The sequence below is a fragment of the Bicyclus anynana genome, chromosome 26 (assembly GCF_947172395.1).
Source record: "Bicyclus anynana chromosome 26, ilBicAnyn1.1, whole genome shotgun sequence".
NCBI classification, from domain to species: domain Eukaryota; kingdom Metazoa; phylum Arthropoda; class Insecta; order Lepidoptera; family Nymphalidae; genus Bicyclus; species Bicyclus anynana.
Window position 1 is genome coordinate 9,153,242 of NC_069108.1, and position 72,089 is coordinate 9,225,330.

Below are 72,089 nucleotides of genomic sequence, written 5' to 3' on the forward strand. Positions count from 1 at the left end.
ATCCCTAATTTTACTACGATTTATATGCATGTGTTGAATTAGAAAGAGATAGGACTTTCCCCCCACATTTAATTTTTTCCCAAGTGTAAAAGAGAGGTCCGAGAAATTTATGAATGACATTTTTATACACACATACAAAATTTCTAACCAGCACAAAGCTTTGTTCTGAGTCAGAGGTCTGCTTCATTTGTGGTCTGTGGTAATAAGAGATTGAAATCGGCATTTTGCAATTGAGCTACTGATCTTATTTCGTGTTCCCTCTAAGAGGTGGTGCAGACTACAGTGAGCCCAAAGACTTAAAGACTTACAGTATCAGTTGAGGACTATTGTATTCGTGACGAAAAACTACACACTAATAATGCGGTGCTGCGCGCCTTTCTGCGAAAATACTTCAGACAAAGTGTCGACATACGAGAGAACAGGAATTACCTTTCATGCGTGAGTAGAATTATTTATCTCGTGAATTTCGGCCACAGCCGTCAACCTCACAGACAACTCTTTGTTAACCAGTTTTATTATGTTTATTAAGATCTGCAAGCTATCGTAAAGATTACCTAGTAGAAGTTTTGCTACAACTATGATCTACTCACAATATAAACCAAGTGTGGAAAAGGCCTAGGAAAGAAGAAGAACTATGACCTTGTCTCACGCTCTGTGTACTGATTGACTGTTTTATTGCTTTCTTTTCTTGGCTCCAGTTAATATAATTACATTTTGTAAGCCATGTGCATTAAATTTTTTATCAATTTGTTGATTAAACCTAAATCTTAGTAGAATAGAGATAAATCACAATTGATTAATTACAAGTATAAGCTTACAAGGAATTCATCAATTGCGTGCTAAGTTTTTAGCATATTACATGAACTATACATAAATATATTATAGTTGTGTATATGTGTGTAGGTATACTTTTGTATACCATGAATGTTGTTTTATAGAGTACCCAGTGAAGACAATCTCCGTACTGCTTGGCTCAGAGCCCTCGGCACACAAGACCATCACCTGCCCGACCCTGCTGTGGTCTGCTCCCAGCACTTTCTGGATGACGACTTTTGTACAACAGAGAGTTGTGTGAGGCAGATTCACTCTCATGCTATTCCTTCAACAGTGCAGGTCAGTTTGTTGTGTTTTTATTTGTGAATTTAGAAGAAGAAGAAGAAGAAGAAATACTTTATTGCACACAAAAATACAATTATAAATTGAAACATTAAAAACATAAATTAAACTTAGCATGCAAAGGCGGCCATATTACTATAAGTAATCTCTACCAGGCAACCCCTGACGAGAGAACTTGCGAAGAAAGAGCGGGAAGGTGCAATAAATTATATGTAATTATATATATATAAATAATTAAAAAAAAATAATTAAAGAAAAATGAAATTTTAATTCAACAACAAATAATGTTGTTTCAAACGAAACTTAAAAATGGCAAGTGAATTACTGGCACAGACAAAAGACGGCAAATTATTCCACATTTTGACAGCCTCACAAGTAAAAGACTTGCTAAAAACTTTGTCTTAGAACAAGGTAGGACCAAACGGTTATCACTTCGAGAACGTAGATTGAGAAGATCAATTTCCGATGTAAAGCGGAAACGATCTTTCAAGTAGGAAGGTAACAGAGGGTTATAAAGGATAGAAAACAAGAGGCAAAGAAGATGGAACTGACGGCGAAATCGTATTGGTAACCATTTAAGACGAGCACGATACTCGGAAATGTGATCAAATTTACGCAAACCATATATATAGCGAATGCATAAATTTTGAAGGCGTTCGAGTTTGTCGAACTGTGCATCAGTTAGGTCTGGGTAACAAGAATCAGCATAATCCAATAACGGAAGAAGAAGAGACTGAGCTAAGGATATTTTGGTTTTAATTGGAAGGAAATTTTTAAATCTATTTAAAGACCTAACCGAAGCAAAAATTTTACGACTTACCTCTCCCACTTGAGATGACCAAGACAGTGTTTCATCAATAAATAGACCAAGGTTTTTGACACAAGTGCTAAATTGTAAATCTGTATTATTAAAACGAACAGGTGGCAAGGAGTTTATGCTTACTTTAGCCAACTGTATACGGCTGCCAATCACTATCACTTTTGACTTAAGTGGATTTATGAACGCCCCGTTCATAAATTACGTGAGATTTTTTAGGGGGGGAGGGGGTCGAGTCAAATCTCATCTAATCTTACGTTGGAGGGAGGGGGGGTCTCGGCAAATATCACGTAATTTTTTTTCTGAATGAAACAAAAAAAATATATACTATTTTGGTCAATTTAATCGCACCAGCTAAGCAAGCACGTATGTTCCGCAAAGTGCGGCCCTCACGGATTGTCACGAGACGAGCTAATGAGTTACTGTGCGCAAGTGCCAACGGCTTAGAGTGGGTAGATCAGAACGAAGTTGAAGGAGCAGATGATTTTACTGAAACTTCAGAAATTTCGAAAAAACACCTCACGTAATTTATGAACATGAACAACACCTAATCCATAAGAATGACTCCATGTATAAATCCGTTGTAACATATAGTTGTAGGTCATCTGCATAGAGATGAAAGGAAGAGGAAAGGTACGAAGTGACTGTATTAATAAAAATAGCAAAAAGAAGAGGAGAGAGAATACCACCTTGAGGAACCCCAGCTATAAGCGATGAATATGAGGAGATTTTATTGTTATTAAGCACACACTGCTGGCGTTCATTCAAGTAACCGTGGAACCAATTTAATGGAACTTGAGACATATTGAGGGATTTTAATATAGCAAGAAGGATGTCCAAGTCAACCGTATTAAAGGCATTACTAAAATCTAAAAGAACAAGAACAGACAGAAGTTGATTATCCATATTAGCCCGTAAATTGTCACAAACCTCAACAAGAGCGGTAACAGTGCTATGTCCACGTCTGAAACCCGATTGCAATGGATGAAGAATATGGTTATTGTTTAGAAAAGGGTTAAGCTGATGATGCACAATATGTTCCAGGGCTTTGGACAAGAATGGAAGGATGGATATTGGCCGATACTGAGATAAGGCAGTGGGATTTTTGACTTTAGGTATAGGTATAATGTGAGCTTTACGCCAGAATGCTGGAAATTGTCCAGAAGATAAGGAGAAATTAAAAATATGAGTAAGAACTGGCAACACAGAATCTAGAACTAATAAAATCATTTCCGGTTGATACCATCAAGACCAGTCGCATCTGACTTAATTGCCTGAATATGCTTTTTAACATCAATCATAGAAGGTAAAGAGCTAAGGTGAGATAATGTACAGGATTTTGCCTGAGGATCTATAAGCGACATAGTAGAAAAATGAATGTTGAGGGCATCAATATCAAGATTGCAAGAAACATCTGGACGTTGTCGGCCAATACCCAAAGCTCCCAAAAATTTCCAGACATCTGAACAGCTTTTGTTTTCGACGGAGGAGTGAATGTAACGACGCTGTGCATCCCTGCAAATTTTACTGCAGTGATTGCGAAGATGCTTATATTTAGCAAGATTACTATCGGAAAGAACATGTTTATACTTTGATTTAGCTGCATTGCGCTTCGCCATTAAGGCTCTAATATTCTCCGTCAACCAAGGAGCAGGAAGGTGTTTTAGCTTAATAGGACGAAGGGGAGCATGCTTGTCAAAAAGAACAGTTAAATTGGAATTGAAAATGGAAACTTTTTCATCAACGGAATCAGCACTAAGGATATAAATGAGTCGCATAAATCTATGTAATTAAGAGAAATTTAAATTAAGGAAGTGCCAAGATATACTTATAGCAGCATTACTCATATGCAAGCAGTAATGTAGAAGTAACTGTTGGTATATTTACAGATGTGCATGATATGCCTGGACACTGGCAGCAAGCTGTCTCTAATGAGTAAACACAAGTTGGAGGAGGCATATGAACAGCTAACTGGACTGTCTGTGAGTTGATAATCAAATTGTACTAATTGAAACTGTAAAGGGATATAAAACATAGGTCAACATTTGTCTCAGTTTTTCTTTTTATCACTCATAATTGTGTGCAGTTGTTTCAGTTGTGTCGTCGAGGAAACCTGAAGCAAACACTCTGTGTGCTGTGTGCTCAGAGATTGATTAACTTCAGTAGATTTAGAGACTTGAGCTTGAGAGCCCATTCACTGATGACAGACTTAGTTGAACAACATGAATTAGTGAGTACTCAGTATTAACTATTTCATTTATATTTAAACCTGAAATACATAATTATGTCTTGTTACCTTACTTGAGGAGTTGATTGTTTGGTGTTAACATTGACCTTGTTTCAGAATACTATACAACACAAAGAATTGATGAACTGCACAACTGCACATGTGAAGTGTAATTTGACACAAACAACATTAGGAGCTAACCATTGTGACTTGTACATAGATCACACTGATGAAGAGGAGCAGACAGCAGCAGAGGAATCTGTAGTGGGAGATGTTGCAACAGTTGTGGTGAAGAATGAAGGCAGTTCTGACTCCATGTCGAGTGATGATAACTTAGAATGGGCACAAGAAGATTATTGTGTATCCAAAGAGGAATACAACACAAGCATTAAGTTAGAAGAGGATCCACTAATGTTCCACAGGACAGGGAGTCAGAGGCTGCATTGTTCATCCTCTGACTCCCTGTCTCCTCCCCCGGCTGCAGGCTGCGCTCCGGCTGTAGGTGAGTGACAAGTGACATGCACTGAAACTGTTATCAATGCTAAAACTAGGGAGCCGGTCAAGATTCATTCGTTTGTTGTATAAAATTACAACAAAAAGTGGCATTGATTTGTATTTATATAGATTACTAGCGGACGCCCGCGACTTCGTCCGCGTAAATTTCGATGTCAACTTTACTACTACCCCTACTCTACCCTACCCCTACCCTACCCTACTCTATAACTTCTCTATCTTACTCCTACCCTTAGCAAAATCGGTCCAGCCCTTCGAGAGTGGTGCGATGGCCAAGGAAAATAGATACTTCTATGCTAATAATGTAAAGCGGTAAAGTTTGTGTGGTTGTAGGAGGTAATCTGTGGATCTACTGGACCGATTTGGAAAATTGTTTTACCAATAGAAAGCTACGTTATTTGCGAGTGTCATAGGCTATGTTTGATCCCCATATTCACACGGGAACGGGAACTATGTAAATGAAAGCGAAGGGCGTCATATAGCGGAATTTCTGCGTCTTTTAGAAATTTTGTAATATCTCCGAAACTATACTATGCACAAAAATTAAGGGAGCAGAAAAAAAATCCAAATTTTTGGGGGATTTTCAACAGGCTGTAACTTATTTACGCTTTACGCTTTTGTGCTTGCGCACGTGTATGTGTGTGGTTTTATCAGAGATTGAGACCCTGTGGTTCGTCACTTCCACACACACACACACACACACACACACATACATCTTCGGAGAGTGAGTTTGGAGTCACAAAATACTGTGGAACACACACATACACGTGCGTGAAAAAAAATCCAAATTTTTGGGGGATTTTCAACAGGCTGTAACTTATACAAAAATGGTCGTACAGCAAAAAAATAAAAAGCAAATTGTAGCTCTAAGTTTTTAGTTTTTGGATCTGAGTTTGAAATTTTTTTTTGAAAACATTTTTCGAGTAATCATAAGAAAACCACCGAAAAAAAAATTTTCGAAATTTTTTTGGTTTTTTTTTTAATCTACGGACGTGGAAAAAATTTTTTCGACTCAACCTCCATATGGACCGGATAGCTTGTTTATTCAGATTTAATTTCGTTTTTTTTAAATCTCGATACGAGCATTTCTCGCTGAGATATCGATGTTTGAATGGAAAAAGATCATTTTGTCTTTGATTACCAATATCTCAGCAACCAATGATCGCACAGAAATTTTGAGGTTGGTTTCAAAAACTTGAATAAACTCTCTACAAGGATTGGCAATTGAATTTTGAAAAAAAATTTTTTTTCAATCATTACATGAATTTGAAAAAGCATCCAAAAAAGGGCTTTTTGTCGTTTTTTGGAAAATCAAGCGCCCAATCAAAAATATTGCGGAAACCACTGACGTTAAGTGTGCCTTTTACTGTTCAATATACCCACAAAAACCCTACAAAGTTTCAATTCAATCCAGCCAACCGTTTTTTTTCCCACTTGATCGAATTTTTGAAAAAATTAAAGGAGCAAGAATTTCGCTCTGAAAATGTCATAATTTACGCTTTTGTGCTTGCGCACGTGTATGTGTGTGGTTTTATCAGAGATTGAGACCCTGTGGTTCGTCACTTCCACACACACACACACACACACACACACACATACATCTTCGGAGAGTGAGTTTGGAGTCACAAAATACTGTGGAACACACACATACACGTGCGCAAGCACAAAAGCGTAAATTATGACATTTTCAGAGCGAAAATCTTGCTCCTTTAATTTTTTCAAAAATTCGATCAAGTGAGAAAAAAAAAACGGTTGCCTGGATTGAATTGAAACTTTGTAGGGTTTTTGTGGGTATATTGAACAGTAAAAGGCACACTTAACGTCAGTGGTTTCCGCAATATTTTTGATTGGGCGCTTGATTTTCCAAAAAACGACAAAAAGCCCTTTTTTGGATGCTTTTTCAAATTCATGTAATGATTGAAAAAAAATTTTTTTTCAAAATTCAATTGCCAATCCTTGTAGAGAGTTTATTCAAGTTTTTGAAACTAACCTCAAAATTTCTGTGCGATCATTGGTTGCTGAGATATTGGTAATCAAAGACAAAATGATCTTTTTCCATTCAAACATCGATATCTCAGCGAGAAATGCTCGTATCGAGATTTAAAAAAAAACGAAATTAAATCTGAATAAACAAGCTATCCGGTCCATATGGAGGTTGAGTCGAAAAAATTTTTTCCACGTCCGTAGATTAAAAAAAAAAACCAAAAAAATTTCGAAAATTTTTTTTTCGGTGGTTTTCTTATGATTACTCGAAAAATATTTTCAAAAAAAAATTTTCAAACTCAGATCCAAAAACTAAACACTTAGAGCTACAATTTGCTTTTTATTTTTTTGCTGTACGACCATTTTTGTATAAGTTACAGCCTGTTGAAAATCCCCCAAAAATTTGGATTTTTTTTCTGCTCCCTTAATTTTTGTGCATAGTATATTTAACTAATTAACATACTGTAAAGGGCAAATCTTATCTCCATAATATCCTTGTGATTATTAAATAATTTATTTTAATAAGGATTAAAGTTTAGTTGTATAAATAATGACGTAAACCTAAGTATATAAAATTAATAATTTTTATACTATATCTGCTAATATATAGAAGATAGATATATGGTGTCGCGGACTTTTTTGTAGAACTTTTAACGATACATAAAGCCTCCATACATTAATTTAAATTTTACGCAATAGTTAAGGCAGCGCATGCGAATAAGTCTGTTTAAGAGGATTTTCGGTCCGACCTGTATGACAAAAACTGTGATAAATCGGCTAATATATATGATACCTATATAAAATAAAATAAAATTTTTGAAATCGGACCAGTAGTTCCGAAGATTACCCCATTTAAAGAATGTTACAAACTTACAAACTTTACCTCTTTATAATATTAGTATAGATAAAGAGGTAATGTTTGTAAGTTTGTTACAATAAGCTAGTTGACACGTTCTACTAGATTGAAAAAAATTGTTTGTCGGACTCAATTGTAAGAAGAATGTATTGTTTCAGTCGCTCCACTGTCCGCGAGACTTGCGGCAAACGACGAGAGCAAAGTGCAGGCAACTGAAGAAGCAGGTGCGATCCTGACAAGCCAACAAATCCTTGAAACTGACATTGACGAACTGGACAACCGATCGTCTCATAGCGGCACCAAACTGTACACAGATATATATAGATTGACAAACTGTGTAGTACAGTTATATGATATTTTCAAGAAACCCAAGTTAACTGTACAAGATAAGAATCCAAGCGTGAGAACCCACACTGGTGCAAAGCCTTACTCTTATGAGATGTGCAATTATAAGACTGCCCGCTCAGGCAATTTTATTAGTCACATGAGAATACACACTGGTGAAAAGCCTTACTCTTGTGAGATGTGCAATTATAAGACTGCCCACTCAGGCAATTTTGTTAGTCACATGAGAACACACACTGGTGAAAAGCCATTTTCCTGTGAGATATGCAGTTTTAAATGTGCACGAAAAAATAATTTAACAAGACACAACATGACCCACACTGGTGAAAAGCCATTTGCCTGTAAGATATGTAGTTATAAATTTGCACAAAAAAATCATTTATTACAGCATATGAAAATCCACACTGGTGAAAAGCCATTTTGCTGTGACATATGCAACTATAAATTTTCACAAAAACATAATTTAGTGAAACATATGAGAACCCACAAGAGTAGCTGTGTGAAATAATAGAGCCATGTATATTCATGTGTGCGTGAGATGTGCATGTAGGCGTGCTCGTCAAAGGACAATGCTCAGCGCCACACGCCTGCAGTTCAATGTCCTCATGTTTTCCAGAGCCTAAGGTTGCATGGTAGTAGCGCTTCTAAGTTATTCTGTTTTAGGGTTCATTTACACGAGCGACACCTCTACCAACGACCGCAGTCGGCGACGGCTCGGCGGCAGCCAACGGTACTCGAGTGCAGTCGGCGACGTCTCGGCGGCAGCCAACACTTGTGTTAGATTTTTAATTATTTAATAATTATAAATACATAAGGCAACATATAAAAACTCCTTCCAGATAAATATTTTAATCTGTACTGTTTATTAATGATTATGGTTTTATTCTGAGGTTTGGTTGGGTATGGTTGTCTATGTAAAGATGATGACATGTTAAGTTAAATTTAATTAATGTATTAACCATCTACTAAAGTAACGTTTTGTTTAAGAATGTGTAATAAGTTATTTGGAATACAGTTTAATCATTCCAGCTTGTTATTTTATTCCTATTTTATCACTTGTATTTTAAATTTTGTGATCTGCAAATAAACTGTTAATTTGTATGTATAATATCGTCATCAACCCATATTCGGCTCACTGCTGAGCTCGAGTCTCCTCTCAGAATGAGAGGGGTTAGGCCAATAGTCTACCACGCTGGCCCAAGCGGATTGGCAGACTTCACACACGCAGAGAATTAAGATAATTCTCTGGTATGCAGGTTTCCTCACGATGTTTTCCTTCACCGATTGAGACACATGATATTCAATTTCTTAAAATGCACACAACTTAAAAGTTGGAGGTGCATGCCCCGGACCGGATTCGAACCCACACCCTCCGGAATCGGAGGCAGAGGTCATATCCACTGGGCTATCACGGCTCTATGTGTATAATATACATACAAATAAATGATTTGTAATTTTGCATGTAACGAATAAATGAAAAACTATTGAGGTTATTTTAAAAAAAAATCTTTCACTTACATCCCTGATAAGGGAGTAATGTATTTTATACCTGTGGCGTGCTCTGGGTTTTAGATTAAGGTAGGCATTTTACGTACAATATGTACTTAAAATGCCTACCTTACAACCTTACCTTACCTACAAACTAGAAAATTCCATTTCCTGTACAGGTTCGCAATGAATTCTCAGGGTAGGCAACACAGGTAATTGACGGTGTCGTAGCCGCTACAAATACAAAATTCCAAAAACGAATACATTCTCGAGTCAGTACGGCACAGACCGTCGGATCAAAAAAAAAATCGCAGTCGGAAAAATGGCATACTCTAAAAAATGTTTACAAAAATAAACAAATAAGATTGAGTATTTTTTTATTGATTATTATATTAATTTATGTGATTGTTGTTAGTGGTAAATTTTGAAATAGAAATTATAAAAAAAGTTTGTATATGCAGATGTCAAGGAGACGCGTGACATTTACGGGTTTCAGCGGCTTCACCACGCGGCTTGTAAAAAAATATTTCACGTACAGAATTGACCGACTACAGATTTATAGATATACTACAGTATAGATTGGTACAAGTACATGGGAATGATATATGGAATCTACTACGACGCGAACTAAAAAAGTAGTCTAGGAGCAACCGCATCTATTATAATCATCTATTATAATGCATCTTTCATATTTAAAAAAAAATCTCGTTTTATAGATTTTTTTATTTCCTCTAAATCGGTTCAGTAGTTAAGCCGCGAAAAGGTAATAGACAAACAGATATACTTATAAAATAACTGTGATAGCCCAGTGGATATGACCTTTGCCTCCGATTCCGGAGGGTGTGGGTTCGAATCCGGTCCGGGGCATGCACCTCCAACTTTTCAGTTGTGTGCATTTTAAGAAATTAAATATCACGTGTCTCAAACGGTGAAGGAAAACATCGTGAGGAAACCTGCATACCAGAGAATTATTTAATTCTCTGCGTGTGTGAAGTCTGTCAATCCGCATTGGGCCAGCGTGGTGGACTATTGGCCTAACCCCTATCATTATGAGAGGAGACTCGAGCTCAGCAGTGAGCCGAATATGGGTTAATAACAACGATATGCTTACTGTTGCGTTTCGAATATTACTGTGGATGGAAACTTTGTATTTCATTTAATCCTACTAATATTATAAACGCGAAAGTTTGTATGGATGTTTGTTACTCTTTAACGCCGCTACTACTGAAGCTGAAACTTTTAATGGAAATAGATTTTACTCTTGATTAACACATAGGCTACTTTAAATCCCGGAAAATCCATGCTTCCCAAAGGAATTCGTGAAAAACATTCAAGTTTCACGCGGACGAAGTCGCGGGCGTCCGCTAGTCATACATACGAATTATTTAGTAAATTCAAATTAAAAAAATTATGTCGAGTAGGCTTAGTTTACTTACGACGTTTCAAAACGTGAAATCTATCTGTTTGTAATAACCAACAAACAAATTAAAAATGAGGGTATAAATCACTAGTCATTTCACACCTAATAATAATTATAATTAACTTGTTCTTATAGTAATGAAAATAAATTTAATTAATAAGCTTAGAACAATTAGATATGGTTAAAATATTTTATGTAACGTTTTATAAGCAAACCATAAGTAATAAAATAAATAAGTTATGAAATGACATGCGTTTTCTAGCTTAATTTCTAATTTCTTTGTTGGTAAACAGTATTCATCAATAAAGGCTGGAGTATAATAATGCAATTTACTAAATAAAAGACAGTTAATTTAAATGAAATTTATTTCGTTATCAACCCATATACGGCTCACTGCTGAGCTCGAGTCTCCTCTCAGAATGAGAGGGGTTAGGCCAATAGTCAACCACGCTGGCCCAATGCGGATTGGCAGACTTCACACACGCAGAGAATTAAGAAATTCTCTGGCGTGCAGGTTTCCTCACGATGTTTTCCTTCACCGTTTGAGACACGTGATTATTTAATTTCTTAAAATGCACACAACTGAAAAGTTGGAGGTGCATGCCCCGGACGGGATTCGAACCCACACCCTCCAGAATTGGAGGGAGAGGTCATATCCACTGGGCTATCACGTATCAAAATTTTATTTACTTAAACAATATTTTCCCTCTTACATAGGTCACACGGAAAACGAATTGTCAGAAGTAGGTACTGTTTTTTTCTCGTTTATGGAAAATGATCACTTCTTTTACATAATTTGTATCCCATATGTTTTAAATATGACCTACATTCCCATCACTGTATTAGGAGTGGGTGCGACAATAGACCACCACCGCTCGGTAATGAATCCGGCTTTATTACCACTGAACTATTGTGGCTCTTTTTGTCAGTCCGTCAGTCAAGACAGAGCACAAATACAAGAAAAAATCTCAAAACTATTTATAATTAAATCTTGAAAAACAGGTGGTCTGAAATTCAAGACTGCTATGGACCTGCCATTGCAAAAGTTCAAGCAATGTGTATAAAAACATTTACTTAGTCGAGGTTACTACACCATTGATGAGTTCCTTAATGATAGATGCTTGGAGGCCATTGGATCAGCTTCCACCTTCACACAGGAAGTAAAACTAGAAATTGTAATGTTGTCATCAATTAAATTATAATATTGTATAATTTTTTTTTCAAAAGAGCAACTGTTGAGATTCTTGCCGGCTCTTCTCAGCAGAACTTGCCTTCTGAACCGGTGATAGAATCTTTACAAATAGTCAACTGACGTGTCAAAAGTGCTTGTAAACTGAGCCTACTTGAAATAAATGAAATTTGAATTTAAGCTTATTCTATCGATGTCTACGTGACATCGTTTTGGAACGCTGAATTGTTTGGCGATACGTCTTTTCCGGTAGCTAGCCATGGCCGAAGCATCCAGCCAGCCAAACCCCAGCCGATTTCGAAAATATTACTAACTCCACACCCTTACATATCGAACCCAGGACCCTTCGCCTTGGTGTGGCTTTAGCTTTGTAATTGCATATCTCACAAGATTAGACATTTTTCTTGTGATTCCTCATATGTCGTAATAAATCACAGCTTCGTGCACATTTATAACTGCATTTCTCACAAGAATATGGCTTTTCACCAGTGTGGCTCCTTTTGTGTATTAATAAGGTACTTTTTAGTGTACATTTATAAGCGCATGTATCACAAAAAAATGGCTTTTCTCCAGTGTGGGTCCTTATATGTAATGTCAAACTACTTTTTAGTGCACATCTATAATTGCATATCTCACAAGAATATGGTCTTTCTCCAGTGTGAGTTCTTTTGTGTATTAATAAGGTTCTTTTCAATGCACATTTATAATCGCATGTATCACATGAAAATGGCTTTTCTCCAGTGTGGGTTTTCATATGGCGTAATAAATTATTGTTTCGTGCACATTTATAATCGCATATGTCACAAGAGTATGGCTTTTCACCAGTGTGGGTTCTTATGTGCACTAGTAAATCACTGTTTCGTACACATTTATAATCGCATGTGTCACAAGAGTAAGGCTTCTCGACAGTGTGGGTTCTCATTTGTGGATTCTCGTCCTGCAAAACTTTCTCTGCGTTTTTGTATATGTCACACAATTGGACACAATTTGTGAAACAATATATATCTGTGTATGGTTTGGTGCCGCTCTGAGCCGATCGGTTGTCCAGTTCGTCAATGTCAGTTTCAAGGATTTGTTGGCTTGTCAGGATCGCACCTGCTTCTTCAGTTGCCTGCACTTTGCTCTCGTCGTTTGCCGCAAGTCTCGCGGACAGTGGAGCGACTGAAACAATACATTCTTCTTACAATTGAGTCCGACAAACGTTTGCGACAGCTCTACTGCTACTATCTGTCGCCTGAACGTCACTCGCGCGACATTCACAAATACTACTATAATATAAGCCTCGGTTACAGACCGAGAGGTGCAGGGTTCGATCCCCGGCCGTTGGACTATTGTCCTGTCCTACTCGTCACTCACCTGAAGCCTGAGCGCAGTCTGCAGCCAGGGGAGGAACATCATTCAGCCTCCGACTTCCTCTCCTGTGAAACATAGCAGAAGAACGTGAGTTTGCAAGTAAACTCACAGTCCAGTTGTAGATTGTCGACAGTCTACTGTTACCGAAAACCTTATCACTAGAGATATAGGGTTCACAATCGCTCGCCATTTCGAGTTGTTTACAAATTGAGTTGCTTTTAACGTTTATCTTTTGTTGTTTTTTTTTTGTCAAATGTCGTGGAATAAACAACACGCGTGTAGACGTTCTTAGAACGATCTGGAATTCGATTTGACAAGTATAAATACGCGTAGGAGTGATGCATCACATGCAGCGTCGTTGTATACTGACTTGTTCTGTAGCACGAGTGAGTCACCGCTGCGGCTCACAGCTGCACGAGGCTCGCACACTTGTGATGCATCACATGCAGCGTCGTTGTATACTGACTTGTTCTGCAGCACGAGTGAGTCAGCGCTGCGGCTCACAGCTGCACGAGGCTCGCACACTTGTGATGCATCACATGCAGCGTCGTTGTATACTGACTTGTTCTGCAGCACGAGTGAGTCACCGCTGCGGCTCACAGCTGCACGAGGCTCGCACACTTGTGATGCATCACATGCAGCGTCGTTGTATACTGACTTGTTCTGCAGCACGAGTGAGTCACCGCTGCGGCTCACAGCTGCACGAGGCTCGCACACTTGTGATGCATCACATGCAGCGTCGTTGTATACTGACTTGTTCTGCAGCACGAGTGAGTCACCGCTGCGGCTCACAGCTGCACGAGGCTCGCACACTTGTGATGCATCACATGCAGCGTCGTTGTATACTGACTTGTTCTGCAGCACGAGTGAGTCACCGCTGCGGCTCACAGCTGCACGAGGCTCGCACACTTGTGATGCATCACATGCAGCGTCGTTGTATACTGACTTGTTCTGCAGCACGAGTGAGTCACCGCTGCGGCTCACAGCTGCACGAGACTCGCACACTTGTGATGCATCACATGCAGCGTCGTTGTATACTGACTTGTTCTGCAGCACGAGTGAGTCACCGCTGCGGCTCACAGCTGCACGAGGCTCGCACACTTGTGATGCATCACATGCAGCGTCGTTGTATACTGACTTGTTCTGCAGCACGAGTGAGTCACCGCTGCGGCTCACAGCTGCACGAGGCTCGCACACTTGTGATGCATCACATGCAGCGTCGTTGTATACTGACTTGTTCTGCAGCACGAGTGAGTCACCGCTGCGGCTCACAGCTGCACGAGGCTCGCACACTTGTGATGCATCACATGCAGCGTCGTTGTATACTGACTTGTTCTGCAGCACGAGTGAGTCACCGCTGCGGCTCACAGCTGCACGAGGCTCGCACACTTGTGATGCATCACATGCAGCGTCGTTGTATACTGACTTGTTCTGCAGCACGAGTGAGTCACCGCTGCGGCTCACAGCTGCACGAGGCTCGCACACTTGTGATGCATCGCATGCACCGTCGCCGCCAGCGTCCTGCCAAATACAAAACTCATTCACACGTCTGTCCACACACGTCCACAGAGGACATTGTATGACAGATATGCAGAGGCCATATACCACCTCGGTCGAGAAGCGCACAACAGTCTCACCTGGAGATGCATGATCATATGTTCATAGTATGCATTCTCTTCCACAAATTCTTGCAAACAAATTGTACATCCGAAGGTAATACTTTCACTCTTTATGTAACTCTTTATTTCAATCTCATGTTTTGCAACTGCAGTGCAGGAAGTTGCTGCTCTTCTATGAAGAGCTTCACTCACAGCCTCAGCCAGTGGATCCTCTTCTAACTTGATGCTTATATCGTATTCCTCCTTGGATACACAATGATTGTCTTGTGCCAAGTTATCAGCACTCGACATGGAGTCAGAACTGCGTTCTTTCTTCACCACAACTGTTGCAACATCTCCCACTACAGATTCCTCTGCTGCTGTCTGCTCCTCTTCATCAGTGTGATCTATGTACAAGTCACAATGGTTAGCTCCTAATGTTGTTTGTGTCAAATTACACTTCAGATGTGCAGTTGTGCAGTTCAACAAGTCTTTGTGTTGTATAGTATTCTGAAACAAGGTCAATGTTAACACCAAACAATCAACTCCTCAAGTAAGGTAACAAGACATAATTATGTATTTCAGGTTTAAATATAAATGAAATAGTTAATACTGAGTACTCACTAATTCATGTTCAACTAAGTCTGTCATCAGTGAATGGGCTCTCAAGCTCAAGTCTCTAAATCTACTGAAGTTAATCAATCTCTGAGCACACAGCACACAGAGTGTTTGCTTCAGGTTTCCTCGACGACACAACTGAAACAACTGCACACAATTATGAGTGATAAAAAGAAAAACTGAGACAAATGTTGACCTATGTTTTATATCCCTTTACAGTTTCAATTAGTACAATTTGATTGTCAACTCACAGACAGTCCAGTTAGCTGTTCATATGCCTCCTCCAACTTGTGTTTACTCATTAGAGACAGCTTGCTGCCAGTGTCCAGGCATATCATGCACATCTGTAAATATACCAACAGTTACTTCTACATTACTACTTGCATGTGAGTAATGCTGCTATAAGTATGTCTTAGCACTTCCTTGATCTAAATTCACAAATAAAAACATAACAAACTGACCTGCACTGTTGAAGGAATAGCATGAGAGTGAATCTGCCTCACACAACTCTCTGTTGTACAAAAGTCGTCATCCAGAAAGTGCTGGGAGCAGACCACAGCAGGGTCGGGCAGGTCATGGTCTTGTGTGCCGAGGGCTCTGAGCCAAGCAGTACGGAGATAGCCTTCACTGGGTACTCTGGAGATCAACATTCATGGTATACAAAAGTATACCTACACACATATACACAAGTATAATTTATTTATGTATAGTTTAAGCAATATGCTTTAAAAAAAAAAACATTTACAAAGTGGAGGTTAGCACACAATTGATGAATTTCTTATTGACAAAGATGTTTGAAGTGAATATAAAATAAACTGCAATGATTTTAAATTGCAAAGTACTAGTTGTTGTCTTTACAAATAGTCATACTCTACAATTTAAAAGTACTTGTAAGCTAAGCCTACTTGAAATAAATCAATTTTGATTTATCTCTTTCCTACTAAGATTTAGGTTTAACCAAGAAATTGATAAAAAATTTAATGCACATGGCTTACAAAATGAAATTATACAAACTGGAGCCAAGAAAAGAAAGCAATAAAACAGTCAATCAGTACACAGAGCGTGAGACAAGGTCATAGTTCTTCTTCTTTCCTAGGCCTTTTCCACACTTGGTTTATATTGTGAGTAGATCATAGTTGTAGCAAAACTTCTACTAGGTTATCTTTACGATAGCTTGTAGATCTTAATAAACATAATAAAACTGGTTAACAAAGAGTTGTCTGTGAGGTTGACGGCTGAGGCCGAAATTCACGAGATAAATAATTCTACTCACGCATGAAAGGTAATTCCCGTTCTTTCAGATGTCGACACATTGTCTAAAGTATTTTCGCAGAAAGGCGCGCAGCACCGCATATTGGTGTGCAGTTGTTCGTCACGAATACAATAGTCCTCAACTGATACTGTTTTTTGCGCTGACTGTAGACTACTCCACCGTTAAAAAGTAACACCTTAGATCATTTAATATTGTTGTTTTTATTTAGGTATTAACCACAAAATTCATGCAACACTTCACGTTTCACGAGATAAATAACAATGTCATGGATTTACCTTTTTCTAAACTCCGAGATACTTTTCGGTTTTCTGTTTTTAGTAATTTGTTTCCTAATTTCTACGGTTTAATTATAAGTCCGTGTAGACCCTTTTTAAAAAACATTAATAGATCTTTAAAATTTTAAATTAAATTTATAAATAATTACAAACGACGAACTACAATCGAATTTCGAAATTATTTGACACTGACAGACAGATCACAGATGAGTTATTTTATAAAGCTTTACGGTTCTGAGTTCTAGTATTTTGGAGACCAAACATGCGTGTAGAGCAGTGTTATCAATGTCTATTTTCCAAATTCCCTGGAAATCAAAGCGAAATACCCTGGAGTCGGGGAGAAAAATCCTCCGCATAAATTTTAATTTCCCTGCAATAAAATAAAAAGTTAAATTCGTACAACTTTTTTAATTAAATATAAAATTAAAAAGGGTTGCCCTCCTGGAGTGCCGGCAGAAGTGATAACTTGAACATCAACGTTGTACGTTTGTGAATATTTTGGAATGGTTAGGTAATCATTTCGCATGAGTTGCTTTATTTATCAACTAGCGAACGCCCGCGACTTCGTCCGCGTGAAACTCGTTGTAAACTTTCAACTACTCCTATCTTACCTCTCCCCTACTCCAACCCTAGCCCTACGTTACCCCTACCCTACCCTACCCGTACACTACGACGATTCGAAAGTTCCACGAAACGTTTCATAAATATACCTTTCGCACCCCCGTATTGATGACGCCCACTTCGCAACGGGCCGTGCAGCAGAAATCATAATATTTTAATTTCGCCATAACTTCAAAACCGAACGTCCAATTTTAATCATTCAAAGACAAAATTTTATCTACATAAACTGTACTTAATGATGAAATAATTTTGAAATGATTAATAGTATGAGTAAAATAAATGCGTTTAAATGTAGTCCAAAAAAAATTCAAAATTTTTAAATAAACAAATGGTTGTTGTACCTCACTCGACCTGTGACCAACGATGTTTCTGTGATCCATAGGGTGAAAACCGGTAGCGATCACCGAATGGTTAGAGGCACGTTGAATATCAACATTCAGCTGGAACGGTATCGACTGGTGAAGTCTACGCTCCGACCTACTCGTGCCCATATTCAAAACCCCGAGTCCTTTCAACTAGAACTGCAGAACCGCTTTGATTGCCTAGCAAATTGCGAAACTGTGGACGATCTGAACAACAGGTTCGTGGAAACTGTCCATTCCGTTGGGTCTAAGTTCTATAAGACCCACCGTGCGAAAAGAACCAAAAAGTTCTCGGACCAAACACTTAAACTCATGGAAGAGAGGCAAGAAATGAGATTACAGTCTTCAGCAGATGCGTCAAAATACCGACAAATCAGTAGACAGATCTCTAAGTCGCAAACCAGCGACTTGCGAAATTTCAATACCGAGCGTATTAAAAATGCGATTGAAAATAATCGAGGCTCGAAAGTTTTCGCCAGAGATCTGTCTATTGGACAGAGGCAGCTGACGCGTTTGAAGACCGATCACGGTAATCTAATTTCTTCCAAGCCCGAGTTATTAAGTGAGGTCGAGAAGTTCTATGGACAGCTATACACGACTACTCAGCAGCCTGTTGCCAATTTGGCTAAAGACCCCAGAGCCAAGTTGACCCGACACTATACCGAAGATATCCCGGACGTCAGCCTATACGAGATTAGTGTGGCTCTCAAACACCTGAAGAACAATAAGGCGCCAGGTGAGGACGGAATCACAGCAGAACTCCTGAAAGCGGGTGGAAAACCGATACTTAAAGTCCTTCAGCGATTGTTCAATTCCGTCATTCACGAGGGCACGACGCCTGAGGCGTGGCATAGGAGCGTGGTGGTTCTGTTCTTCAAAAAAGGTGACAACACCTTGCTGAAGAATTACAGACCCATCTCGCTGCTAAGCCATGTTTACAAATTGTTCTCGAGAGTCATCACGAATCGTCTCGCTAATAGGTTTGACGACTTCCAGCCTCCCGAACAAGCCGGTTTCCGAAAAGGCTTTAGTACCATAGACCACATCCATACGCTGCGGCAGGTTATACAGAAGACTCACGAGTATAACCAGCCACTTTGCTTAGCGTTTGTGGACTATGAGAAAGCCTTCGATTCGGTGGAAACTTGGGCTGTGCTAAGGTCATTGCAGAGATGCCGAATTGATTACAGGTATATCCAAGCGTTGAAGTGCTTGTACGAAAACGCCACTATGTCAGTCCGTATTCAGGATCAGACTACGAGGCCAATCCAGTTGCAGCGAGGAGTGCGTCAGGGAGATGTGATCTCTCCGAAGCTATTTACCGCCGCACTGGAAGACGTCTTTAAGCTTCTGGACTGGAGCGGACTTGGCATCAACATCAATGGCGAGTACATCACTCAACTGCGGTTCGCGGATGATGTAGTCATCATGGCACAGACTCTGGATGACCTTAGTACCATGCTCAATGACCTCAGCAGCGTTTCTCAACAGGTGGGCCTGAAAATGAACATGGGCAAAACAAAAATAATGTGTAATGCTCATGTATCGCTCCACCCAGTTATAGTTGAGAACGCTGCACTCGAAATTGTAGACGAATACATATACCTAGGACATATGATCCAGTTAGGTAGGTCCAATTTCGAGAAAGAGGTGAACCGTCGAATCCAACTCGGCTGGGCTGCATTCGGGAAGCTTCGCGACATCTTTTCGTCCGAAATTCCTCAGTGCCTGAAGACAAAAGTCTTCGAACAGTGCGTGTTGCCAGTGATGACCTATGGTTCCGAGACTTGGTCGCTAACTATGGGCCTCATAAGAAGGCTTAGAGTCACACAGCGGGCGATGGAACGAGCTATGTTAGGAGTATATCTGCGTGATCGAATCAGAAATGAGGAGATCCGCAGAAGAACCAAAGTCACCGACATAGCTCAACGAGTTGCGAAGCTGAAGTGGCAATGGGCGGGGCACATAGTTCGAAGAGCCGATGGACGTTGGGGTCCCAAAGTGCTGGAATGGCGACCCCGCACTAGTAAGCGCAGTGTTGGCCGACCCCCCACCAGGTGGACTGACGACATCAAGCGAGTCGCAGGGATTCGCTGGATGCAGGCGGCTCAGTATCGTGATGTTTGGAAGTCCCTACAAAAGGCCTATGTCCTGCTGTGGACGTCCATCGGCTGATATGATGATGATGATGATGACCTCACTCGACATAGATAGGTAAAGTGTGCCAGCCAAAAAAAAAACACGAAATAATTTGGATTTTTTTACCCCATAATTTTTTCCTCTACTTTATATAATTATTTTGATCACTTCATTTTCTTCAATATAGTACCGGGAAACACCGCTCCGGGCATAAGTTCTTGGGCCTCGAAAGTTTGGATGCCCCCTAGGTTAGAAGGTCTACTTTGGTTCGGGGGCCCCCTCAGTTTAAGGCCCCTCTTGGTTTGGAGGCCCCCGTAGGTTTTTAAGCTACTTCAGTTTGGGGGCCCCCTCGATTTGGAGGCCCCCGTGGGTCCCTCTCGGTCGGGTCGTGGACCTACATAGCTTCCATGTCGTATATTCTAATCTATCTACACTCATAATAAAACTGGTCAAATTCTATACATTAATTCACATTTTGACATTTTACTTATACCATTTGTAACAACAAATGTTGCCTAAAAATATATTTTTTCGATTATTTCTCTGTCAGAAGTATGTTGGGTGTAAGACTAACGGACAGGATCACCTCAAGTGAGATAAAACATAGGACAAAGCTTACTGATGTTCTCAAAAGAATCGACCTTTTGAAATGGCGTAGTACCGGACTCATGTTACGCTGCAAGACCGACAAATGGAGCAAGCAGGTAATACTCTGGTACCCAAGAGGCAGTACCAGACAACGTGGACGTCCAACAAGAAGGTGGCAAGACGACATCCGCCTAACCCTGGGGCCACGCTGGACCAGAGTCATGGCCGACAGGGTGCCGTGGGAGCAGCTGGAGGAGGCCTATGTCAGGAGACACTACGAACAGCGGGACATAATATAATCAATTAAATCAAACACAACACTCGTGTAATCAATCGCTGTTTAAAATAAAAGGCTATTTTATTCATTTATTTAATGAAAGAAAAATAATTATTGCATACAAAACTTCTTGTACAAAACAAATAAAACAAACACACAGCTATACTTAAATTGAGTAAATCACTTCAGCTTTAGTCTCAATTTCGGTTTCGCCCGGTTTTCGCAGAAACTATTATTTCTGAAGTATCCGACCACTCTGCTGGGGGGGGGGGGGGGCGCACCTCGCTACGCCCACCGGGCGTGAGAGTTAAAACAATAACGAAAATGGGCTGGACATGTTACGGCCTCCGTGGCGCAGTGGATATACAAGACGGAGGTCCTGGGTTCGATTCCCGGCTGGGCCGATTGAGGTTTTGTTAATTGGTCCAGGTCTGGCTGGCTTCGGCCGTGGCTAGTTACCATCCTACTGACAAAGACGTACCGCCAAGCGATTTTGTTCCTCCTCCTAAGAAGTTAGCCCGCTTCCATCTTAGATTGCATCATCACTTACCATCAGGTGAGATTGTAATCAAGGGCTAACTTGTAAAACCATCATGCAAACGTCGTAAAGCAGACCCTACACGCGCTGGAAAGACGACAGCTTTTCACCAGTGTGGGTTTTAATATGCTGTAATAAAAGACTTTTTCGTGTACATTTATAACAGCATATCTCACAGGAAAATGGCTTTTCCCCAGTGTGGGTTTTAATATGCTGTAATAAATTACTTTTTAGTGCACATTTATAATTACATATTTCACAGGAAAATGGCTTTTCACCAGTGTGGGTTTTATTATGCTGTAATAAAAGACTTTTTCGTGTACATTTATAACAGCATATCTCACAGGAAAATGGCTTTTCACCAGTGTGGGTTTTAATATGCTGTAATAAATTACTTTTTAGTGCACATTTATAACTACATATCTCACAGGAAAATGGCTTTTCACCAGTGTGGGTTTTAATATGGTGTAATAAACTACTTTTTAGTGCACATTTATAACTACATATCTCACAGGAAAATGGTTTGTCACCAGTGTGGGTTTTAATATGCCGTAATAAACTATTTTTTAGTGCACATTTATAACTACATATCTCACAGGAAAAAGGTTTCTCACCAGTGTGGGTTTTAATATGCTGTAATAAATTACTTTTTCGAGCACATTTATAACTGCATATCTCACAGGAAAATGGCTTTTCACCAGTGTGGGTTTTAATATGCTGTAATAAATGACTTTTTAGTGCACATTTATAACTGCATATCTCACAGGAAAATGGTTTTTCACCAGTGTGAGTTTTAATATGCTCTAATAAACTACTTTTTCGTGCACATTTATAACTACATATCTCACAGGAAAATGGCTTTTCACCAGTGTGGGTTATTGTGTGTCTTAACAAGCTACCTTTATGTACAGTTTTATAATTGCATAAGTCACAAGAGTAAGGCTTTGTGGCAGTGTGAGCTCTCACGTGTGGATTCTCATCTAGTACAGCTTTCTTGGGTTTCTTGAATATATCGTATAACTGGACTACGCAATTTGTCAATCTATATATATCTGTGCATGGTTTGGTGCTGCTATGAGACGATCGGTTGTCCAGTTCGTCAATGTCAGTTTCAAGGATTTGTTGGCTTGTCAGGATCGCACCTGCTCCTTCAGTTGCCTGCACTTTGCTCTCGTCGTTTGCCGCAAGTCTCGCGGACAGTGGAGCGACTGAAACAATACATTCTTCTTACAATTGAGTCCGACAAACGTTTACGACAGCTCTACTTATTTATTTATTTATTTACGTACACTTACAATATACATATAAAGACATACACAAATAATATATAACTAGCTCACATTGACTTATACGTACATCTATGACAAGTGCACACAACATTCACTAAAAACTAAAAAACATGTAAACAGTCAAATACCACACAAGGAACAAAATAACAGATATAACTTAACTTAATTATTATGGGGAAGAACTCACCGACAGATGATCGGTGAGTTTTTTTTTAAAGACATTATAAGAATTGGAAAATATGTCGATGCCAGGTATAGAACGTGATAGTTCATTATATTTTGCGCAAATACGAGCAACGGGGCTTGGTTTCCGAGATGTGTTCTAGCGAAAGGGATATGAAATGTTTTACGCTTCTTGCAATGACGGGGATATCTAATCGGAACCGAAAGACAGGCCCGGTCAAGTAGGTTGCTGCACTTCACCTCATAATGTACTATGTTATGTAAAAAACATTGGTCGCGTATTTCTCGCCTACTGCGAAGAGACATCATTTTAAACTTGGCAAGTCGTTGGTTGTATGGTTGCCTGTGTGAAATACCACTAGCATGGAACGCAAGGTGTCGAATGAAGGCACGCTGAATGCATTCAATGCGTTGAGAGTGGACACTATATGATGGATTCCAGATGACGCTGGCAAACTCAACACAAATTCTCACAAACGCATTGTAAAGCACAATTTTAGTTTTCTGGAAGAACCCTTTAGTGTTGCGCCTGATAAACCCTAGTACTTTCGCGGCTTTTTTAACAATGTTGTTTACGTGTGACACAAAAGTTAACTTGCTGTCAATAGTAACTCCCAGGTCTCTAATTTCCTGTAACTCTTTTAGTACCACATTACCGATCATGTAACTAGAGACAAGTGGTTTTTTCTTCCTGGAGTATTTTACGTGGTAACATTTATCAGCGTTGAGAGTCATTTTATTGACGTTGCACCAAGTTGTTACTCTATCAAGATCATCCTGTATTAGCCTAATATCAACATCCGAGTTTATTGTTTTATAAATTTTTAGGTCATCAGCAAACAAGGAGTATTTGCAATGTTTTATCTCCATCGTGACGTCATTTAAAAATCCCAAGAATAACAGGGGCCCTAAGTGAGAACCCTGTGGTACCCCGGATCTAGCGTTGTATGTTTCCGATTCATAACCATTGACCACAACAGTCTGAGGCCTCTGATCCAGATATGATTTAAACCACATTATCAAAGGATTCCCGAATCCATACTGTGAAAGCTTTTGTATGAGTATTTGGTGGTCCACCTTATCAAATGCGCTACTAAAATCAGTATAAATAACATCGATCTGCTGCCCCTTATCCACTTCAGTTATGAGATCCGAGGTAAAATTTGATAGGTTGGATTCCACAGATAAACCATGTTGACTGTTTGTTAAGAAAATGTTTAAATGTTTAACTATCATTGGGTGCACAAGACTTTCAAATAATTTTGAGAAACATGACAGAATTGATATAGGGCGGTAATTTTTTACATTAGATCGATCCCCTTTCTTGTAAACTGGTACAATTCGTGCTTTTTTCCATTCATCAGGAAAGGTACCTTCATCAATGGAACGATTGAATATTAATGATAGCGGGAAAGCAATTACTGGACCACAGCGCTTAACAAAAAGAGGAGGTAAACCATCGGGACCGGCTCCTTTTTGGATATCTAATGCTTTTATTTTCTTTAAGACGTCAACTTCGGAAAATTTAAACTTGTTTAGATGTAAGAGGTTGTGATTTAGATGTAAACTAGTATTAAGATTATGACTGTCTGTATGGGTGTAAATTGAAGAGAAATGGTTAGCAAAAAGATTTGCTATGTCTTTACCAGCATCAGCAACTTTCCCCTCTAGTGACAATGATGTGGGCAAAGATGATTCTCCTTTCTTTTTGCTACTAAAATATTTCCAGAAACAGTTTGGATTTTTTTGGATATTCGATTCGGTACAAAGTTTATAATTATTTAGACATTTATCGTAGAGTTTGTGACAGCGACCTCTAATAATTTGAAAATCTAATTTATCTCGCGGGTTATTATATTTACGGACTTTCCTGTGAAGCCTATCTTTTTCTGCCAATAGCCTTGTTAGATTATTATTGAACCAGGCAGGTTGTTTTGCAGATTTCAGTTTACGTTTAGGGACATGTATTTTAATGATTTTATTGAGACATTTGTAGAATTCGTAAACCATGGCATTGATATCATTGCAGTAATAAAATATTTCCATCCAATCAATATTCTTAATATTATATATAATATTATCATAGTCTGCTTTAAAGTAATTGTAATCGATACGACTTTTAGAATGTAGGTAGGGTGTATGAATGTACTCGATTCTTATGAGCAAGTTGGGATGGTATGTATCTCATTTACTGAGCAGATCAGGAGGATTTACTACTGTAACATTCGTCAGATTACTTAACTAGATCCAAATGCCTATCGTCACAATTACTTATACAATTAAATTGGTGTAGATTGTTTACAGCCATAAAATCAATCAAAGAATATCCAAGAGAATTATTATAATTACAGGCAGACATATAAAATACATTTTCATTAGCACACCATTTGAGGGAACTTATATTAAAATCTCCTAACAGTACAAGTTCATGTACATGATTTGTTACATTATCCACGCTTTCGAGAAATTTTTCAAGGTATTCAGGTTTAACTGGCAGAGGCATATAGACCACACATATAGCTATCCGTTTTTTTATTTGTTTCTCGGTAGTTTCTATCAATATCCATATATTCTCTTCATCTGTCTCCCAGCTAATAACCCGAGTGGATTGTATTTCACGAGCGACGGCGATAAGAACGCCCCCTCCATCATGTTTGGACTGGTTAGAACACGCGCGATCTTTGCGGTATACTATATAACGAGAATCAAAAAGTTCATTATCAGAGATGCTTGAATTCAACCAAGTTTCAGTGAATGCAATAATTTTATACTTTGTAGTCGAAATATTCCTAAACACATCATTTGTCTTGGTTCTCAGTCCACGGACGTTTTGGTAATATATTTCTATCATGGTACCAATTTAAACGCCATAGCATTTATATCATTATAATAAACTAGCGGACGCCCGCGACTTCGTCCGCGTTAATTTCGATGTCAACTTTACTACTACCCCTACCCTACCCTACCCCTACCCTACCCTACCCCAACCCTACCCAACACCTGCATCTACTCTACCCTTACCCTACCCTACCCTACCCCTACCCCCACCCTACCCCTACCCTACCCCAAACCTACCCCTACCTTACCTACACCCTACCCCCATCCTACCCCTACCCTCCCCGTACCTTATCCCTTTCCTACCCCTATCCCACCCGTACCAATATCTCACGCCTATCACCTACCACTTCCCTATCCTACCCGTACCTCTACCCTACCACTACCCTACCTCTACCCCTACCCTACCACTACCCTAAACCCGGCCCTAAACCTACCCTACCCCTACACTACCCCTACGCTTCCCTACCCGTACCCTACCCTACCCTGTAAGTTCTCTATCTTACTCCTACCCTTAGCAAAATCGGTCCAGTCCTTCGAGAGAGGTGATGACCAAGAGAAATAGAGACTTCTATGCTAATAATATAAAGAGGTAAAGTTCGTGTGGTTGTAGGAGGTAATCTCTGGATCTACTGGACCTATTTGGAAAATTGTTTTACCAATAGAAAGCTACGTTATTTGCGAGTGTCATAGGCTATGTTTGATCCCCATATTCACACGGGAACGGGAACTACGTAAATGAAAGCGCGGGGCGTCATATAGTGGAATTTCTGCGTCTTTTACAAATTTTGTATTATCTCCGAAACTATTTAAGTTATTAACATACTGTAAAGGGCAAATCTTATCTCCATAATATCCTTGTGATTATTAAATAATTTATTTTAATAAGGATTAAAGTTTAGTTGTATAAATAATGAAGTAAACCTAAGTATATAAAATTAATAATTTTTAAAACACAAAAGGTACTATATCTGCTAATATATAGAAGATAGATATATGGTGTCGCGGTGACTTTTTTGTAGAACTTTTAAAGATACATAAAGTCTCCATATATTAATTTCAATTTTACACAATAGTTAAGGCAGCGCATGCGAATAAGTCTGTTTAAGAGGATTTTCAGTCCGACCCTTATGACAAAAACTGTGATAACTCGGCTAATATATATGATACCAATATAAAATATATCTACCCACGTAGGTACCTAACTATTTTATAAATAGTTTGACATTTTATAATATCAGTTAAGTAAAAAAAAAATTGTATTAATGAAAAATTTAATACAAACATTTCATCCTTAGATTACAGTTATTGAAGTACTTTCTTTTATTTTAATTTATATTTGTTTGTGATACTGTTTTATACTGAGATGAGAGGCAGTGAAAACATATCAAAATTCATCAATTCAGAAATAAAGGTTAATAATATCTCTCCCTTGCCCTTACCATCTTATAAAGTTACGCGAGTTCGTAGCCGACAGACAGCAGCAATAGACGTCGTGTCACCACAACACTTTTATGGTTTCTATGTATTTCTATAAAATGTCACGTTATCTTCAAAGTAAGAGTGACTAGAAAGTATTTCATAAAGGAGACCGACCATCATACATTCCTGGGTCCAGATTTGATTAATGAATCGTTACTATGTCAAAACTAGTCATTTATTAAATCATTTTTTTCTGTAACATATTGGGTCCAAAATGGTCGGTCGCCTTTAGGAAGGAGGGCTAAACCCTATGTAGTGGGCCATTAATATAGGCTGACTATAATAATACAATTTTCAAAACATACTTGTTAGCTCAGGGAACATATCGGCCAAAAAACACGATGCCTCCATTTTAAACTTCACTTTTAAACGATCACAGCTCAAATAAATTTAATAAACTCAATCGATGCCTTATAAATGCAACCATATGTATGGTAACACACGTAATGCCGCACACGGCCGATACGTAAATGCGTCTAATTGGAATATTATGCATTATAAACTATTGTTTAGGGCGGTTATACACTAGCGAATTTTTAAAATCGGACCAGTAGTTCCGAAGATTACCCCATTTAAAAAATGTGACAAACTTACAAACTTACAAACTTTACCTCTTTATAATATTAGTATAGATTAGTATAGATTTAAATAATTTGCTTAAGACTATCTTCGTTTTTAATTACTATGGCCTGGCTGAACTCATCTTTACGCACAAAGATTTTACCATTTCTGACACATGTAAAGCGATATTTCTTTTCTTTGGCTTTTATACGTGTCGCAGCGTGCAGAGACTTACTCCCTGGAGTCAGATGTTCCGAAACGTATATCGGTGCGTGTGGGCCTCCAAGTCCTAGGTGATGGGAGCTCAATTTACTTTGGGGGTTTTTCTTATTGAATTGCGTCACAGCCGCTAGGAGAGCATCACGATACTTAGTAGTACGGAGTTTAGGGATGACGGCTCGTGGCTTGTCAGTGTTTTTATTTAATTTAGCTACGCGAGTAACGTGTTGGATGTCATCCATCGACAGGGGGTTCTTAACGATTTGACCTAGTTGTACCATAGTGTTGACCAAATTTTCAGTTCTATGTTCAGGAATACCATTAATTTCAACATTACACTCTCTTAGGTGTAACTCGACTATATTTAGCCTAGTTGTTAGATCTTTAACTGACGCGTTCAATTTATCATTGTCCTTTTGTAGGTAGTTAATAAAATAAATAAAATAAAAATAAAAATAAAATAAAAAATAAAAATAAATAAAAAATAAAAATAAAATAAAATAAAATAAAAAAATAAAAAATAAAAAAATAAAAATAAAAAAATAAAAAATGAAATAAAAATAAAAATAAAAATAAAAAAGCCTTTATTGCTGAGTTTTGTTTACAGTGTACATTTTAAAAAAGTACTTACTATTTGCCAAATTACTTATTAATATACAAATATTTAAATAAAATAACATTTTTTTTTTTTAGTAAATAATAATAACAATTACTATCGGCAAACGGTCGTTAGTCTGCAGCTTGTCTTCCGACAAAGGCCTCCTCTAAAGTTTTCCATTGTATTCTATTTCTTGCTATACGAGACCATATTGGCCCCGCTATGCTCCTGATATCATCTTCCCACCTTTTAGTCTGTCTGCCTCTGTTTCTCTTGCTGTCTCTCGGGTACCATTCCGTTATTGTCCTGGTCCATTTATCTTTCTTTTCCCTTGTCATATGCCCTTTCCATCTCCACTTTAGTTGTTGTGTATGCGTTTTTGAATTTAGTTTTGCTTTTTATGTCTTTTAATTTTACTCGGTCTTTTATTTTGACTCCTATAGTGCTTCTCTCTATTCCGTTCTGGCAAATTTTTATTTTATTTTCCAGTTGTTCTGTCAATGCCCAAGTTTGACACCCGTATAACAAACATGGTAAAATACACATGTTGAAAATTTTTCTTTTTTCTTTCATAGGCATGTCTTTATTTATCATGACTTCACTGAATGACCAATATCGTTTCCAAGTATTAGCCGTTCTTCTTTCTATTTGCATACATTCTTTGGTTGATATTAGCTGTCCTAAGTATATGTATTCATTTACGTATTCTATTTCCTCATTAATTATTTTTATTATTTTCGTTTGTGTAGAATTTGACATAACTTTTGTTTTTGTTAGATTCATTTTTAAACCTGCCTTATCACTTTCGTTCGCTAGCTGTTGCAACATTATTTCTAGGCTTTCCGAATTGTCTGAAAACAAAACTAAATCGTCTGCGAAACGTAGGTGACTCAGGTGTTCGCCGTTTATATTTATTCCTTTGTCGGCCCATTCCAGGTGCCTGAATATAACTTCAAGGACGGATGTAAATAATTTTGGCGAGATAGGATCTTTTAAATATTGGATAGAAGCAGGCGTTACTTTGCGGAAGTTCATCATGATTATATAATGATTTATTTATTTTGCTATCATCCGCATAGATAGGATCTCCTTGACGTACACCTCGTTTAATAAAAAATTCGTCGCCTGTAGATTCTAGCTTTACTTGCGCTGTAGCCTCTGCGTACACGTTTTTTAGAATACGTATGTATTTTGGTGCTACGCCTTGCATTTCTAGGGCATTCCAAATAAATGCGTGCTCTAGCGTATCGAAGGCTTTATTAAAATCCACAAACCCTAGGTAGTAAGTTTTATTGTATTCTTTAAATTTTTGTATGATTTGTCTGACAGCATGAATGTGATCTATAGTTGAGAAATTTCTTCGGAATCCAGCTTGTTCTTTAGGCTGATTTTCTTCAAGGATATTGCTAATTCTCGATAATATTATTTTTGAAAATACTTTGTAAACATTGGACATTAAGCTTATAGGTCTGTAATTTGTTATATCTTCCTTGTCACCTTTTTTATGTAACAGAATGATAGTCGATTTAGTCCAGTCCTCTGGAATCTCTTCTGTACTTATAATTTCACTAGCGGACGCCCGCGACTTCGTCCGCGTAAATTTCGATGTCAACTTTACTACTACCCCTACCCTACCCTACCCCTACCCTACCACTACCCCAACCCTACCCAACCCCTACATCTACCCTACCCCTACCCTACCCTACCCTACCTCTACCCCCACCCTACTCCTACCCTACCCCAAACCTACTCCTACCCTACCCCTACCTAACCTACACCCTACCCCCATCCTACCCCTACATAGAAAGCTACGTTATTTGCGAGTGTCATAGGCTATGTTTGATCCCCATATTCACACGGGAACGGGAACTACCTAAATGAAAGCTCTGGGCGTCATATAGCGGAATTTCTGCGTCTTTTAGAAATTTTGTATTATCTCCGAAACTATTTAAGTAATTAACATACTGTAAAGGGCAAATCTTATCTCCATAATATCCTTGTGATTATTAAATAATTTATTTTAATAAGGATTAAAGTTTAGTTGTATAAATAATGACGTAAACCTATGTATATAATATTAATAATTTTTAAAAAACAAAAGGTACTATATCTGCTAACATATAGAAGATAGATATATGGTGTCGCGGAATTTTTTTTAGAACTTTTAAAGATACATAAAGTCCCCATACATTAATTTCAATTTTACACAATAGTTAAGGCAGCGCATGCGAATAAGTCTGCTTAAGAGGATTTTCAGTCCGACCTGTATGAAAAAAACTGTGATAACTCGGCTAATATATATGATACCAATATAAAATATAGCCTATATCACTCCCCGATAATGTAGCATTCTACTGGTGAAAGAATTTTTAAAAACAGACCAGTAGCTCCGAAGATTACCCCATTTAAAAAATGTGACAAACTTACAAACTTACAAACTTTACCTCTTTATAATATTAGTATAGATTAAATATATCTGTAAGTTTTGGTGCAATAACTGGTAGCGTAGTTTTTAGTATTTCGTTAGTGATAAGGTCTGGTCCAGGTGCTTTATCATATTTTTGTGTTTTAATAGCGTTTATGGTTTCTTCTTTTAGTATTTCAGGTATTTGCTCTTCCTCTGTTGGAGGATGTGTTTTTACGACTTGTGAGTCACATTGACTTTGGCATAGATTTCGGTAGAAATCAGTAGCAGTTTTTAGTATTTCTTTTCTTTTCCCAGAGATTTTACCATCATTCTTTTTTAAACTTGGTATCCAATCTTTCTTTTGGTTTAATACTTTTATCGCCTTTTTTATTCCTCCTTTTTTTTCTATATAGTTTTTCATAGTATTTAGTCGTTTTGTTTTCCTTTCTTTTCTAAGTTGTTCGCTAATATTTTTACTTATTTCTGTTATCTTTTGACGGTTATATTTACTTTTTTCTTGTCGTATAAGGTTTTTCCTTTCTCCAAGTAATTCTTTGATTTTAAGTGAGATTCCTTTTTTGTCATTCGTGTTTGTTTTCCTAGTTACAATTTTTATCTGGTTTAACAATTTGTTGTATTTTTCTTGTAATGATTCTTGGTTCTTAAACTCGTTATCTAATGATGTTTTTAGATTATTGAGCAATAATTCTGTGTTGCCTGTATATTGAATGGTTGAGTATTTATTATGAAATGGTCTCTTTTCCTTGGAACGTGTTCCTGCCAGTGTAGCCCGAACCATCCTGTGGTCTGTATTAAAATTTAAATTATTTATGACTGATACGTCCTTAAAAACTTTTGTATTGTTAGACATTATAAAGTCTATTTCGTTCTTGTAAAGTCCATTAGGTGAGATCCATGTCCATTTTTTTGAAGGTTTCTTTTTATAAAAGCTGTTTAGAATGCTTAATCTGGTTTCCAGTGCAAACTTTACTAGTCTTGTGCCATTCTTGCTTCTGTTACCAATTCCATAGCGTCCTAAAGTGAATTCTTCTCCGTTTTTTTGTTTTCCAATTTGGCCATTAAAATCTCCCATTACAATTATGTTTTTATATGCGTTTTCTATAGTACTTTGGAGATCGTTATAGAATTTTTCAATTTTTGTTATGTCTTCGTTTTTATCCGATTCTGTGGGCGAATACGCCTGAATAATAGTCCATTTTTCTTCTTTTTCTCCGTTAATAGGAAGTTTTATATTAAGAATTGCAATACGTTCTGATATTCCTCTAAGTTTTTCTATGTTGTTTAAAAGTCTATTTCGTTCTTGTAAAGTCCATTAGGTGAGATCCATGTCCATTTTTTTGAAGGTTTCTTTTTATAAAAGCTGTTTAGAATGCTTAATCTGGTTTCCAGTGCAAACTTTACTAGTCTTGTGCCATTCTTGCTTCTGTTACCAATTCCATAGCGTCCTAAAGTGAATTCTTCTCCGTTTTTTTGTTTTCCAATTTGGTTTTTTTAAAATTTATAGTACTTTGGAGATCGTTATAGAATTTTTCAATTTTTGTTATGTCTTCGTTTTTATCCGATTCTGTGGGCGAATACGCCTGAATAATAGTCCATTTTTCTTCTTTTTCTCCGTTAATAGGAAGTTTTATATTAAGAATTGCAATACGTTCTGATATTCCTCTAAGTTTTTCTATGTTGTTTAAAAGATTTCTTTTAACCATGAATCCGACTCCATATAGTCCGGGCGTCTCTCCTTTATAGTGCAATATATACTATGCACAAAAATTAAGGGAGCAGAAAAAAAATCCAAATTTTTAGGGGATTTTCAACAGGCTGTAACTTATACAAAAATGGTCGTACAGCAAAAAAATAAAAAGCAAATTGTAGCTCTAAGTGTTTAGTTTTTGGATCTGAGTTTGAAAATTTTTTTTTGAAAATATTTTTCGAGTAATCATAAGAAAACCACCGAAAAAAAAATTTTCGAAATTTTTTTGGTTTTTTTTTTAATTTACGGACGTGGAAAAAATTTTTTCGACTCAACCTCCATATGGACCGGATAGCCTGTTTATTCAGATTTAATTTAGTTTTTTTTAAATCTCGATATGAGCATTTCTCGCCGAGATATCGATGTTTGAATGGAAAAAGATCATTTTGTCTTTAATTACCAATATCTCAGCAACCAATGATCGCACAGAAATTTTGAGGTTGGTTTTAAAAACTTGAATAAATTCTCTACAAGGATTGGCAATTGAATTTTGAAAAAAAAATTTTTTTTCAATCATTACATGAATTTGAAAAACCATCCAAAAAAGGGCTTTTTGTCGTTTTTTGGAAAATCAAGCGCCCAATCAAAAATATTGCGGAAACCACTGACGTTAAATGTGCCTTTTACTGTTCAATATACCCACAAAAACCCTACAAAGTTTCAATTCAATCCAGCTAACCGTTATTTTTTCCCACTTGATCGAATTTTTGAAAAAATTAAAGGAGCAAGAATTTCGCTCTGAAAATGTCATAATTTACGCTTTTGTGCTTGCGCACGTGTATGTGTGTGTTTTTATCAGAGATTGAGACCCTGTGGTTCGTCACTTCCACACACACACACACACACACATCTTCGGAGAGTGAGTTTGGAGTCACAAAATACTGTGGAAGTGACGAACCACAGGGTCTCAATCTCTGATAAAACCACACATATACACGTGCGCAAGCACAAAGGCGTAAATTATGACATTTTCAGAGCGAAATTCTTGCTCCTTTAATTTTTTCAAAAATTCGATCAAGTGGGAAAAAATAACGGTTAGCTGGATTGAATTGAAACTTTGTAGGGTTTTTGTGGGTATATTGAACAGTAAAAGGCACATTTAACGTCAGTGGTTTCCGCAATATTTTTGATTGGGCGCTTGATTTTCCAAAAAACGACAAAAAGCCCTTTTTTGGATGGTTTTTCAAATTCATGTAATGATTGAAAAAAAATTTTTTTTTCAAAATTCAATTGCCAATCCTTGTAGAGAATTTATTCAAGTTTTTAAAACCAACCTCAAAATTTCTGTGCGATCATTGGTTGCTGAGATATTGGTAATTAAAGACAAAATGATCTTTTTCCATTCAAACATCGATATCTCAGCGAGAAATGCTCGTATCGAGATTTAAAAGAAACTAAATTAAATCTGAATAAACAAGCTATCCGGTCCATATGGAGGTTGAGTCGAAAAAATTTTTTCCACGTTCGTAGATTAAAAAAAAAACCAAAAAAAATTCGAATTTTTTTTTTTCGGTGGTTTTCTTATGATTACTCGAAAAATATTTTCAAAAAAAAATTTTCAAACTCAGATCCAAAAACTTAACACTTAGAGCTACAATTTGCTTTTTATTTTTTTGCTGTACGACCATTTTTGTATAAGTTACAGCCTGTTGAAAATCCCCCAAAAATTTGGATTTTTTTTCTGCTCCCTTAATTTTTGTGCATAGTATATATTTTCCATGGTCTTCGATTCCTTCTCCGAATTTTCTCATTTCACTAATTCCAATTATATCCCATTTTAATTCTTCTATTGCCAGTTCTAGTTCTTGAAGTTTTTCGGGAGTTCTAAGAGATCGACAGTTTATAGTTGCTATATAATAATCTGTTGTTTTATTTTCCTTGTGGGAATGGGGTTTATTTACCTTTAGAGGGTCTTGGTCATTTTCCCCCACGAGGACCAGTCGGCTTGGGGGAGTTTTATGTTTTGTTGTTTCTTTATGTTTTTTGCTACAAGAGTGTTGTGTTTTCCGTTTACCGATAGTTAATTGTTATTGCTTATTATCTGTTGTATTGGAAGGAAGAGAATTGGATCGGGCCCTCAATAAATCGAATGCATTTAATCTGTTTGTATTTGATGTCTTTATAGTTTGTTGTTTCCTTGGTTGAATATTATTTTGTGGCGATGTTGAATTTTCTCTTGTTCTTTTGTCGTTACTTGTGTTATTTATCTTTAATAGGTAGGTAGTTAATAGTAGCCGATTTTTCTGCCAACGCTGCTTTCATCTCTTCAAATTGCGTGTTCATAAAAGACATGGAGTCACGGAATTCAGACATTTGATTATTTATAGTAGTTAGTTGCGCTAAAACCAATTTTTTTATCGTGGTAGTAAGTTCTTGCTTTAGAATATCACGAAGTGTATCTTCCGTCACATAGTTACTGCCACCGGATGATTCCTCGGCTGGTGTCGGTACCGGTGATTTACTTGATTTTTTTCGCATCGTTACATTTGGCTCAATAGGTAAGACATCAACCTTATTGCATACCAGAGTTGCGGTGGACGCTCTGACGGGTGTGTTAGAGTTGCCTGATTTTGGTAGTTTACTGGGCATTTCCAGATATTTTTTTGGTGCTGCTCCATTCTATCAAATTGCTTTGGTTGTATGCCTGCACATTCGAAATCATACTTAGATCTGCAGCTCGAGCAACTGAGATATTCTCTCTTAGGCAAATAACTTTTGCACCCAGCACAATGATTCAAATTTGAAACGGTCGACATTGTTTCTCAATTTAGCAATGTAATTTTAAAATTTTTAAGAAATGAAAACAAGTCGATACATTAACGAGGCTCGAACTCATGACACGGATATAAAGTCCGCGCGTTTACCAACCAAGCCACGATCGCATTTACGCAATCATTTTGAAAAAGTCTGACAGAATGAAGTACGGTGAAATGTTCGATAACATGAGGGTATATTTTTAAATGTAGAAAAGTTATTATTATGCAAATGTAAGAAAAACACTTTTACACCACTGTTATAGTATGATTTTGAATCGGGAAAAACTGAAGAAAACACTTTCTTTTACAACAAACAAAAGTTATGTGCCACTGATCTTGAAATAATCGTCTTGAGATGCGGTGATTACGGTACGTAAACAGGGATATATTCCAGTTGATATTGAGTTTCGCCTTTTGACAACACAAATAGATGAATTATCACAGAATAACTAATGATTTTAGGTAAACTTTGTGTACTTTTATGAGATTAATACTATAAAAAAGAAATTTAAAAATACGATAGCTGATTTGACGTGTTTACATGATGAGTTGACTTTGACAGATGCTACAATCTGTCGCCTGAACGTCAACACAACAACAACTAATATGTTTTTTTTTGCTCGCTAGAGGAAGTGGTGAACGCACGTGTTAGTGAGTCTTCGGTGATTTTTTCGGTTTTTTTGTGTATATTTTCACAGTTTAAATAGTTATTATTGTGTTATTAACAACCCTACTGGTGCTGGTAATATAATATTATTAAATCATGGAGATAGATCCAGATCCCAAGCCCCCTGACCCGGGAATCGGGTCACGAAAACGTCCTGGAGAGGAACGAGTTTCTTCTTCCTCCTCCAAAAAACCCAACGATACTCAATCCTCTCCATCCATCCAAAACACATACATACATCCTTCCTTCGCCAATGGCCCCAGGTTGTATTCTGTGGACGACAAAGGTCCATTCATTGTACAGGTTTCCCGGGAACTCGAAGACCCAACATCAGGCGCCTCTATAAGAGCCATTACTTTCGGCCAATTTTTACATAAAAATAAAATAACGTCGGTTGTTAGAGACGGCGTTAAAAATGTAGGTCGTAACAAAATCCTTGTGGAGTTTTCAACTCCACAAGCAGCCAATGATTTCCTTAATAACCAAATACTAACACTCTGTAAATATAAAGCTACCATCCCCACTTATAATGTATCTCGTATGGGTCTTGTAAAAGGAGTTCCCGTGGACTGGTCCATGGATGAGCTTGTGGAGTCTCTAGAACTCCCCACTGGTTGTGGGATTGTACTGAAAGCCAGACGGCTGAATAGAAAAACAACCAGTGAGGGTACTACCACCTGGGTGCCAACACAAACCGTCGTTATGACTTTCAGAGGGCAGATGCTCCCTGAAAGAATATACTCCTATTATTCTTCACTCACAGTAGAAATCTATAAATTTCCCACCATCCAGTGCCAAAACTGTTGTCGTTTTGGCCACATCAAGTTGTCTTGCCGGTCCAAGCCTAGGTGCTACAGGTGTGCTCAGCCCCACTCAGGAGATTCTTGCCCAGTACCTGCAAATCTATCCACATGCCTACACTGCTCAGGAAAACATTTTGCTATAGACAAGGACTGCCCAGAATTCTCACGCCAACAGTCTATAAAATTAGTAATGTCTCAAGATAATATCTCGTATATGGAGGCGGCAACTCAGTTCCCTCCTGTCCGTCGCTCATACTCAGAAATCACTAAAGATTCCCCTCCTACTAACTCTATGAGGACCCCTCCGAGACCTCAACCTTCTCCGAAATCCTCCTATCGACAAACTATATTTCGTTCCCCGCGTCCTCGAGCCCCCTTAGCGAAAGGGTATGACAAAAGAGCCCACCAAGATATTATTGGTGGATGCTCATCACCCCTCCCTAATGGTTGCGCTTTGAATGTTGACCAAGTTGATACCCCTCCCACCCAGGGCAGAATTCTAGAAATTCTGTCCGAGTTCCTAGTTAATATAATTACTCCATGTAGTGAAATCCCTTTACCGCCCAACGTTGCCCATAACCTATCCCAACTCTTTAAAATCCTTAACAATGGACCCAACAACCCTACTTCAATGGAACTGTAGAAGCTTACGTTCCAAAAAACACGAATTATTATCCCTCATAAATCTGCATAACCCTGTCATCATTGCCGTCTCGGAAACATGGCTGATTCCAGGTTCTCGTTTTCGGGTTCCAGGTTTCTCCTGCTTGCGGGACGACAGAGATGACGGTTGTGCTGGTAGTGCCTTCCTTATGAAGCACTCCATTCCTTATTCCCAAATCCCTCTCCCTCCCCACAGCCAACAGTTTAATGCTGTGGCTGTTCGGTGTCTAGATATTTCTTTTGTATCTCTGTATATTCCTCACCCTTCTTCTTCTGTTTTTCCTGAAATTCAATCTATCCTATCTTCTCTTCCCAGTCCGGTCATAGTCATGGGTGACTTCAACACTCACCACACTATGTGGGGGTGTCATGCCACTGATGGGCTTGCTCCTATGCTGATAGATATACTGGACGATGTTAACCTGTGCATCCTCAACGATGGTTCTCCTACACGTCGAGTATACCCTGGTCAGAATCCAAAATCAGCAGTGGACCTTACCCTTTGCTCCTCGAACCTGGCTTCCCAAATGAATTGGAGAGTGCTGCCGTCCACCCATGGCAGTGACCATTTTCCTATTATCATCTCATTAAATAATAGATCCGTTCCAATCCCCAACTATGATCCTCTTTTGAAATATAAACTTAAAAAAGCCAATTGGGCAGCATACGCCCAATCGGTTGACTGCATGATTGACTCCCTGCCAAGTCTTGAGATTGACGGAAATTCTATGATTTGTTATGAATCTTTTCTAAATTGTCTTAAATGTTCGGCTGATTCACATATCCCTAAAAAACATCCTCCCAAAAAACACATGCTTTCACCTCCCTGGTGGGATGATGAATGCAGCGATTTATTTAGGGAAAGAACTAATGCAGAGGAGACATACTCATCTTGTATGTCCCTAGAAAATTTTTTAGACTACCAAAAACTTGATGCTAAAGCCAAAAGGGTTGTATCGAAAAAGAAAAAGTTAGGTTGGATGAGTTTCTGTGAATCCCTTAACCCTCGCTCTCCTTCCTCTATTGTATGGACAAATATTAGAAGATTCCGCCGTTCCCTCAACCATGTTGACAGAACCTCCAATAATCCCTCCGATTGGCTTAACAACTTTGCAAACAAACTGGCTCCACCTTCTATTCCTAATGAGGATTTATTTCTGACTTCTACGCCAGCTCCAACCTCTGATGAAATGGATGCCCCCTTTTCACTCTCTGAGCTTCAAATGGCTCTCAGTGGTCTAAAAGACACAACACCAGGGGAAGATGGCGTGCCTTACTCTTTCCTAACTAATCTAAATGACAAAGCTAAATCCTATTTTCTTAGTCTTATTAATAATTGTTTTGAATCCGGTTCTATCCCTGATTCCTGGAAATCCCAAATTGTCATTCCCCTACTCAAACCTGGTAAAGATCCACTAAATTCAAATTCCTACAGACCCATAGCTTTGTCATCTACATTAGCTAAGGTGACGGAACACCTGCTTAAAAATAGATTGGAATGGATAGTGGAAAGCAGAAATATTCTACCCTCTTCGCAATTTGGATTTCGGAAGGGTATGAGTACTACAGACAGCCTCAGCATATTGACAACAGACATTCGGTTAGCCTTTACAAAAGGAGAGTACCTTGTGGGTGTCTTCCTTGATATTGCTTCTGCATATGACAATGTCCTTCTTCCGGTGCTCAGGCATAAACTGCTCAAGCTGAGTATTCCTCCGAGGATGGTACATTTCATATGTAATCTGTTATTTGGCAGATCCATTCTAGTTAAACACCAGTCTTCCTGTCTTCCCCCCCGGCTAGTCTGGAAAGGTCTTCCTCAAGGCTCAGTTCTCAGCCCTCTGCTATATAGCATATATACCCATGATCTTGAACTGTCTGTAAATAGTTTCTGTAACATTTTGCAATATGCTGATGATATAGTCCTCTATCACAGCTCAGGCAGTATAGAAGAAGTATCCTGTCGCTTAAATTCTGCTTTATATTATCTAAACCAGTGGCTGTCTGACCATGGTCTGTCCCTCTCAGTGGACAAATGTCAGGCAGTGAGGTTTACCAGGAAAAGATCCCTCCCTGACTTTTTTATTGAGGGTCAACCAATCAACCTTGAAGATAATGTCAAATTCTTGGGCATTAATTTAGATAATCGACTGAACGGATTGGCTCATTGTGAATATGTGGTTAAAAAATGTGAAAAGGGCATTAATGTTTTAAGAGCAGTTGCTGGGGTCTGGTGGGGTGCTCACCCTTACTCACTTAAATTATTGTACAATTCCCTAGTTAGAAGCTATATGGATTACTGTTTGTTTGTTATGGATCCTTTTAACAAAGCAGGTTGCGAAAAATTAAATAAAATTCAATTTAAATGCCTTAGAATTATTCTAGGAGCAATGAAATCTTCCCCCACTAATGCCTTACAGGTAGAATGTGTTGACCCTCCTTTATCTATCCGTCGCCAATATCTTTGTGACCGGTATGTTAGCAAGGTGTTACAGTTATCATCACATCCTCTTTGGCCCAAATTAATTCAATTGTCCCGCACTCCCCACTGTCGTTACTCCTCTTCCTATTTACTAGACAGCTTCATGAAATTTAATAGCCTCCCTCATCCTATATCAAAATTCCAATATAACCCACTTTTTTCCACGCCATATAAAGCTCTGTTATATAACCCCCCTATCATCACAGATTTTGGCCTAGTTAAAGGAGCCCCAGATACTAGCATTAAATTTCAAGCCATTATTAATCAAAATTGGTCAAATCATCTACATATTTATACTGATGCATCAAAGTTATCCCCAGATGGATGTGTTGGTGCTGCCTGTTGGGTTCCCAGGTATAAGATAATATTAAAATTCAAATGTCCTCCCGAGTCTTCTGTGTTCACAGGAGAAGCCACTGCTATATTGGAAGCAGTCCTGTTTGCACAGTCCCATAACATTCAACAGACGGTTATTTTTACAGACTCATTAAGTTGTTTATTGTCCATTAAAGAAAACCCATTCAAAAGCAAATCAAGGTTTCACATAATCTTAAAGATCAGGCAAGCTCTGCTGTCAAGTTATCAAAGAGGTCTATCCATCTTGCTTGTTTGGATCCCAAGCCACTCCGGAATCCCTGGAAATGAGACTGCCGATTCATGTGCAAAAGCTGCCGTGATTACTGGCTCCCTTGAGTATTTTGAAAATTCTTCGCAAGACTTGACTGCCCTGGCTAAAACTTATCTGGATAGATCTTGGGAGTCCTTCTGGAATGAATCAAAATTGGTGAAAGGCAAACATTATTCATCTATCCAACCAAATATACCAAGACGTCCCTGGTTTTTCTTTCAAAAAATGACTGAACGTTGGGTTCTTACAACTATTTCTCGTTTGCGTCTTGGTCACTCATGTACACCTGTGCATCTAAACAAGCTCCGGATTAGGGATAACTCTATCTGTGAGTGTGGTTTGGATGAAGGCACTGTTACTCATCTCCTTTTTAACTGTCCCAGACTTCTTCATCCTCTCTATGACATTCTTCCCCCAAAAGTCCCTCGTCCTTTAAGTGTTAAATGTTTGTTAATGTTTGTGTTTAGTCCATATTGTAGATTTTTATGTAAATATGTAGAATGTAATAAGATTAAATTGTAATATATGTTTATACTATGTAAATTATTTTAAATATTTTGTTAATATTAATATATGTTATTTGTGTTGTTATAGGTTAGGAACTAACAAAAATATTATGTAATAGTAACTATCTAGTAGATTCTCAAAATTGAACTTGTCAGCTCTCACTGAACAATCTCCTTCGTGCCTTCTCCATCTACTCGACACTGGCGAGATAAACCGTGCCCAGTTGGCACAAATGAAAGCCATTAAGAAGAATTGAATTGAACAACTAATATTCTGCCAGTACAGTAATGTTGTCGCACACGGCTTCACCCGCGGAGATGTCATCACTCCACATTGTATTCAATGCTATTGCTTCAGATTATTTACGATAGGTACTGGCCTAGAGCGCTCTACACTACACATCCGCCACTGCTCGGAACATCAGCTATCTGCTAGTGGGCAGTGATAGTCCCGTCAAAATATGTCCAGCCGTTTCATATACTAGCAGACACACATTTAAAACAGACACAAAACAAAAATTGTTTCAAATAAGTACTGTATACATACACTCTATCAAACAGTTAGTTTAATTGTATTTATTTGAATAGATTTAGAAATAGCAACAGAAGAAAGGATGTTGACATATACAATACTAACAGTTCCTGTGCCATTTGTCAGTGTCACTCACCTACAGCCGGAGCGCAGCCTGCAGCCGGGGGAGGCTCATCGCTCAGCCTCTGACTCCCTGTCCTGTGGAACAGCAACAGAATGTGAGTCTGAGCTGGGACGTAGTGCACAAGCAGTGTTGTGTCATGACATTAGTGTCCTTGTATACTGACTTGTTCTGCAGCACGAGTGAGTCACCGCTGCGGCTCACAGCTGCACGAGGCTCGCACACTTGTGATGCATCACATGCAGCGTCGTTGTATACTGACTTGTTCTGCAGCACGAGTGAGTCACCGCTGCGGCTCACAGCTGCACGAGGCTCGCACACTTGTGATGCATCACATGCAGCGTCGTTGTATACTGACTTGTTCTGCAGCACGAGTGAGTCACCGCTGCGACTCACAGCTGCACGAGGCTCGCACACTTGTGATGCATCACATGCAGCGTCGTTGTATACTGACTTGTTCTGCAGCACGAGTGAGTCACCGCTGCGGCTCACAGCTGCACGAGGCTCGCACACTTGTGATGCATCACATGCAGCGTCCTTGTATACGGACTTGTTCTGCAGCACGAGTGAGTCACCGCTGCGGCTCACAGCTGCACGAGGCTCGCTCACTTGTGATGCATCACATGCAGCGTCGTTGTATACTGACTTGTTCTGCAGCACAAGTGAGTCACCGCTGCGGCTCACAGCTGCACGAGGCTCGCACACTTGTGATGCATCACATGCAGCGTCGTTGTATACTGACTTGTTCTGCAGCACGAGTGAGTCACCGCTGCGGCTCACAGCTGCACGAGGCTCGCACACTTGTGATGCATCACATGCAGCGTCGTTGTATACTGACTTGTTCTGCAGCACGAGTGAGTCACCGCTGCGGCTCACAGCTGCACGAGGCTCGCACACTTGTGATGCATCACATGCAGCGTCGCCGCCAGCGTCCTGCCAAATACAAAACTCATTCACACGTCTGTCCACACATGTCCAGAGGACATTGTATGATAGATATGCAGAGGCCATATACCACCTCGGTCGAGAAGCGCACAACAGTCTCACCTGGAGATGCATGATCATATGTTCATAGTATGCATTCTCTTCCACAAATTCTTGCAAACAAATTGTACATCCGAAGGTAATACTTTCACTCTTTATGTAACTCTTTATTTCAATCTCATGTTTTGCAACTGCAGTGCAGGAAGTTGCTGCTCTTCTATGATGAGCTTCACTCACAGCCTCAGCCAGTGGATCCTCTTCTAACTTGATGCTTATATCGTATTCCTCCTTGGATACACAATGATTGTCTTGTGCCAAGTTATCAGCACTCGACATGGAGTCAGAACTGCGTTCTTTCTTCACCACAACTGTTGCAACATCTCCCACTACAGATTCCTCTGCTGCTGTCTGCTCCTCTTCATCAGTGTGATCTATGTACAAGTCACAATGGTTAGCTCCTAATGTTGTTTGTGTCAAATTACACTTCAGATGTGCAGTTGTGCAGTTCATCAATTCTTTGTGTTGTATAGTATTCTGAAACAAGGTCAATGTTAACACCAAACAATCAACTCCTCAAGTAAGGTAACAAGACATAATTATGTATTTCAGGTTTAAATATAAATGAAATAGTTAATACTGAGTACTCACTAATTCATGTTGTTCAACTAAGTCTGTCATCAGTGAATGGGCTCTCAAGCTCAAGTCTCTAAATCTACTGAAGTTAATCAATCTCTGAGCACACAGCACACAGAGTGTTTGCTTCAGGTTTCCTCGACGACACAACTGAAACAACTGCACACAATTATGAGTGATAAAAAGAAAAACTGAGACAAATGTTGACCTATGTTTTATATCCCTTTACAGTTTCAATTAGTACAATTTGATTGTCAACTCACAGACAGTCCAGTTAGCTGTTCATATGCCTCCTCCAACTTGTGTTTACTCATTAGAGACAGCTTGCTGCCAGTGTCCAGGCATATCATGCACATCTGTAAATATACCAACAGTTACTTCTACATTACTACTTGCATGTGAGTAATGCTGCTATAAGTATGTCTTAGCACTTTCTTCATCTAAATTCACAAATAAAAACACAACAAACTGACCTGCACTATTGAAGGAATAGCATGAGAGTGAATCTGCCTCACACAACTCTCTGTTGTACAAAAGTCGTCATCCAGAAAGTGCTGGGAGCAGACCACAGCAGGGTCGGGCAGGTGATGGTCTTGTGTGCCGAGGGCTCTGAGCCAAGCAGTATGGAGATTGCCTTCACTGGGTACTCTGGAGATCAACATTCATGGTGTACAAAAGAATGCCTACACACATACACAAGTATAATTTATTTATGTATAGTTTAAGCAATATGCTATAAAACATTTACAAGGTTGAGGTTAGCACACAAATTATGAATTCCTTAATGAGAAAGATGCTTGTAGGCTATTACCTTCACACGGGAAATAAACTGTAATGATTTTAAATTGCAAAGTACTGGTTGTAGTCTTCACAAATACTCTACAATTTAAAAGTTATTGTAAGCTAAGCTTACTTGAAATAAATCAATTTTGATTTATCTCTTTAACCAAGAATTTGATAAAAAACTAAGCCATAAAACAGTCAATCAGTACACAGAGTGTGAGACAAGGTCATAGTTTTTCTTCTTTCCTAGGCCTTTTCCACACTTGGTTTATATTGTGAGTAGATCATAGTTGTAGCAAAACTTCTACTAGGTAATCTTTATGATAGCTTGTAGATCTTAATAAACATAATAAAACTGGTTAACAAAGAGTTGTCTGTGAGGTTGACGGCTGAGGCCGAAATTCACGAGATAAATAATTCTACTCACGCATGAAAGGTAATTCCCGTTCTTTCAGATGTCGACACATTGTCTAAAGTATTTTCGCAGAAAGGCGCGCAGCACCGCACCATAGGTGTGTAGTTCTTCGTCATGATACAATAGTCCTCAACTGATACTGCTCTTTGTTCTCACTGTACACTACTACACCGTTAAAAGGAAACACCTAAGATCAGTTAATATTATCGTTTAATGAATTTACCACAAAATTCATTCACGTTTCACGAGATAAATAACAATGTAAATAAGATTAGTTTATCTTATACTCCGGGATACTTTTCGGCTTTCTGTATTCTGAGTTTTCGGCCTTCTGTTTTTTGGAAGATGTGTCGTAATTAAACGTCCGTATAGACTCTTTTGATTAACTTTAATAGTGCAATATTTTAATTTATTACTAATAATTACAGACACAGAGTACAGACGACGAAATCAAAGATTACAGCAAGGAAGTAGGAACTAGGTATGGACGATACAAAACATATATAGATATTAAATCTATATATTGCAGTAATATCAAAATCTATATATCAAAACATTCGGCATCTATATATTTTCTGAAACACTATATTGCCGATGTGACTGAATCGGGCAAATCGTACATGAATCGGATTCAAACCATGTATTCGGCCAAACCCTATATTACAAGTCAAAATGAAACTTATGTCTCAAACCTTAAGGCACTAATTAATTCATTCCAAAAGCAAAATGCGATTCAGCAAAACACTATATTTTTTTAATACAAGTCAATATGAAACTTATGAGTCACTACATAAGGTACTAATTCAATCATTCCAAAACGCGATTCCGAAAAACACTATATTTTTTTAAATACAAGTCAATATAGTACTTATCATAAATACATAAGGTTTCAATTGTAGTACAACAAAATGAATGACATATTATGACATCGAAAAAAGAAGTACGTCACAATAATGCAGGGTCTTCTTATAGCAGGTATTTTCAATTTTCTACCATTATATTTACGAACTATTGTTTTAATACCCAAATAGATGGCATCACAATTCACATGTAAATATCATTCATTGTAGTTTATGTTTCTTTAAACAGATGGCGGAACGAAGAAAATAAAAGAGTTATCTAATAAATTAATAATCTTTTATTAATTTGTAAAAATAAAAACTAATATGATTTAAATTGTATATTATATTCATCCAATACAACAAAATGTATGCAACGTTTAAATAAAACATGAAAAAAGAAGTATGTCGATTATTTTCTTAAACCATCGTTTTATTTAACTAAGAGTTGGATTACCCAAATACTCAAATAGATGGCATCGCATGTATCTTCATTATAGTTTATGTTGTTGTAAGCAGATATCCGAAAGAAGGAAGTTAAATAATTATATAGGTATTGTTGTGTTGTATTAATTTGTAATAATAAATTACCTACATACAAAAGGAAAAAAACCTATAACGTAATGCATTTTTTTTGCAAACCAAAACAAATGAACATGTTATTCACAGGATGGCGAAAAACAATAGGTTCCTTTGGCGCAAACACAGATGGCGCCAAGAAAAAAAAAACAAAATTAAAATAAAAAGGGGAAATATAAACCTTTAAAAAAATTGACAATCGCCATAAAACTTGAAAAATGTAACCTCAAGTAAATTGTTATTGTATTGCCTCCGAATCAACTAAATCGAGCACATGCTACGTGAATTCGATTCGCTCTCGTACTATCTATTCGGCAAAACACTAGATTACAAGTTAATTTGGTACTTATTACAAACACCTGTAAATTGCTTATTATCTTTTGATTGATAAGTAGACAGGTATACCAAAAAAAAAGAAGTAGAGTTAGAACAACCGATTGTAATTTGTTTAAAATTACAATTATTTTAAAAGGAAATTAATTCTATAAAATAATATTTTTTATATTAAACAAACAACAAGTAAAATCAAGTAAATTTTATAGTACTTAATGTTGTGTAACCATCGCATCAAAAAAACAATAAAAATAATTGTGCGCGCTCTACACTCGAGGCGATAGCGCTATGAATGAACTGCGACTGTAGAGCCCGTTCGCAGGCTTCGCGGCTTGTTAATTATTTTTAAAGTCTTCCGTGAATTCGAAGACAACCGTATTGTATTCCATTTTTTTGACGGCCTCTGTGGCGCAGTGGTAAGCGTGGTGGATTTACAAGACAAGATTTTTCTTGGTCTTGGTCCAGGTCTGGCTGATGTGAGACTTCGGTCGTGGCTAGTTACCACCCTACCGGCAAAGACATACCGCCAAGCGAATTAGCGTTCCGGTACGATGTCGGATTTTCATCCTGCTCCTAAGAAGTTAACCCGCTTCCATCTAAGATTGCATCATTACTGGTGAGATTGTAGTCAAGGGCCTGTAGAGAAAAATAAAATCCTCCGATGTAACTGAATCGAGCAAATCGTACTTGAATCGGATTCGCTCTCAAACTATGTATTTTCGGCCAAACCCTATATTACAAGTCAATATGAAACTTAAATCTCATTCCATAGAGCACTAATTAATTTATTCCAAAACGCGATTCAGCAAAACACTATATTTTTTTCAATACAAGTCAATATGGTACTTATAACAGAGAAATAAGATTTAAATTGTAATACAACAAAATGTATGCAAAGGTAATGTCATCAAAAAAAGAGGTACGTCGAATTAATGCAGGGTCAACATTTATGAGATATTTTCAATTTATCACCATTATATTTACGAACTATTGTTTTAATACCCTAAAAGATGGCATCACAGGTAAATATCATTCATTGTAGTTTATGTTTCTTTAAACAGATGGCGCAACGAAGAAAATAAAGGAATTATATTATCAATTAAGTATTCTTGTAAACATAAATTACAATGTTAACATGTTATTAATAGATGGCGTTAATGGCGCGAACCAATTTGTTCCTTGGCGCAAACATAGATGGCGCAAAGAAAAAAAAACTTTAATTCGTAAATAAAGAAGTCGGTTAATTAAATAAATAAATATATAACAAATTAAATAATCATTAAATAACTTAATATAAAAAAGGGGAAATATATAAACCCTTAAAAAACTTAACCTCAAGTACATAATCTGTGCCTCAAGTAAATTATAAATGTATTGCCATAATCTCACCAGAGCGATAAGGAAGTGACATGAATCCAGTAATACAAGATAGATTCAAACTAATGTATGTTTCAGAAAACATATAGTCTTAGAAAATATATAGTTTCAAAAAATATATAGTTTCAGAATCCGATATTCAATATCAATATATAGTTTCGATTTGATACACAGAGAATCCGATATTACCCACACCTAGTAGGAACATATTTACTCAGGATTACAGTGTATTATTGGAACTTTCATTTGTTTGTGGTCTGTGATTGGAACGAAATCGAAACGAATTTCGAATTTTCGACAATAATTGGTATTTGACAGATGAGTTGACATGACACTTGACTTGACTTGCCACTGCCAGTAACAGTTGACGTTTAGAGCTTTTGTTTTTTAAAAATTGTATCTATCTGATGCTTAGACCATTAATAACTGGACTTGGAAGTTGGATCGCACCCAAATTCACCAACAAAAAAGTCTGTCGTTTTTTGAGGGGGACGAGGTAAACTCACACATCGAAAACATTTAACACCATTAAGTATATTCTGTGTCCATACACTACACACAACTATAAATTTGACTCGCAATACACACACGCGTAATTTTTACACAGACTAACAAACACATTGCCACAGTAAAAATATATACAAGCAGTATTGTAACTCGGCTGTATTTTTGAAATAAATACCTACAACCAAGCGGTACGTAAACATGTGATAGGGCTGTCCGCCTCCAGCATTTTAATTACATTTGCCAACTTTATGTTTCCATTTCGTTTTGTTATTGTAAATATACTTTTTTTATGTAAACAAATAAAATACTTTGTAAATTGTAGTAAAATAGGAAGTGATTAATAAAATGCGTGTTCAAATCAAATCAAAAATCATTTATTTCAAGTAGGCTCAGTTTACAAGCACTTTAGACACGTCAGTTGACTATTTGTAAAGATTCTACCACCGGTTCGGAAGGCAGGTTCTGCTGAGAAGATACCGGCAAGAAACTCAACAGTTGCTCTTTTGAAAAAGACATACAGTATTATAATTCACAATTGATAACAATTACTGTTTACATATCTTATAGTTTTACTTCCTGTGTGAAGGTGGAAGCTGATCCAACGGGCTCCAAGCATCTTTATCATTAAGGAACTCATCAATGTTGTAGTACCCTCGACTAAGTAAATGTTTTTAACACATTGCTTCAAGCTATGCATTGGCAGGTCCATCACAGTTGTTTTTAGATTGGTAGATTTTAATAAGGCTGATACTAATCAATGACCTTGAAGGATAATTTGGTCACAAGCACAACTGACATAATTGAGGTTGTCATGTAAAATATGTCTAATCTCTTTACGCAATGACTAAAAATATCTATCTCGCTCCATTGAGTTAGCTTTCTATAAGTTAGAGAGGTTACAAAAAAATTTTGTTGATTCTTTAAAAAAATAATTCTTTGACCAAATTTGACGTAAAATGCCACATGTCCATTATAAATAGGTGTCAAAGCACCGTGCGTTCGTCACTGCCGCACAGTCGCGACTGTCTGCACCCCACGCCCCAAGTCCGAGGTGCGTAGGTATAGCTCGCGTTTCGACCCCTAGTATGAAGTCAAACTACTGCTTGTATATATTTTTACTGTGGCGTTGCTTAAGACTATCCACAGATTAAATACATAGAACATTCGTTTACTGATCGATGTTTGGCTGTTTCGTCAAAAGAATCGATTCTTTTTATAAATTGTTTTTATTAAAAATTTGATAAAATTAAGGTTTAATAATATACTTTAATACTTTCAAATGAAACGTTACTCCATCTTTTACTAAACTACAAGTTTTTGGCCGTTTTTTATGCCATTTAACTACTCAAACCGGTATTTTTAGGGAGCTCTTTACACGACGAAAACGATCACAACAATGAAACATCGATTCTGTAGCAACAGTTTTTATAAACGCGTTAGATCATAGATTTTTGATCTTTGCCAGAGGGGTAACGGTTAGCGAGCCAAGTCCAGTTATTAATGGTCTAAGATCTGATGAAACACTACACTGTAGTATTTTAGTTGAGTACGAACCAGTATCTATTAATCTGTGGTACGAACAATTTTTGGATTTATTCTGTGGTTAAGACTGTCAAATCCATGTTCCTTGGTCAAATCAAATGATTGTTTTATGTCGATGTCGAAGTTGTTTTATTTTGTATTCTAAATGAATTCTCTCTCAAATTAAAGTGTTAAAATTCCTTAAATCCTTACAATTACTAGTTTGTAGTATCATTTAAGTGTTCATTTTGTAGTATATTAGAAATATAACCAAAAATTTCGGTGGACTATAACTACAAATTTTAGTGTTTATCATGGCTTTGCAACTATCCCGGAGGGAGGTTGAGGACCTGCGCTCGTCTCTGGACCGTGCAATATACAGGACTATCGGAAAATCTGACAGTTCTCTATTATCTACTGTTTCGTCCTGCCTGACTAGTGGGTAAGTATTCAAATTCAAAATTAATTTATTTCCAACTAGCACAACTTCGTCCGTTCTTAGAATCCGGCCCGTCGTCGCAAAATGTCTACGAACTATAAAGTATCTCCCTGTTCCTGCCAAATTTAACCTTTATAATATGATATGATTGATTTCATATATATTTCTTTACCACACGATGGACCAGGCACCCGCATAGTGAATCCAAGCATTGTTAAGATATTCGTCTCTATAGCCTTAGCTCACATTACTAGCGTATAATCTGACGTTTATGGTTAGAAGTAAAGTCAAAAACCTAAAATTAAAATTACAAGGGTTCCAAATGTGCTTTGTTATGTGAAAAACCTGAACCAAATTGACATAGTCTCTTTGTTATTGATTTTCACAATATTGTCTATAGCTAAGTACCCACTAAAAGAGCTGTGGTAGCCTAGTGGATATGACCTCTGCATCTGATTCCTGAGGGTGTGGGTTCAAATCTGGTCCGGGGCATGTACCTCCAACTTTTCAGTTGTGTGCATCTTAAGAAATTAAAAGAAGGAAAACATTGTGAGGAAACCTGCATACCAGAGAATTTCTTTAATTCTCTGCGTGTGTCAAGTCTGCCAATCCGTCTTGCGCCAGCTTAGTGGATTATAGGCCTAACCCCTCTCACTCTGAAAGGAGACTCGTGCTCTGCAGTGAGCCAAATATGGGTTAATACTGAAGTACCCACTACCCAGTGATCATCATCATGTCAGCCGATGGATGTCCACTGCAGGACATTGGCCTTTTATAGGCACTTCCAAACATCACAATCCTTAGCTGCCTGCATCCAGCGTATGCCCGACTCTTGGTGTCAGTCCACCTGGTGGGGGTTCAACCAATAACTTTTAAAATAATTTTGTGTATAAGCTAATGGGCTATTTTTAAAAAATAATAATGTATTTGTCATGATATAAAAAAACAAGACAAAGTCAGACTCTCTACTATCCGAAGCAAGACCAAGGTCAGAGATGTGGCAGTAACAATTAAGAAGCTTAAGTGGAAGTGGACAGGACACTTCATGCGGGATAAAAGGGATAAGTGGACCAGGGATGTGACAGAGTGGTATCCTAGGATAGGAAAAAGGAAAAGAGGTCGCCCCTGCCAAAGATGGGAGGATGACCTCAGACAGACAGCAGGAGACACATGGAGAAGGAAAGCAAGAGATAGAGAACTATGGAAGTGTCTGGAGGAGGCCTATGCCCGAGGGCAAGCTGAAGAAAAGAACCAGTGTCAATGATATGTTAATAATTCAGTAAATAAAGGCTTTATTATTATTATTATTATAATGTGTTTGTCAAATATTATGATCTCTAATTTACTTGAAACAAATTTGTCTTTCTTGTCTTGTAAGTCAGTCACATTTCTTGTTGTGTAATTCTTTATTGGTTACTTGGGATAGGCGGGGACAGTGATTTGTGTGGGAAAGGGGAGTGTTTGTTAACAGTCAGAGGCACCACAGCGTTCACAAGTGCGTGACTCCACTTAAGGTCATTCTCTTCCAATCTAGGGTTTTGTTTTGGTTACAGTTTGATTTGTTAATTAAGTTGTCCTGTCAAATGTTGTGAATCATAATCTTTGTTCGACATTGGTTTTCTTTTTTTTCAAAGTTTCTGCTAAAAATATATATATAGCACCAAGAGATAATGATGTTTGTATGTATTATGTTTCAGCTACGAAAGAAGGAAGATAATAGACAAAATCTCAGCGCACATAGAGTCGAAGAAGGCCAGCAAGCTAGCGGACAAGGTCCTCGCTCTGGCACAGGAGCTAGTGTCTGCAGCGAAGGCGCCCAAGAGGAAACATGACGAGAACAAAGACAAGGATAAAGACGTTAAAAGGTATATACAATTAACAAAGCCTGAATAGCTCAACGGTAAGAGCGGTTGAACTCATCACCAAGGGGTGGTGGTTTGATCCCTGCCCTGTTGGTCTATTGTCGTACCCTCTCGTAGCACAGTCTGTCCCGACTAGTTGGAGGGGAATGAGAATATTGGTCATATCAAAAAAAATAAGGTGCATATACTTTTTTCAAAAATGTATAAAATTATCTTTTTAATTTTTGGTCGTTACAAGTTAGCCCTTAACCATAATCGTCACCTGATGGTAAGTGATATAATCTAAGATAGAAGCGGACTTAGAAGTAGAATGAAAATCCACAACCCTTTTTGTCTCTATACGGCATATTAACAGAACACTAAATCGTTTCGCAGTATGTCTTCGCTGGTAAGGTGGTACTCCATGGCCGAAGCCTCCCACCAGCCAGAACTGGACCAATTAACAAAACCTCAACTGATACATCCAGGGAATGAACCCAGGACCTCCATCATTTATATCCACTTATCACTGCGCCACGGAGACTCGTGTCTCTCTGTTACCAAAAATCCTCAGAAACAGCTGTACAGATCTTTATGATATTTTGTGTGTATATTGGGTAGGTCTAAGAATACCTACATCTTATAGCCTCTCTAGAAATGTAGCTAGTAGTAGTATCCAAAGCTGCTCTAATAGGATTTTACCAAATTTGGCGTCAGGGAGAACCACAGAAGAGGAGGGGAGTGTTGATCGATTGTCAAGTAATTCCTTAACCCTACGTCCTGTAGTCACAAGTTCAGGACTCTGTTTTGAGTTTTTCTCTCTACCACGCGATGGACCCGGCACCTGCACGGGGAATGCTAAGATATTCATCTCTAACCATAGCCGAAGCTCACCTGCCAGTAATAATAATATAATTAATTAAATAAAAACTTTTTCAAACAAGGTCCCGTCAAGATGAGAAGCACGAGTCGCGAGATGACAAACGCGACAGAGACAAAGAGGAGAGCAAAGAGAAGAAAGTGGAAAACTTGATAGAACTGCCTGCAGTCGTACAGGACGGGGAGACCATTGGCTCCAAGATGGCTGGCCTCAGTGCCGATAAAATTAAGGTTTCTTTTAAATTTTTTTTTTCTTTACAAGTTAGCCCTTGACTGCAATCTCACATGGTGACAAGTGGTGATGCAATCTAAAATAAAGTAAAACTTTATGGTACGCATATACACATAATAAATATAGACTGCCCTATCGCTATTTTCTCAGTGATTCATAGCAATTAGTAAAAGTGAAAAAATATTATGACATAACAAATGAACTAACTAAAAATGTCTATGTAGTTAGTCTGTACGTAGAAGTAGGTGTGAGAGGATTACCAGCAAAATCTCTCTATAACTTGCTTAAAGACCTTGGCTTCTCTAGAAGTGCAGCTAGTTCTATATTAGAACGAGTATCCAAAGCTGCTACTAGGATCTTACCAAATTTGGCGGCAGGGAGAACAACACGAGCAGAGAAGGGGAGTTTTGATTGATTGTCAAAGAATTCCTTAACCCTACATCCAGTAGTCACAAGTTCAGGACTCTGCTCGGAGTTTATCTCTCCTCATGCTATGGTCATTTGTTTGTAAGCATGTACATACAAATGACCATAGCATGTTAGCAATACAAATCTATACTAATATTATAAAGCTGAAGAGTTTGTTTGTTTGATTGAACGCGCTAATCACAGGAACTACTGGTCCGATTTGAAAAACTCTTTCAGTGTTAGATAGCCCATTTATCGAGGAAGGCTATAGGATATATATTATCCCCGTATTATTAGTATAAGTCTATTGTTCTAACAACACTATTACAATATATTATTTAATAAAGACAAAAATCAAAATCAAATCAAAGTGGAAATGTGTTAACTTCTTAAATGAATATCCACACCCCTTTCGGTTGCACACCATCGTACCGGAACGCTGCGTTGCTTGGCTGACGTGGCGGCTGTCGACAGGTGATGATGGCGAACGCGCAGAGGGAGATCGAGGAGCGCAAGCGCACGCTGCAGGCGTTGAAGGGCGAGCGCAACGTGAGCGCCGCCGCCGCCGCCGCGCAGCAGCTGAAGGCGCAGCTGCAGCAGAGCGCCTTCCCGCCGCCCAGCGTCATCAAGCCCGTGCTCTACTCCAAGCCCGGTGAGCCCCCTGTAGTAATACATAGTAATATATATATATAGACACGGGCATAAGTTAGTTTTTTTTTTTTTTTTAAATATAAATATACTTAAACAATACACATCAGGCAAGGCTCGACTGTATTTATGTCCGTCACTGCCGTGACAGACATATTACAGTGCCCATGCCGATACGGAAATTGTAAGGTAACCTGACGGACTTTAATAATAATGAATAATAATTTTATTATTATTCAAAATTATTTATTTAATGTTTAACTATATTTAAAACAAATTGTTTAATTTAATTAATAAAATTTATTAATTTTGCAATTGGCGAAATAATAAATTTCGTTTTTTGTATTACATATTGAAATAAGGATTCCGTTTTTTAATTTGGCAGGTAGTTACGTACGGGCGGAACCCTAAAAAGAGACAAATAAATTAGAATTACAAAAAAATCCCATAATCACATTAAATAAAATGAGTTGTTTGGTTGCCTTGACGACCAATAATATAGCAGGTCGTCGGACTTATTTTTGTATACATGTGTGCGTTTTGTTCTGGCAGACGCAGGTCATTGAATACGAGTTGTTGTCGACAGTGACGGTCTACGACTGATGCACCCTCAGACCAATTATAGAAGGACCTGTATCGCATTCATAGTCCCGAACAAAATTGTCCGTCATTTTCTGAGGAAAACGAGCTGAAAGATGTATACCAAATCTAGTATACATCTTAAACTAAACTAGAAGTTTTTGCCCGTTTTTTACACAATTCAATTACACAAAAAGGTATTTTTACGGAGCTCTTTAGCCGATGCACACGATTACGACTATTTAACATCGATTCTATAGAGACAGTTTTTACAATCGCATTAGATCGTTGATCATATACTTTGACAGAAAAATAACGTCCAGCGAGGCAGGTCCTATACAATAATGGGTCTGAGGATACACCTCACTAACTCACTTCCAGTCCCCTCCCGTCGCCCGCATACTATGGGAGTGTCATCAACAAACTTTCAAAGCTATAATAATGATGATTTGATGATTCCCAGCGGTCGCGCCGATGTCGGCCGAGGAGTTGGAGAAGCAGAGGAAGATAGCCGAGCTGCAGGCGAGGATACAGAGGAAACTGGCAGGTATGTTGGCTAATTAATGTTTAAGAGTTGTGGGGAACACACAACTCCAATGTTAATGTTTTTTTTTATTTTTATTGTTTACAAGTTAGCCCTTGACTACAATCTCACCTGATGGCAAGTGATGATGTAGTCTAAGATGGAAGCGGGCTAACTTGTAAGGAGAAGGATGAAAATCCACACCCCTTTCGGTTCCTACACGGCATCGTACCGGAACGCTAAATCGCTTGGCGGTACGTCTTTGCCGGTAGGGTGGTAACTAGCCACGGCCGAAGCCTCCCACCAGCCAGACCTGGACCCAGGACCTCCGTCTCGTAAATCCACCGAGCATACCACTGCGCCACGGAGGCCGTCTTCTTCTTTTCTGGACCTTTTCTACACTTGGCCACTAAGGATTGGCCGTTGTACGTCGGTCCATTTGGTGCTGGTCCCCGCTGGTGTCGCTCCAGCCAACCGAGCTCGCTCTAGAAGCTTTGTTGTGTTTCAGGTGGAGCCCTCGCCGCGGCGGGCAGCACGGGCCCCGCGCCGCTCATCCTGGACCGCGAGGGGCGCACCGTGGACACGACGGGCCGCCGCGTGCAGCTCACGCACCGCGCGCCCACGCTCAAGGTGACAGGCGCTCTGTTTGACACCGATGCGCACCGTGCGCTCGGACGCACCGTGCGCATGAGTGGCTGACGTGCATTTTTTTTATTCTATACAAGTTAGCCCTTGACTATACCTCTCGCGTGGCGGTACGTGTTTGTCGGTACCTGGATCAATTAAGGAAACCTCAATCCGCCCAGCTGGGGAAATATTTATTTATTACTAGCGGACCCGTTCAAGCTTCGTTTTGACATAAGTGCACTTATTCTCTATCTCTACTCTACCCTTCTATACCTCTACCCCTACCCTACCCCTACCCTACCCCTACCCTACCCTACCCTACCCCTACTTTACCCCTACCCTACTCCTACGAAAAGGATTGTTTTTATGGTTTTCCCGGCAATTATACTAATTTTTCTTACGTGTAAATATAATAAGATATTACGATAATATTATCTTATTATTTATCTTATAAATATAATATTTTTACGTCACGCATCGGGCGCACGAGTGACTGACGTACGTTTCTTTCTTACGTGTCCGTGACGCGCCGGGCAAGCTCTGTTTGACCCGATACGAGTGGCTGACCGTCCGTCTGCGCAGGCCAACATCCGCGCGAAGCGGCGCGAGGAGTTCCGCGCGCAGCTGGCGGGCGCGGCGGAGGCGGCGGGCGAGGCGGCGTGGCAGGACGAGCGCGTGGCGAGCAAGCCGGCGGCGCGCGCGCGCCGGGCGCTGCGCTTCCACGAGCCCGGCAAGTTCACGCAGATGGCGGAGCGCCTGCGCATGCGGGTGAGTGCTGCCACCTGTCGCCCATACACGACTACTTTTTTATAAGTCACTTTTTTTTCACTCAAGTCACTCTCCCCGTGATATTTAATTTCTTAAAATGCACACAATTGAAAAGTTGGAGGTGCATGCCACGGACCGGATTCGAACCCACACCATCCGGAGTTGGAGGCAGAGGTCATATCCACTGGGCTATCATGTATCATAAGAAATTAAATATCACGTGTCTCAAACGGTGAAGGAAAACATCGTGAGGAAACCTGCACGCCAGAGGATTAATTCTCTGCGTGTGTGAAGTCTGCCAATCCGCATTGGGCCAGCGTGGTGGACTATTGGCCTTACCCCTCTCATTCTGAGAGGAGACTCGAGCTCAGCAGTGAGCCGAATATGGGTTGATAACGAAGACGACACTCTCCCCGCCTCGAACGCCACGAGCATACTGAAGCCGACCGTGCGACGAGCACCATAAATTGCAAGTCGTTCACGCCAACCGATCATTACCCCTCTCTAACTCCCTAAAAGTCGCGCCATCTAGCGTCGGCACGAGATCGAGCGACTTCATATCCGTCCCAGACTACCATTCCCTACAATAGTTATATAGCCTACTAGCGCACGCCCGCGACTTCGTCGACGTGGAATTTAGTTTTTCACAAATCCCTCGGGAACCATGGATTGTGTTAATCCAGAGTAAAATCTAATTCCATTCCAAATTTCAGCTAAATCGCTTCAGTAGGTTTTAAAGAGTAACAAACATCCAAACATACATCCAAACATCTATACAAACTTTCGCGTTTATAATATTAGTAGGATTTTGTAATTAAAAAAAAAAATTTTTTTACGGCGGGATGAAAAGTGCCAACGTAGGATTAATGATGTTTTAAAAATTTTACTTGTTGCCATTTTTTTTCGAGCTACAAAAGTCCCTTTTCCTACGAGCGGGATGAAAAGTACCACCGTAGGATTAAGTAATTTTTAAAAAATTTTACACTGCAATTTTTTTTTCGACCAACAAAAGCCCCTTTTTCGACGAGCGGGATGAAAAGTCACGGTATATTGCAGGCGCAACTGGAGAAGCTGCAGAACGAGATATCGCAGATCGCGCGCAAGACGGGCATCTCGTCGGCCACCAAGCTGGCGCTGCTGACGTCGGACGCGCCCGACGCCGACCGCGTGCCCGACATCGAGTGGTGAGTGGTCACCGCACGCAGCGATCACTGTCATATACATATTTTTTTTTTTTTTTAATTATTGGGGTTCAAATCAAATGAAATCAAAATCAAAAATCATTTATTTCAAGTAGGTTTAGTTTACAAGCACTTTTGACACGTCAGTTGACTATTTGTAAAGATTCTACCACCGGTTCGGAAGGCAGGTTCTGCTGAGAAGATACCGGCAAGAAACTCAACAGTTGGGGTTACCAAACGGAATGGGGATGATGACTAGGTTTGAATATATTGATTTTTATGATAAATTCGGGTAAATAAGGTCAATGTTAACTAATTTATACAAAAAAAATCACAGATTGACTGGATATTTGCAAAATAAATCTATGCTAATATTATAAAGCTGGAGAGTTTGTTTGTTTGTTTGATTGAACGCGCTAATCTCAGGAACTGCTGGTCCGATTTGAAAAATTATATATTAGCCCCGTATTCTTACGGGAACGGGAACCACGCGGCGTCAGCTAGTTTGATATATGTATAATTTAACGGTAATTTGTGTTTAACGGTATAAGATACGAAAAACTTTTATACGAAGAGGTTTTTTTTATTTCACTTACTAACTTAACTATTGACTTGTTTTACTATAGCTTGGCAAATCGTTCGTAACACTCCCAAAAGTCCGCGCAGTCCCCTCCCGTCGCCCGCATACCATGGGATATAGTCCTACTTTGTAAAGAATAACTACAATTAGAAAAACGTATAATTATTATTAATAATATATGCTACACAAAATACGCGAGCTTAGATGCGAGCAATTAGGCCGTTGGGTTTTTTTTTTTTTTTTTTTAACTATTGACTTGTTTTACTATAGTTTGGCAAATCGTTCGTAACACTCCCAAAGGTCCGCGTAGTCCCCTCCCGTCGCCCGCATACCATGGGATATAATTCTAGTTTGTAAAGAATAAACAAATGTGTTACCTCGTGGTCGTGGTCAGGTGGGACAGCGTGATCCTGATGACGCCGGAGGAGCGCGAGCGGCGGCCGCGGGCCGGCCCGGCGGACGCGCGTACCGGCCCGCAGCGCGTGGCGGCGTGCAACACGGGCGCCGACGACATCGTGGACAACGTCAACGAGGACGCCATCACCAACCTGGTGGAGCACCCGCAGCAGCTGCGCCCCCCCAGTGAGTGATACCACTTCGTTTATTTTTTTTTTTAAGAAGATTATTTGAGAACAACACGAGCAGAGAACAGGGAGTGTTGATCGATCGTCCAGGAATTCCTTAACCCTACGTCCTGTAGGCACAAGTCCGGGACTTCTTTTTTTTTTTTTTATTCTTTACAAGTTAGCCCTTGACTACAATCTCACCTGATGGTAAGTGATGATGCAGTCTAAGATGGAATCGGGCTAACTTGTTCGGAGGAAGATGAAAATCCACACCCCTTTCGGTTTGTACACGGCATCGTACACCAGCTAGACCTGGACTAATTAAGAAAATCTCAAGCTGCCCAGCCGGGGATCGAACCCAGGACCTCCGTCTTGTAAATCCACCGCGCATACCACTGCGCCACGGAGGCCGTCAAATTGTAAATATTGAGGCTACAAAACTTATTATCACAGATTAAGAATGATAGGTAGACAGAGAGATCGTACGGAACACGACGGTGTCGTACCTGTCACAAATACAAAAGTCAAAAACGAATACATTCTCGAGTCAGTACGATACGAAGCGTCGCACCGGTAACTTTCAATATTGTTCAAGATAAAAAATATTCTTAAAACTTCAACTTGACTTTAAAAATAAAAAATAAACTAAAAAGCGAAAAATAAGATCGTACGTTCTACCTTCTGATCACTTTGAAGTTGGTGCCAGGCCAGTGACGTATTAATTAAAGCTGTCTCTGAAAGAACTGTCTGAAAATCGTAAAATCGTATGATTTAACGGCTTGAGCTAATGCATCACTGTTGGCACCGCATTCAAAGTGATCAGATGGTAGCATGTACGATGTTATTTTTCGCTTTATAGTTTATTTTCTGATTTGGAATTGCAGTTCAATTTTTTTGTGATTTTTTTACATTTTTACATTTTTAGTGATAGGTTTTAAAAACTAGCTTTGGTTTATTAATTAAAGACTGACCTAAGTGCCGGGTTTTGACCCTTTCTAATCTCATTCATAATTCTATGTTAAGAGCGCGCAGCGCGTCGGTACGATATGGATAAAATTCGAAGCGCAAGCGAGACGCCGAATTATGACTTTCACGTGAGTGAAAAGCACGGAGCGATTGACGCGCGACGCAAATTTTTATGACGTGAGCGCCAAAACCATTTTTACCTAATTGCAAGTAAATTAAACAACATAACGAAAAACAAAATGGCCATGTTCAAGATATATACCTAATTTTCTATACAAAACAAAAATTTAAGAAAATAAGTTTCCTTTTCCTGAGATTGAAAGCAAAATGTGAGCAAAACATGTATTTTTCAAAAAAATAAACTATCGAGAAAAGTTTTACAAATTGTGTATTTTGTATAGTCATAACGAAGCTAACACTTTGAAATATCATTTACCCAAATATCAGGCTCCTAACTTTTCCCGAATCTGAGATCCAGAACCATTTGTAACCACCAAATTACATATTGCACACTCTTAAGTTTCAATGTAATAGTACAAACATAACGAATGTCCAGCGGTCAAGGGTCGATCTGTTTTTATTCTCTATTGATAACCACGTCAAACGTATTGCTCTAAGAGCCGGCGTCAGAAATATATACCCTCATCATCTCAGACCAATTATTGTACAGGACCTGCCTCGCTAGGTGTTACTTTTCTGTCAAAGTATATGATCAACGATCTAATGTGATTGTAAAAGCTGTCTCTAAAGTATCGACGTTTTATAGTTGTAATCGTGTTCGTCGGTTAAAGAGCTTCGTAAAAATACCCTTCTGTTTAATTGAATGGTGTAAAAAATGGGCAAAAACTTCTAATTTAGTATAGAATATATACCAAATCTATGCTCATTTCCTCAGAAAATGACAGACAATTTTGTTCGTGACTATAAGTGCGATACAGGTCCTTCTATAATTGGTCTGAGCTCATCATATTTGTTTATAAGTGATAAGAAATAAATTTACTTTTTTATTTGACACATTTTAATTGACACGTTTCAAATAGGTTGCCCAGTTAAATATACAGGGTGTCTCGTAATTAAAGAATAATACCCAAACGGTATTCTAAAACTAATTTGAATAGTTTTCTAAAAATACCTAGTTATATTTATTTTTTCAGATTTTTTCAAAATTTTCTATCTTGTATTAGTTTTATTCATGCTGTAGCTGATGATTTTGGAAATCTGAATTCTTCAATAATTCAACAATATAAATGACTACATTAGTAAATTTAAGCAAGTAGGCAGATATTGTAAGACATTTTAAAGTCTTTAAATTTTTTTTCTTTAAATTTTTTAACTTTAAATTTTTTTTCGTGTATTGAAAATTCAGCACCTTCCATACATTTTTACCAGCAACTTTGTAAATACAAAGAGTAGACACAAGTTTTATACCAATTTACAAACCTCGATAAGTGTACAACTTTTTTAAATGATAGTACACATCAGCTCCAAGCATTTTTTTTACAGGACAATTTTTTTTAATTCGGTCATCTTAATGAAAGAAAAATATTTTTTTAAAAATCCGAAAAATAATCTTATCTTGGTCACCCTAGGGATCTTTGGAAAATTATACAAAATTAGTTTTATATAATTAGGTGGTGTATCTACCGATTGCGTTTTATCAATTAATTACGGAACACCCTGTATAATTCTAATGCTGGCTCTTAGACCATCGGTCCATTAGGAAAATCCCACAAATGATTCGACGATATAAATAGTTTCGTTCGAATTTCCCTGTATTCAGTCATCAACTGTTCTACGATCAAGTTACGTGCTCTCAATAGCGAGTGCTGAAATATCGAGACGCGCGGTGGTGTGTCAGCCAAAGAGAGGACGGCGAGCGACAGTAGTGGGTTTACAGGAAGCGTCTTGTGCCACTATTGTCCGTTATTATTATATCGAAATGTTGAGAGTACTTGTGCCAGTGATCATAGCCGTGAGCGTAGTCTGCGGTCGACCGAACCACGATGGACTGTTGTCGACAACTAAACCGGAGCTGCAGTCAAAAGTTAAAGAAGTACACACACGTCAATTTAATGTCCTACAATTTCTGTACAGTAATGGCGTGGACAGACGACCGGATAATGTAAACAGTGATGGTACACCACATGTCAATGGTAAAACGTTGAATGTCAGTCGTTCTAAACTGTTGAATTTCAGTGATGTTAAAACGTTGAATGTCAGTGATTCTAAACCGTTGAATGTCAATGGTGCTAAACTGTTGAATTTCAGTGATAGTAAACTATTGAATGTCGGGGATGTTAAAACGTTGAATGTCACTGATGGCACACCGAATAATGTCAGTGATTCTAAACCGTTGAATGTCAATGGTGCTAAACTGTTGAATTTCAGTGATATTAAACTATTGAATGTCGGTGATGTTAAAACGTTTAATGTCAGTGTTAGTATATCGTTGAATGTCAGTGATGGCACACCGAATAATGTCAGTGATTTTAAAACGTTGAATATCAGTGGCGCTAAACTGTTGAATTTCAGTTATAGTAAACTATTGAATGTCGGGGATGTTAAAACGTTGAATGTCAGTGATGGCACACCGAATAATGTCAGTGATTCAAAAACGTTGAATGTCAGTGGCGCTAAACTGTTGAATTTCAGTTATAGTAAACTATTGAATGTCGGTGATGTTAAAACGTTGAATGTCAATGTTAGTGTATCGTTGAATGTCAGTGATGCTAAACCGTTGAATGTCAGTGATGCTAAAACGTTGAATGTCAGTGATGCTAAACCGTTGAATGTCAGTGATGCTAAACCGTTGAATGTCAGTGATTCTGCAGTTTTTAATTCGAAACCAGTAGTGGAAAGTGGAAGAAAAACCAAACCGCCCCATCGCCGGCGCGCACCGCCCACTGGCGACTTTGTGAAACCAAGGAAAAGTAGATGTTCAAACGATCAAAAGTGGAATTACATCGCCGGTGTATGCCAAAAAAAACTAAAATGAAAAGAAAATCTCAATCATTATAAAAAATATTTAATTTTCCATTTATATTGCCATTCTCCGTCAAGATCCGAGGAACCCAAAATTATTTTGTACCACTTACGACTCGATTGCGAAGTGTTTGAACGCATTAGCTCTTTGCTACCACCAATTTGCTGGTGGGAAGCTTCGGCTGAGGCTAGTTACCACCCTACCAGCAAGGACGTACCGCCGAGCGAGTACCGGTACGATGCCGTGTAGAAACCGAAAGGGGAGTGGATTTTCATCCTCCTCCTAACAAGTTAGTACGTTTCCATCTTAGACTGCATCATCACTTACCATCAGGTGAGATTGTAGTCAAGGGCTAACTTGTAATGAATAAAAAAAAATTGTACAAATGCGGGCAAACGTTCTCCATTTTAGGATGACGCATTCTTACTGTGAAAAAAATATCAATATTATTTAAGTAATATCAATATTACTTAAACAATATTGAATTTTTTTCTACACGAGTGTACACTTCAAGAGGTTGGATATAAACCACTTACAGAGTGGATAGCTATTAGTTACTTAATCATTTAGTTTTAGAGCTCTGCCTCATTAAGACGCCATGGAGACGTCGTCGGCTACGTATCCAAGCAGTTAATATTGAAATGTATGGTACCTAACTCACTTGGCGACGGTTTGGCAACGTCGCCAAAATGGAAGCGTGGCCACGAGCTAGAAGTCTCTACGTGGCTTCTGGATACTCTGGCGGTCTGGCGACGTTGCCACTATAATGTACACGGCAAACTGCACCTCGCTCACTCAGTCTTCAGTCAGCTGCCATTTTGGACGCTCGCTCGAAATATAGTACCTAGTTGATGTTGTAAATAATAAGTTTCGATACTGAAATAATTATAATAGAAATACAAAACCGTCCTTGTGTATCGGATAGTTCATCTAATGAGTATTCTGATCGTAATTTCGTATTTTCGTAAATCAGTTAAAAAAAATACCACTTCGGCTTCGATCTCATATAAAAGGATGAATCCATAGTTTCTTTTTTTTTCTATTTTTCTACGTACGTAGATAACAAAGTAGTGCGATTTCTTCTACATCCATTCCTGACGATGTAAACGAACTGACTGTCGAGAAGTCATGGCTACTCGATTTGGCGACCTTCGGATGCCAGAAGTCAAGTGTCAAGTGGCGACGTCGCCATGGCGTCTTAAAGAGGCAGTGCTCTTAGTCTTTAGTATTATCTTTCGTCTATTTTGTTTATTTATTAGATTATGTACTGTATGATTATGTGTGTAAATAAAATGAAATAAAAAACCTAAAAGAGAAAACACACAGACCTTTCGAAGAACTCTCTCAGTAGTCCTAACATGCACGCCATGACATACATCGTGGAGAGAAATAGACAAAATGTCAACTAATGTGCGGCGCCGGAAATATCGCTATCTTGTCCCAGTCTCATCAATGAAATATATTGATGATACTAGGACAACTCCACTGCAATTTCTTGACATTTTGTCTACTTCTCTTCACTAGAATGTCGGTGTTTGTATGCTGGGCCTACAGGAGACCTTGGGACTATCTCGTGAATTTCGTGAAACCTTCTGCCAAGTGACGCCTGCTTCTATTCACACTAATATTATAAAGGCGAAAGTTTGTGTGTAAGTGTGTATGTATGTTTGTTCCTCTTTTACGCTGCGGCTACTGAGGCGATTTGTCTGAAATTTGGAATGGAAATAGTATTCACTCTGGATTAACATATAGGCTACTTTTTATCCCGGAAAAATACATGGTTTCCGAGGGATTTGTAAAAAACTAATTTTACGCGGACGAAGACGCGGGTGTTCGCTAGTATTTTAATAATAATTTGTATGCTATAAACTCTAACGCCCAACAATCTGTATTTATCTAATAAAGTTTTGAAAGATTTTGTTTATTTGTTTATATTTAGTGATATAATTTGACGGCCTCCGTGGCGCAGTGGTATGCGCGGTGGATTTACAAGACGGAGGTGCTGTACTCGATCCCCGGCTGGGCAGATTGAGATTTACTTAATTGGTCTAGGTCTGGTTGGTGGGAGCCTTCCGCCGTTACCACCCTGCCGGCAAAGACGTACCGCCAAGCGATTTAGCGTTCCGGTACGATGCCGTATAGAAACCGAAAGGGGTGTGGGTTTCATCCTCCTCCTAACAAGTTAGCCCGCTTTCATCTTAGATTGCATCATCACTTACCATTAGGTGAGATTGTAGTCAAGGGCTAACTAGTAAAGAATTAAAAAAAAATAATGAATCTGCTAAGCTCTGGAACTCCTAGTATAGCATATGAAAAGTTAGATTTACGCGCTTTTCCTCTTCATATATGCAAATGTTCTGCATCATGTGATGTACCATGTTGTACAATTTGTACGTATGGTACATTCGTTATAAACCCATATTCGGCTCAATGCTGAGCTCGAGTATCCTCTCTGGATGAGAGGGGTTAGGCCAATAGTCCACCACATTGGCCCAATGTGAATTGTCAGACTTGACTTGAGAATTAAGAAAATTCTCTGGTGTGCAGATTTCCTCACGATGTTTTCCTTCACCGTTTGAGACGCGTGATATTTAATTTCTTAAAATGCACACAACTGAAAAGTTAGAGGTGCATGCCCCGGACCGGATTCGAACCCACACCCTTCGGAATCGGAGGCAGAGGTCATTTCCACTGGGCTATCACGGCTCTTGACATTAGTATAATAACACGACGCACACGCTATTGAATATGTTTGTCCCATTCGCACGATCTGTCAGTAACGCAATCTCTGAGCGGCCGGACTGTAATATATATACTGATATGTATTGGATGCAACGTTTATGACGTCACCGAAATAAGGTGTGGCATGAATATTAAGATGATAGTTAGTGAAATAAATAAATTAGAGGTTTGAAATTTAAAAATTAAATAATGAAACACAATGAGTCATATACCCAATTCGCTTCGTCACTATGTAGGGAACATAGTGACGAAGCGAATTGGGTAATTGACTAGACTAATAACCTAACAATTTTTCACTCCAAACATCCACTTCTGTGACTATGTGAGTGTAAGAGCTAATCTAATTACTTACTTATCGTATCGTAGCGATGCATCGAGGGCTCCCATTTCGGGGCACATAAAATTACTCAATAATCCTGCGACTACACACTATCTACGTGTTATAAATCTATGCATCCAGTCTTTCCTCGAGTGAGATCGTAGGTTCTCGGTCCATATAGGAAAATATCATAATATATTCGGTGATATAAATAGTTGCGGTCGAATTTCCCTGTATTCGTCTATTGTTCTGTGGTCAGGCTACGCGCACTCTAATAGTGCGTGCTGAAATATTATTACATCAAAATGTTGATGGAACTTGCGACAGTGATCGTAGCTGTGAGCGTAGTTTGCTGTCGACCGAACGACGGACAGTTGTCGACAACTAAACCGGAGCTGAGATCTAAAGTTGACGTACGAAATGACAGCAAACTGCATGTAAATGTTCTAGAGATGCTCAACAGTGATGGTAAAGCCAGAAGAATGCAGAATTTAAACAATAATGATGGCATACCATATAATGTCAGTGAGGGTGAACCATTATATGTCAGTGATGTTAAACCATTCAATGTCAGTGATGTTAAACCGTTGAATGTCAGTGATAGTAAACTGTTGCATGTCAGCGATAGTAACTTATTGAATGACAGTGCTAATGCAGCAGTTGATTCGACACCAGTTGTGTCTCGTGGAAAGAAACGTTTGTTGCGACAGATAGGGTCACACTCGTCAAGTTCAGGTGCAATTATGTTTGGTGACAATTATTCTTATTCATTTTCGGGGCCATATTATGGTGCCCCACGTCTTCACCGATGTGCACATGATAGGCGATGGAATCGATTAATGCAGATATGCCAAATAATACCAATATCTCAATTATTGTAATTGTTTCTAGTCTTAGACCATTAAAAAGAAAGGATCTGCCTCGTAAACCGTTACCCTTCTGTTAAAAATCAAGAATCAGTGATCTAACGCATTTATAAAAACTTTCGCTATAGAATCGATGTTTCATTGTCGTTGTCGTAGTGTAAAGATCTCCCTAAAAATGCCGGTTTGTGTAGTTGAATGGCGTAAAAAACTGCCAAAAACTTGTAGTTTAGTAAAAGATGGAGTAACGTTTCATTTGTAAGTATTTCTACCATAATTTTATCAAATTTGTAATAAAAACGATTTCTAAAAAGAATCGATTCCTTTGACGGAACAGCAAAAAATCGATCAAGTAATCGAACATTCTATATATATATTCTGTGGATAGTCTAAGCGATGTGTTGGTTAGTGTGTGTAAAAATTACGCGTGTGTGTATTGCGAGTCAATTATATAGTTGTGTGTAGTGTATGGACACAGAATATACTTAATGGTGTTAATTTTTTCGATGTTTACCTCGTCCCCCTCAAAAAAACGAGACTTTTTTGTTGGTGAATTTGGGTGCGAAACAGGTCCATTCTTTTTAATGGTCTAAGGTTTTGGCACATAGGAAAGCGAAACGAAATATTGAATATTCATCAATTGATTCAGAGTATATTTAATGCAAACAAACGAAGAATCAATTTTTTCCTGTTTATAATATAAATATAGATAATAATTAGCATACTAGTAACATAGTAGTAACTCGCCATCCTCCCAAAAACACCAAGTTTATAAATATGGAGGAGGATTTTGTAACTAAATAACAACTGTAACTTTTTTTGTACAATAAATATTTTAATCCTATAATTTTATTTTTATTTTCATTACTCTTTTCAAATCGGAGGTATTGGTACTTTTAGAGACATGGATAATAGGTAAGAAAAATTAATTATGTAATTGGTCAGTTACATAATTAATTTTTCTTTCAAAGCGTTTTGACAAATTTCTTTTAAATATTCCTCTATGGGAGTGAATGAACTGAGGCACTATTTTTTACCTATACAGAACAGGACATCACTATGACAATAAATATGGTATCATTATTTTACAAAGTGACATTAGCATCTGTCAATGCGTTCGCTGAATTAAAGATTTTACTATAATACGAATTTCTTTTACATACGAGTTTAAGTAGATTGTGTTTAATCTGTGGTCTGAAACTATAAAAAAAAAGAAAAAAATATCTATGCCAAAGCAAAATTGCCAACGAGACATAGACTTAACACTAGCATTTATTTCCTTCCCTTATCCTTATTTCTTATTTTTGTAAAGGTATTTTGTGGTACTAATAAAGAAAGACTTAACAGATTGTATGTAACACTTACGAACCAACTTTTTGTGTCTGTTTAATAAAATTTAAATAATCATTATTATTTAATTATTTTTTAACACTTGTGAAACCTGCATTTTTTGGAAACTTCAAAAAAAGGAGAAGGTTTCTGAATTCGACCGTTTTTTCCTCACAATATTTTTCTTCATCGTTTGAGACACGTGATATTTAAATTTCTTAAAATAAGAGGTTCTTTGGAAAGAATAATTCCAAGTTAGCCCTTGACTGCAATCTCACCTAATGGTAAGTGATGATGCAATCTAAGATGGAAGCGGGCTAACTTGTTAGGAGGAGGATGAAAATCCACACCCCTTTCGGTTTTTACACGAAATCGTACCGGAACGCTAAATCACTTGGCGGTACGTCATTGTCGGTAGGTAAAGGTAACTAGCCACGGCCGAAGCCTCCCACCAACAAAATGGTGCATGCACCGGACCGGATTCGATCCTATGCCTTCGAAGGCAGAGGCCATATCCACTGGGCTACCACGGCTTTCAAATTTAAATTAAAACAATTATGATATTGCCTGAGAAGTTATAAGGAAAAAAGTAAAACACAACTAATTTAAGGAGTCTTATATTATAGAATATGTTAACACCATTAATAATATTCATATTTATTTAATTACAAGCCTTCTAAAACATATTTATTAATGTTAGTTTTTATTCAAGCCATTTCATACCATATCTCACAAAGTTAATTTTATTCGTAAAATGGTGAGCACTTTTTCTGACATAAAAACTCTTTTCAAAGATTTTAAAAAGTACCGTTCGTTTTTAGACGGATGATAAAGGTTATATATTACATTACGGCACATGTGCGTAATAACATACATTACGGTATTGGAATTAGTGAAGTAAGCGACACTTTACGAGCAAATGTGTTATAAAAAGTATATTACAAACAAGCTACGCGCGAAAAACATAACCGTCTTGCATTCGGGTAAAAACAGAGTACCAAACGTCTTATTTGTAGAAAATACGTTGACATATCTTGGCTAGTCTGTTCCATTTTTGACCCTTTTGACATCTATTGTAACGCAAATTACCGTACCACCGGCGTACACGATGCAAGTGGGTTATAACATGGTCGCTAGCGACATTTGGCGTTGACATAACTGTTGTAAAGTCACTGACTTTAAATGGTTTACTATCACTGACATTATGTGGTGTGCCACCACTGACATTCAATGGTTTACTATCACTGACATTCAACGGTTTACTATCACTGATATCATGCGGTGTGCCATATCTGTCATTATGCGATGTGCCAAATCTGTCATGCGGTGTGCCATATATGTCATTATGCGGTGTGCCATATCTATGTTTGTTGTTAGTTAATTCGTCAACTTTTGAGTGCAGCTCCGGGTTGGTTGTCGACAACTGTCCATTCTCGTGGTCGGGTTGACAGCTGACTACGATCACAGCTACGATCACTGTCACAAATTCCCTCAACATTTTGATGCTACGAAATTTTGATGTATTAAAAAAGTTGACAAAAGTGGCTTCAAATGGTCCGTGTGAATACCTCTGTCGCTTGACAGCCGTTCTCTCTATTCGGCTGACGCACTACCGCGCGTCTCGATATTACTGCACTCACTAGTATAGAGCACGTAACCTGTTCCAATGTACAGTAATGGACGAATGAATACAAAGACCTTGGTGTGTAACTTTTTGTATCGCCGATTAATTTGTTGGATTTTCCTTTATACTAAACTAGCGGACGCTCGCGACTTCGTCCGCGCGAAAATCGATGTAAACTTTCAACCCCTGTTTCACACCCTTAAAAATAATAATAATAAGTTATTTGTTGAAACTGTGGGTTACAATGGTTCTTACATTATAGAAAAAAAAAATCCAACACACTTTACTGACATATCAGCGTGAAAATATTTACAGTATTTTACAATAATTTATTATACTAAAACGTCAATATTACAAAATTTTGTCATTCATGTACTCGTCAACACTGGAATAATTCTTATTATTTAAAATGGAGAAGATTATTCGCCTAAACTTTATTAGGGGCATATTTTTATAGGATTCTGGAAGCTTATTGTAAAAACTTCCTTCCTTCAGAAACGATTTCGAAAATTCTTTCACCATTCCACATAGAAAGCTAAGTTATTTGAATCACAGGCAATTTTTTTACTCCGTGTTCTTTTGGGAACAGGAACTATGTGGGTGAAACCGCGGGGCGTCTTTTAGCGTCTTAGAAATTTTGTATTATCTCCGAAACTATACGACTAATTAACATACTGTAAAAGGCAAATCTTATCTCTATAATATCCTCTTGATTATTAATTCATTTTGATAAGGATTTAAGTTTAGTTGAGTAAATAATGACATAAACCTTATTAAATGATTTAAATATTTTTTTAAGGACTAAAGGCTAAATCTGCTAAAATATAGGAGATAGATATATGCTGTCGCGACACTTTTTGTAGAAAATGATGTGTTATACATAGTTGTAGTACATTATTTTATTCTAACATCAATAGTTTTTGCAGCGCACGCCATGTATACAAAACTTTTGTATACATTATTGGAGTTTTAGGAAGGATCTCTAATTTTTTTGAAAATATAATATAGCCTATAGCCTTCCTCGGTAAATGGGCTATCTAGCACTGAAAGTATTTTTCAAATCGGACCAGTAGTTCCTGAGATTAGCGCGTTCAATCAAACAAACAAACAAACTCTGCTTTATAATATTAGTATAGATTTAAAAGCTTATTCACATATCAATCACTAACGGACACCCACTACTATACAGGATGTCCCGTAATCCATATTAATATTATAAAGTTTATGAGTTTGTTTGTGTGTTTGCTTGAACGCGCTTATCTCAGGAACAGGTCCGTTTTGAAAAATTCTTTCAGTGTTAGATAGCTCGTTTATAAAGGAAGGCTCGAGGCTATATATTATCCCCGTATTCCTACGGGAACGGGAACCACGCGGTAGTTAATGGATAAAACGCAAACGGTAGTACATAATGGTAGTAATACACCACCTAATTACTTATATAAAAATAACATACGATTAGTTATAGGGTTATTATGTGTTTGCGTCGAAAAAATGGTTGCCGATGCAGCATAGTATGGAAAAATCGAATAGGGATGATGACAATTTTTTAAATTCTATATAAATTAAGAATATGCTAATAGTAAAGCAATTGTGTAAAAGTAACAGGGTATCTGCGATCATTACTTTCGGAGCTACAGGGATTTAAAGGGTCAGATTTGCGGCGCTGTCGCGGATACCTGAAAAACGCCACATACAAAATGGTACGAACTAATGACGTCGTAGGCAATTAATGATCGTTAGATTTGTATGGGTGTTTAAACAAAATTACTAATCTTTGTTATTTGTGCGTTTATTATTACATTTAATGTAAGGAAGTTAAAACTGTATGAATTTTCATCTAATTACGATAAAAGATTTTTAATAGATTTTGAAATTTTATAATCTTATTTATTTTGCAAATATCCAAACAATTATGTATAAATTAG

General features: G+C 38.3%; 4 protein-coding genes across 8 annotated transcripts in view; 2 read left to right on the top strand and 2 right to left on the bottom strand.

Annotated features, from left to right (window-relative positions):
* Positions 1–8,514, top strand: part of LOC112055843 (zinc finger protein 84-like) — a 38,227-nt gene extending 29,713 nt beyond the window's left edge. For both annotated transcript variants that reach the window (XM_052889968.1, XM_052889975.1), the window contains one exon: positions 7,671–8,514. In XM_052889968.1, the coding sequence (XP_052745928.1) occupies positions 7,671–8,365 (695 nt within the window). In that variant the 3' untranslated portion in view covers positions 8,366–8,514. The remainder of the gene's footprint in view (positions 1–7,670) is intronic.
* Positions 8,515–11,112: 2,598 nt separating this feature from the next.
* LOC112055842 (zinc finger protein 62) lies at positions 11,113–20,961 on the bottom strand. 2 transcript variants are annotated; one of them, XM_052889959.1, is made up of 9 exons: positions 20,251–20,961; positions 16,797–18,033; positions 15,985–16,159; positions 15,775–15,867; positions 15,530–15,670; positions 14,945–15,415; positions 13,870–14,828; positions 13,311–13,372; positions 11,113–13,115 (listed from the first exon to the last, which is right to left on the bottom strand). In XM_052889959.1, the coding sequence occupies exons 2-9, from the start codon at positions 16,874–16,876 to the stop codon at positions 12,346–12,348; spliced, it is 2,751 nt and encodes a 916-aa protein (XP_052745919.1). In that variant the 5' UTR covers positions 16,877–18,033; positions 20,251–20,961; the 3' UTR covers positions 11,113–12,345. The 2 variants fall into 2 exon arrangements, with proteins under 2 accessions (XP_052745919.1, XP_052745920.1); XM_052889960.1 differs by lacking the exon at positions 20,251–20,961 and having other exon boundaries at positions 15,530–15,661; positions 16,797–17,684.
* Positions 20,962–21,102: 141 nt separating this feature from the next.
* On the bottom strand, positions 21,103–45,263 carry LOC112055630 (oocyte zinc finger protein XlCOF6-like). Of its 3 annotated transcripts, none has more exons than XM_052889962.1 (8): positions 44,924–45,263; positions 44,187–44,361; positions 43,977–44,069; positions 43,729–43,863; positions 43,144–43,614; positions 42,551–43,029; positions 42,112–42,173; positions 21,103–22,804 (listed from the first exon to the last, which is right to left on the bottom strand). In XM_052889962.1, the coding sequence occupies exons 1-8, from the start codon at positions 45,025–45,027 to the stop codon at positions 21,675–21,677; spliced, it is 2,649 nt and encodes an 882-aa protein (XP_052745922.1). In that variant the 5' UTR covers positions 45,028–45,263; the 3' UTR covers positions 21,103–21,674. The 3 variants fall into 3 exon arrangements, with proteins under 3 accessions (XP_052745922.1, XP_052745923.1, XP_052745921.1); XM_052889963.1 differs by having other exon boundaries at positions 42,935–43,029; positions 43,729–43,872; XM_052889961.1 differs by having other exon boundaries at positions 43,729–43,872.
* Positions 45,264–50,182: 4,919 nt separating this feature from the next.
* The window catches only part of LOC112055631 (U4/U6 small nuclear ribonucleoprotein Prp3), a 62,444-nt gene continuing 40,537 nt past the window's right edge, over positions 50,183–72,089 (top strand). Inside the window, exons 1-9 of the mRNA XM_052889462.1 lie at positions 50,183–50,509; positions 52,204–52,371; positions 53,292–53,457; positions 54,341–54,518; positions 55,557–55,640; positions 56,125–56,246; positions 56,826–57,011; positions 58,068–58,195; positions 59,167–59,354. Coding sequence (XP_052745422.1) covers positions 50,382–50,509; positions 52,204–52,371; positions 53,292–53,457; positions 54,341–54,518; positions 55,557–55,640; positions 56,125–56,246; positions 56,826–57,011; positions 58,068–58,195; positions 59,167–59,354 — 1,348 coding nt within the window. The 5' untranslated portion in view covers positions 50,183–50,381. The remainder of the gene's footprint in view (positions 50,510–52,203; positions 52,372–53,291; positions 53,458–54,340; positions 54,519–55,556; positions 55,641–56,124; positions 56,247–56,825; positions 57,012–58,067; positions 58,196–59,166; positions 59,355–72,089) is intronic.

Coding starts and splice junctions, on each gene's coding strand:
- LOC112055842 (XM_052889959.1), bottom strand. CDS start 16,876: ATGCGGTGCTGCGCGCCTTTCTGCGAAAATACTTTAGACAATGTGTCG. Junction 15,671..15,774: donor AACAGCTAACTGGACTGTCT/GTGAGTTGACAA, acceptor AATTGTGTGCAG/TTGTTTCAGTTGTGTCGTCG. Junction 14,829..14,944: donor ATATGATCATGCATCTCCAG/GTGAGACTGTTG, acceptor TGTATTTGGCAG/GACGCTGGCGGCGACGGTGC.
- LOC112055630 (XM_052889961.1), bottom strand. CDS start 45,027: ATGACGAAGAACTACACACCTATGGTGCGGTGCTGCGCGCCTTTCTGC. Junction 43,873..43,976: donor AACAGCTAACTGGACTGTCT/GTGAGTTGACAA, acceptor AATTGTGTGCAG/TTGTTTCAGTTGTGTCGTCG. Junction 43,030..43,143: donor ATATGATCATGCATCTCCAG/GTGAGACTGTTG, acceptor TGTATTTGGCAG/GACGCTGGCGGCGACGCTGC.